The sequence below is a fragment of the Engystomops pustulosus genome, chromosome 4 (genome assembly GCF_040894005.1).
Source record: "Engystomops pustulosus chromosome 4, aEngPut4.maternal, whole genome shotgun sequence".
Classification (NCBI taxonomy): domain Eukaryota; kingdom Metazoa; phylum Chordata; class Amphibia; order Anura; family Leptodactylidae; genus Engystomops; species Engystomops pustulosus.
Window position 1 is genome coordinate 221,016,593 of NC_092414.1, and position 72,089 is coordinate 221,088,681.

A 72,089-nucleotide genomic window follows, 5' to 3' on the forward strand; every position below is an offset into this window, starting at 1 on the left:
TTCCTGTAATATGAAATTTTTTATCAAATACCCTCACAAAAAATGTTCTAAAAAGTGATCAAAACAAGTCACATGCCCTAGTATGATACTTCTGAAAAGAACAACTCTTTTCCCAAAAAATAAGCCATCAACCAGATCTGTCAACAGAAAAATACAGAAGTTCTGCCCCTCAAAAATTGTTGTTAGTAAGTAAATGCGACTTTCTCCAGTTTTGGTTATAGAAAAACAATATAACTGAGATATCACTGTAATCGTAGTGAGCAGTGAATAAAGATAAAATATTATTTTTACGTAACGGTGAGCACGGGGGGGGGGGTTAGGAGTGCTAAAAATCCAAAATAAAATTGATGATTTTGTTTGTGTCCCCCTTGAAATATTTAATAAAATCTCATGAATAAACTATTGACCCCCAAATGAACTATCTAGACATTGCATCTCATTCCACAAATAATAAGCCCTCAAATATTCACATTACCAAAAAAATAAGCATTTTATAGCCTGTTCAATGTGACAATATAAATCTGCTGTGAATGGCTCTGCTTTCATTCTATGCCCGGCTGTGGCCATACAGCAGTCACCATCGCATGTGTGGGGTATCGGTACTTGGAAGAAATTGGGCATCAAACGTTGCAGAGCATTTAATCATTTTATTCATTATGAAACTGTCAGTTTTGGCAATGAAATATAATGAATTTATTTTTCAAAAAACTTCAAAAGTTTCTAAATCGCGCTTCGATTTTGTTTTAACCCATGTGAAACACTTAAAGGGTTAATAGACTTAATAGAAGTTGTTTTGCATACATTGAGGGGTAAAGTTTCTATAGCAGGGTAATTTATTGGGGTTTTACTATTATTTAGGCCTTTCAAAGTCACTTGAAAGTTGAGTTGGCCCTCAAAATGGGAATTTTAACGTTTTTCAGGAAAATTTGAAAAATTCCACCTAAAGTTCTGCGCCTCATAACATCCTAGAAAAAGGAGAGGACACATAAAATATCATCTCAGCATAAAGCAGACATTCCGGAAATGTTAGTTTATCAGCATTTTTGGGTATTTTAGCCATCTGGAAAGCAGAATATTTCCAACTTTAAGTGAAGACTTTTTCTGAAGCCAAATTTTCATTTGTTTTTAAAATGAAACGCAATGGGGGTCATTTACTAAGGGCCCGGTTCGCGTTTTCCTGACTTGTTACCCGTATTGCCCCGGGATTTTGGCGCACGTGATCAGATTGTGGCGCATCGGCGCTGGCAAGCACGCGCTGGAAATCGGGGGGCGTGGCAGAACGAAAAAACACGACGGATTTGGAAAAACCGCCACATTAAAAAAAAAAAGTGCCACTGGACTCGCGCTTACCTTCACCCACGATGGCTCGTTGAACTCCAGTGCGTTCCAATGCTCTTCAGCACAGCTGTGACACCTGGTGGACGTCGGAGGAACTGCCTTAGTGAATCCCAGCCGGACCAGAATCCACCGCAGAGAACGCGCCACTGGATCGCGAATGGACCGGGTAAGTAAATCTGCCCCAATGTGTTTTAAGAAAACTGTCTTAAAATCACCTGGATATGTTAAAGCGTTCCGGATTTATTACCAATTATTGTGACACAGGGCAAATTCTAAAAATCGAGTCTAGATACTAAGCTGAAAACACGCGCCAGTGATAAGTGGTTAGTGGCTTATGCAATTTGATCAAAATGTAAATAAGAACCTCAAGTTGTCTTTGGTAATTTAGCCCAGAGGCCATACATCATTTACAGTGTGTGGCCCAGATTATTCTATGTACCAGTGTTGGAATCCATAAAACACTTGACATACAGGGGGCTATATCTGAGCCCATAGCAGTCCCCTGTAGCTGAGGAAAAACTATTCCTGGAACAGAACCAATCAGAGAAGGTCTATGTAGAGGGAGATATTCTGTGGATCTGTGTGTTTGTGAACCGGGAGTTCCTACACTGCTTCTCTCCCTTTATGGTGGTCAATGGAAGTATCTAAACTTATTACATCCCACGTAGTTAGAATAGATGAGGGGGAAAGTCGCTCTTGGGTGTATATAATGTCAAGTAAAAGTGACCTGGTGTTGCACATTAGTGGGGTTAAAATTTATTCTAAAAATATGGAAAGATGTGAAAGAATGAATCCGACTAGACAACAAATGGCCTCTCAGGAGGTTCAGTGAAGTGTTTGTGAGGTATATGGGTGAAATGGGTAAGATATAAGAGATGGGTATAACTGGATGGGTGTTAAGGAGAAATTTAGCAATACAGTCATGGCCATAAGTTTTGAGAATGACACAAATATTATATTGTCACATGATTTGTTGCCCTCTGGTTTGTCAGATGTTTTTATCACATACAGAAATACAAGTGCAATCATTTTGCCACAATTTGTTGGTTTTGTTTGTCCACCCGTCTCTTGATGATTGACCACAAGTTCTCAATGGGATAAGATTTGGGGAGTTTCCAGGCCATGGACCCAAAATCTCTATGTTTTGTTCCCTGAGCCATTTATGCCATTTATGGCAGGTGCTCCATCATGCTGGAGAAGGCATTGCTCATCACCAAACTGCTCTTGGAGGTTTGGGAAGAGTTACTCTTGGAGGACATTCTGGTTCATGGATGTGTTTTTAGGCAAGACTGTGAGAGAGCCGATTCCTTTGGCGGAGAAGCCGCCCCACACATGAATGGTTGCAGGAGGCTTTACAGTTGGCATGAGACAAGACTGGTGGTATCGCTCACCTTGTCTTCTCCGAACAAGCTGTTTTCCAGATGTTCCGAACAATCGGAAAGGGGATTCATCAGAGTAAATGACTTTCCCCCAGTCCTTAGCAGTCCACTCCCTGTATCTTTTTTTAGAATTGCAGTCTGTCCCTGATGTTTTTCTGGAGAGAAGTGGCTTCTTTGCTGCCCTCCTGGACACCAAGCCTTGCTCCAAGAGTCTCTGCAGTCTCCCAGTGCCTGCAGATGCACTCACACCTGCCTGCTGCCATTCCTGAGCAAGCTCTGCACTGCTGGTAGCCCAATCCCAAAGCTTAGACACTTGTAAGAGACGGTCCTGGCGCCTGGGCGCCCTGGAGCCTTTTTGGTAACAATGGAGCCTCTCTCCTGGAATTCCTGGATGATGCGATAGATTGGTGACTGAGGTGCAATCTTTCTAGCTGCGATACTCTTCCCTGTTCGGCCAGTTTTGTGCAGTGCATTGATGACTGCACGTGTTTCTTTAGAGATAACCATGGGTAACAGAAGAGAAACAACGATGCCAAGCACCAGCCTTTTTGTAAAGTGTTCAGTGGCGTGATTGTTACTTAATCATGACAGATTGTCCCCCAGCCCTGTCCCCATAAGCCTCCGCACCTGTGTTACTGGAGACATCACTGACACCATGTTAGCTGCTCCATTTAAGGTGCCTGCAATGAAGTTGAAATGTGTTTTGGGGGAAAAAGTTCATTTTCTAGGCAAATATTGACTTTGCAATGAATTGCTGTTAAGCTGATCACTTATAACATTCTGGAGTATATGCAAATTGTCATTATAAAACCTGATGCAGTAGACTTTGTAAAAATTAACATTTGTATCATTCTCAAAACTTATGGTCATGACTGTAGATTCAGTGCTGGTTTTGTTTTCTAGATTTTTAATTGATGGTAATTGGGATTTTGCCTGTGACAATTGGTAGGGGATCAGATGTGAGTTTTTTGTATACCATAAAGTTGTTTACAGCATTATTTAAGGTAATCATTCTTATCCACGATGACAAGATGACAAGGGGGGCCGCCGTTATTAGCCCGCTGAAGCCCAATGTCCCAATTCTTAGTAAAGGAAGAGAGTGGGTTTTGATTCGACCTAAACAGAGGTTATGTTGAAACTTACTAATTTCCCTGTCTACTAATTGGATGAAGGTTATAATGGCTGAAACATTCTGAGGGGTATAAAGGAGTTTTTATCTTTGAGTCCTCAATATTAATTGGGCCAAATTCTGAAATTATTCCTGTAGTCATATGTCCAGCCAAAATAACTCCATCACGTAACATCTGTACGTATTTTACCTCATGCTGCTGCTCGTTATCCGTCTTCGCTACCTACTTACGCCTATTTGTAATTAGTTAACCCAATGGGGCAGATTTATCAAGTGTCTGAAAGTCAGAATATTTCCAGTTGCCCATGGCAACCAATCATAGCTCCCCTTTAAAATATTCTTGAGCACTGGTGAAATGGAAGCTGAGCTGTGATTGGTTGCCATGGGCAACTGGAAATATTCTGACTTTCAGACTGCTTGATAAATCTGCCCCAATGTGTTCTATTTATTTTCAGGGCATACCATTATATTATATATATTATATGAGTTGCTACAGTTTTATCCATGACTGGGATCATTCTCACCATGTGACCACTAGATGAATTAATTATACAGGCCATTGGATACACTTCCATATGTATATATGTATATAATTCTTTCTACCAAACAAATAATTACTGTCTCTGTTACTTCTTAACAAACAATGATACAGTGCACATGTAACTAGGTTTATTCACTGTTTACAAACATTTACTTTATTTAAATTCAGTTTCATACAAATTGTTAATAGCCTTCAATCCTTTCTTAAAGGGGGTTTCCCACAAAAGAAAATTCTCACATTTCAATCCCCTAGTGATATTAACACAACAAAGATCATTTTAACCCCTTACTTTACAATTTAACTCAGTTTTATTACTGTTTTATTTCCTATCTCTCCCTAGGCTGCTCAATGCAAAATCCCAGTGTGTGGACGGGGCCTCTCTAAGGAGACACATTATGCCTCATCTAGTTTTGTGAGATTATCATGTTATATGACTTCTGACATTGTACCAACACACTGACACATAGAAAGAGAGATAAGACAGATAAGAGATGATGAGATGCATGATACCTATTAAACACAGGCTGACAGACTTTTACACTGTTACACTTTTAGCTCTGCTACATCTCACAGATATATACATGCCTCTCCCTCCCCTTGGATCACTTATCTCCTTCTATTTTGCAGTTTGTGGACTCTCTGCTCACGATGAGCTGCCAGGATGTGATTGGTGAGTGTCTCTGAGCTCTATGAAGGGGGTGTGGTACAGGCTCAGAGCAGAGAGAGACAGAAATCTCAGCTGCACAATCTCATCCACGATGGCGCCCAACCTTAAGTCAGAAGTTAAGCGGTCGTGTCTAGGGGCAACTGAAATTGTGTACCCCAGGACTGATAGAGACAGGTTGGAATTATATCTGTGAAATGCTGGATTTTTCTTAATAGCAGTGAATTAGAGAATGTGTTATTATTTTACCTGAGTACATATAAGAAACTTGTCTTCGTGGGAGGAAATACAACTTTTTATGTGTATTAGAAGACATGTTTAAATTTATTAAGAGCTTCTTTGAAGTCTCTGTTCCTAAGGGTGTATATGATGGGGTTAAGCAGTGGGGTCAGCACAGTATACATCAGAGACAAACCTTTATTCAGGAAAATTGATTCTCCTCCTGTAGGAAACATATAAACAATGATTAATGTCCCATAAAATATGGTGACAACAATGAGGTGGGAGCTACAGGTGGAGAAGGCTTTATGTCTTCCGGTATCGGATGGGATCTTCAAGATGGTGATGACAATGTACACGTAGGACGTTACTATTATTATAAAAGGCACCAAAACAACGAAAGATCCCAATACAAGAATCTGAGTGTGAATAATGGATGTATCGGAGCAGGAGAGCTGCATTATTGGTTCAAAGTCACAGTAGAAATGGTCAATGACGTGTGGTCCACAGAAATGTAAGTTACACATAGAAATTACATAGACCAACATTACCACAAATCCAAGCAGCCAAAGAACATTTGCCGAGGTCACACAAAACCTATGATTCATAATGGAGGGATAGCGGAGGGGATTACAGATGGCCAGATACCGGTCATAGGACATCACCGACAGGAAAAGACATTCAGAAGACTCAGAAGTAGCAAAAAAAGAAAACTGGATGATGCAGCCAATAAGAGTCATTGTACTTCCACCATACAGGACAGTGTGAAGAAGGACGGGGACAATATCTGTGGTCAGCAGGAGGTCACACAATGACAGCTGTGTAATGAAGAAGTACATGGGGGACTGAAGGGTTTTACTCACTAGATACAAGACCATGATAAGAAGGTTTCCTGATATTGTCCCACAGAAGATAAGAACCAGGAGGGAGAAGAAGGAAAATGTGAAGTTCTGAAGATTAGGAAATCCCAGAAGGAAGATGGAGGTGATATTATTTGTGAAGACCATCTGGACAATAGGTTGAGTGTCTGTGTCTGATTCAAGAGACACAGACACAGTATATGGGGTCTGACTTGTACAGTTTTCCATGGAAAATTAAGAGTATGCTAAAAAAGAGAGACCCATTAGTTTCTGAAATCTCTGTCAGGATATGTGTCCTCATCAGTGCAGAGCAACGTTACAGTATTTCTAAATATAAAGTAAAATCAGGGTTTCTGGGGCCCCTCTGATAAAAATTATTCTGGGGTCTACACTGTATGAACCTTAGGAAAAAAGACCTGAGAAGCCACGGATTGGCTTGTGTTTTGGTGGAGGCCTGTTCTTGAATGTTGTGCTGACTGGGCCAAACAGGACCAGACCTCATCTGTATGAGACGAGTAAGATACAGAATATAAGAAGGGATGTTATTATTATTATTATTATTACGATCCTAAGGCTATCTTGGCTAGTAAAGGGACTAGACATAGTCTAATGGAGAAGAAGGTAAAACTATCCGCTCTTATCAGTTCTTAGCAATATTTGACATAGGCTTAGTGTATTATTTCATTTTCTATAGCAGAAGACAGATCTAAGGAGAGGAGGCTAAAGCTTAACCCCTTGCACAACTGGAGAATATTTCAGTGGATAATAAATTGATTGTCAGATACCTGTTCAGCGCAGCCACAACCAGACCAGCGCCAGCTGTCAGATTGGGTAGGTGCAGGCTACAGACCTGCCTAAAGCAGATAAGCCGCCCTCATAAGGACTAATACATTTTCAGGAACCTGCTAACAGATGCTGAGAGACCCTGCAAGCTCATAGGGAAGACGTACTTTGTCTTGCAGCTGCTGGATGGTGTAGAGGATTGATAAACCACTAAACACACAAGACATAAAGGGAAAACAACAGATACAGAGAAACAAGTGAAGTTGGACAGAATCGGGTCAAAAACAAGATGGAGCGCAAAATCTAATAACTAGAGGAAGGTCGAGAAAACAAAGCAGAGGTCAGATTCACAAAATAGCAAAGTAATAAAACACAATAATCAGGAAAAGGTAGGATGAAACTAGTAGAACCAGTGTAATGGGGCTGGGCAGGTAAGTAAAGGATTTCCTGTACGCTGCCCCCAGCAGTCAATTGGACCAGCCATCCATTACTCTAATAACCCTTGCAGGCCAGGCCTTGGCTGTAGAGGAGCTGGGTGTGGTGCAATCCATGCCAGAGCAACAGAATCCCAGCCACAGTTCACACACACAAAATAGTGAGATGAATCAATGCCTTATAAGCCGCCTATTGCAGTCAAAAAACAACTCTGACATGGATGGTGCATTGATCTTACTGCAGATTTAATTTAAAGTTATTTTCCAGGCCTATAAGGAGATAAAACCTGACCAGCTTCACCTCGTCTATCGACTGTCTGTTTGTGTATAATGGAACACAAAGATATGGGGAAAATTAAAAGCGAGAAAACACAAGAAAATATATATTTAATGCTTAATGTTTAAAATAAAAAAAAAGAAACTCACCTTTGATTTCTGTGATACATTATCTGCTGTTAATAATATTCAGGCAGATAACATTATTTTTACTCTTCAAAACTAAAATCTCACATAAACAGAGTAACCTGTGAAAATGGTATAATAATGATATAATTCTGCACAACCTGACCAATTTTATACCTTCATGTATGGAGTCTTATACATCTGGGGATCCCAGAGAGGCTCCGACAGTCTCCCCAATGTACAGTCAGGAATGAGGTCTAATTAGTCATCCGAGAGAAAATCTGTAAGGGTTTATAGTAATAAAATTAAGCAAATTAAAAAGGTATAAAACTGTATCCATCATAAACAAACAAATGTGTATTTTTACATGGAAGGAACCTATATACGTATTTATTTACTGAACGTTGATATTGATATTTTTTCTACTATTTTGGTTCTTTATGAAGTATCATTCTTTATGTCATGTTGGAAATCTGCTGCCATTGTACCTTGTGTCCTGAATGAGTAGTGGATTATAATATAGGCAGTTGGGCCGATAGCCCGGGACCCACGCTTTCTTGGGGGCCCATTGCCACGCAAAACCCACCCACCAAATTTCATTCTCAAAAGGACTTTTGCCCATGGAATCCTTGTACATCTATTTATGCTCTCAATACACATGTACACAAGAACCATCTCAGGACCTTTATTCTCCAAAAGTCCTGAAACCGCAGACTGAAAGCAGGAAGAAGGGACACATCCTCCATTCCCCAAAAAGCTGATTCTAGTACCAGAAGTAAATTCCTTGTAGGGGCTATAATAATTATACAGCCCCGGGCCCACCGCAGTCTTAATCCGCACCTGCATATACAAGTATATATTTTTGTCATCTGGTGTCCAGCAGTTCTAAGTGTTTCAAAAAACTTTGTGTAAAACAATTGTACAAGTTGCTACAAAATACTTTGGAATATGCAATATCTTCTCTGAGAAAATGGCTTCCTCCTTTCTTACTTGGTTCTTCCGTTAAAATCCATCATTATAAACCAGGGGCACTTCCTCATGGATCCTGAATACCCCAGCCCCCATGTTTTCTGGCTTTACAGGCTGTTACACTGTCTCACCCTCAACACTGGGAATATGGCAAGAAGTTCTCACCACACAAGTGCACACAGGGGGGGGGGAGCCAATGTAACAGCCTGTAAAGCCAAATCACAGAGGGGCTAAGGTAGACCCTCAAGCTCATTAGCTTATTTGCAAAAAAATTGATTTTGAAAGGATGAATTGCAGCCTAAGACCATGATCACAAGATGCAATCAAATTGGATTTTAAAATTTTTATTTTTTTATTTAAAGCACATCGGGAGATTCTCCTCAGTGAACACAGATTTAATGAGAGATAAATGCTTCTGTTTGGTGAGTAGAAACATGGGGTTTTCCATGTTAAAATAAAAAAAAAAAACACTTGTTATGCTTTTAATACACATTTCAATCACATTGTATAAATATGGACATAGTGTTTAGGATTAGGTATAACCTCTTAGTAATATCAATATTTGTTTCCACCAGCTCTCCCTAAATTGAGACCCCTTGTAATTTCCCCTTTATATTGTGGCCTTTCATTGCCCCTTCTCATCTCCCAATCATATTGTGGCCTCTCATCTCTCCCTCAAACAGTTGTCCCTCGCATACCCCATTCATATTGTTGCCCACCTATTATATCGCCCTCATATTGTGGCTTTATAATCTCCCCCTCATATTGTGGTCTTTCATTGCCCCTTCTCATCTCCCCCTCAAACAGTTGCCCCTCGCATACCCCATCATATTGTGGCCCCTCTCATCTCATCAACATTATGTATCCCCCTCTTATCTCCCCATTACATTGTGGCCCCTCATCTCCCCGTCATATTCTGCCCCCTCCCTTATATTGTGCCCCTCACCTCCCCTCATATCGTGGCCCTTTATTTCCCCCTAAAATTGTTGCCAGACTTACACAAGGCTTAGATGGGCTACAGGGACATAGGCAGGCAGCTTGGTGAGAAGACAACTGTTCACTAAATTATTAGAAAATGGAAGACAAACTAGATGATTGGCAATCTCCCCGATCTGGATCTCCATGCAAGATCTCATCTCACGGGCTATGGATCATTCTGAGAAAGGACAGAGGACCTGGTCATTGATCTAAAGCCAGATGGGAACACAGTCTGAAAGATTACTATTAGTAACACACTATGCTGTCATGGATTAAATGATGCAAGGCTTGTAAGGGCCCCCTGCTAATCCCAGCACATGTCCAGGTCCATTTGAAGTTCCCCACTGACTATTATATATCCCGAGGAAACATTGGAGAAGGTCATGTGGTCAGCTGATACCAAAATAGAATTTTTTAGCATCAATATCACTTGCTGGGTTTGGAGGAAGAAGATGGATGAGTGCAACTGTAAGGACACCAACCCAAACGTGAAGCATGGGGGTGTAAACATCATACTTTGGGGGTGGTTTTCTGCAAAATTGACATAACTACTGCACCGTTTGGAAGGGAGTATGGATACCAAGACAATTTGTAATAATTGTAACAGCCATGGAAATAGCCTCATCCAGTTTCTAGGACTTAGGATCAATCAAACCTGAGGAAACACACCACCTCCTAATTTTGGTATCAGTTCAAGTCAATAATGATATTCAAATATAAAAATATTATAAACCTATCATATTTATGGCCTAATATTAGTTCACAATTGGAGTGAAAACAAGAGAATTGGTACAATGAATAAGAACTGGATATTTTGAGATGCGTTGGTGTTTCTGACCTTAATGTTTATACAACACTGTTATTGAATCTTAAAAAAGTAAATATGATATAAATGGATGTGAAGTAGCAACTACTATGTGTTTCCCCATGTGAAAAAATGAGCCCTGAGTAGCCCACTAGCTCTGTCCCTGCCTACTTGCCTAACCTTCTCTAAATCCCAAGTGGAAACTGTGTAGCAGTCCCCACACTTGTCATTGTTCAGCGAAATATAGAGACAAATAGACACAATGAAAAACAATAAAAGACTACTCATAACCAGGTCAAAACCAAGATATTCTCAGAAAAGCGTAACAAAAGGAAAATGTCAAAGATAACTTGAGTAAATAGCAGAATAAAACAAGAGCCAGAAGAAATTAATTCCAGGCAGCGAAGTGTAAATGGAGGGCCTACATGCCACCCTCAAGCTGGTTGGTGCTACAGTCCAGAACTCTGATTAACCCCTTTGACAGTTTAGTAGTCAAACCTCAAAAATAGCTATCGCAACTGGTTGTGATTAGAGATGAGCGAGCACTAAAATGCTCGGGTGCTCGTTATTCGAGACGAACTTTTCCAGATGCTCGAGTGCTCGTCTCGAATAACGAGCCCCATTGAAGTCAATGGGAGACCCGAGCATTTTTCAAAGGGACCATGGTTCAGGAATAAAATGTGTTATTTAATTGAAAAAGAATGTCTTCTGATAAGTTAGCAGATGTATGCAAACATCTGCAATCTATTCTTCACTGTTCCGCGCGTATATTATCTCCCGACAAGTTGTCGGGATGTGAAGAACAGTGAAGAATAGAATAAAAACAGTGAACACAGGATCATTTAAGTGAAAATTGCAGTGAAAAACACAGTGAAGAATAGATTACAGATGTTCGGCACATCTGCTTACTTGTCGGGGTGATACGCTGTCCCGGGATCCGCTCCTCTTATTCCACTGAAGTCTCCCCGTGCTGCCCGATGTCTCCCCGTGCTGCCCGATGTCTCCCCGCGCTGCCCGATGTCTCCCCGCGCTGCCCGATGTCTCCCCGCGCTGCCCGATGTCTCCCCCGTGCTGCCCGATGTCTCCCCCGTGCTGCCCGATGTCTCCCCCGTGCTGCCCGATGTCTCCCCCGTGCTGCCCGATGTCTCCCCCGTGCTGCCCGATGTCTCCCCCGTGCTGCCCGATGTCTCCCCCGTGCTGCCCGATGTCTCCCCCGTGCTGCCCGATGTCTCCCCCGTGCTGCCCGATGTCTCCCCCGTGCTGCCCGATGTCTCCCCCGTGCTGCCCGATGTCTCCCCGTGCTGCCTGATGTCTCCCCGCTGCCCGATGTCTCCCCCGTGCTGCCCGATGTCTCCCCGTGCTGCTTGACGTCTCCCTGCTGCTTTATGTCTCCCTGCTGCCGTTCCGCGCGTATCTTCCGACAAGTAAGCAGATGTGCCGAACATCTGTAATCTATTCTTCACTGTGTTCTTCACTGTCTTTTTCACTTAAATCATCCTGTGTTCACAGTGTTCACTGTTTTTATTCTATTCTACATTGTTCTTCACTGTGTTTTTTTAATTAAATGCTCGATCTCGAGCAGGGGAAATACTCGTCCGAGCAACGAGCCGTTTCGAGTACCTTAATACTCGAACGAGCATCAAGCTCGGACGAGTATACTCGCTCATCTCTAGTTGTGATCACTGCAAGAACTTTCTCCTCAAAGACTTTAGAAATAGTAGACAGGGAGGAGAAAGGCCAGAGAGATCTGACACAAGCTTTATGTATATGGGGCATTTAGATATTATGGGAGGTCTTAACAAAAATATTGGGGTGTCACACCACAAGTTCAGGGGTATTAACTACAGGTGTTGCTATTTGATAACAAACTGCATTATGATATGATACAAACAAGCCAGTGATCATCCGTACATGATATATATGATGGAATTATAATAAGTATAATAATTAGGGAATTACCAAGTAGATCAGTTCAAAATGGAAGCTACAGTTTCATTCTCTTCATACCTTTTTGTCGTTTACCATTTTATAGTTTGCCGTCCTGTACGCTTACGTTGTGTCTCCTGTACGGCTTTCATAATGTCCTTATTCCTCAGACTGTAGATAATGGGGTTGATGAAAGGAGTAAACACAGTATAGAGCAGGGAGAGGATCTTACTGATGGTTGATGATTGTCCTTTTGTTGGGACAACATAAACACTGAACATAGACCAGTAGAATATGGAGGTCACGATGAGGTGGGAGCTACAGGTGGAGAAGGCTTTCTGTCTCCCAGTAGTGGATTGGATACTTAAAACTGCTAAAATGATATAAATATAAGACACAACAATGATTGTAGTTGGAATAAGGACAATTGGGATCCCTATTAAATATGTCCCCAACTGAGAAATGAAGGTTTCCGAACAGGCAAGTTTCATTAAGGGGACAACATCACAGAAGAAATGATCGATGATATTTGGGCCACAATAGTGGAGATTTGACGTTGTTATGATGTCAATAATAATAATAAAAAATCCAAACCCCCAACACATAATAACCAATCTCACACACAATGTATTAGTCATGATAGAAATATAGCGGAGGGGGTTACAGATGGCCAAATATCTGTCATAGGACATCACCGACAGGAGGAAACATTGAAATGTTTCCGAGGCACAGAAGAAATAAAACTGAGTGAAACAATCAGCAATAAGTATGGTGCCCCCATTATTCAGGAGAACGTGGAGAAGATTGGGGACAATATTGGTTATCAATAGGATGTCGCTGATGGACAGTTGTGAGATGAAGAAGTACATGGGAGTGTGGAGGCTCCGGCTGGTGGACACCAGGACGATGATCAGGAGGTTCCCACATATTGTCCCACAGTAAATCATGAGGAAAAGACAGAACAGGAAAATTCTTATATTTTGGTGATTTTGGAATCCTAAGAGGAAGAATCCAGTGACTACAGTTACATTTCTCCCCTGTGGGTAGAGCAGATAGAAATGTATCATTTTTCTTATAAAAGTAGAGTTTCTGATCACTCCATTATATAACATATGACAGGATACACATCGAAGAGATGACTCAATCACTAGTGAAGCCTTGCAACTCATGGAACCTGCTTTCTCTGCATTTCCCTCAACGTTGATGTTTCTCAACTGAGAAGTATTAATTAATTTTCTATTTTTTATATATATATGACATTGACATGACATTGCAATTTTGAAATTGTTGACAGGGGAACTGAATAGTGATGGGAGAGGCTAAAAAGGATAAAAAGAATGTGATGCCTAAAAAACTAGATCATGATCAAGATCATCCATTAAACTCTGGACACGTGTTGCCAATCACTATGGGAAACCATAGTAGATTCCTTGTATGAAGAGTAGAGTCAATGGTAGAGTAGTCAATGGGAATTATGTCACTGTCCAATCGAACAAAGAACCTGCAATGGGCATGTTAGCAACTAGTGGGGGAGCGATAGGTGCCGGGCAGAGGGTCTACATTGCTTCTTTACCTAACACAGCCCTGCGGGTGGTGGTCAGCCTACTATATGTACAGGGGTAGTCGTATTTTGCATCTGTACAGCCAGATTAAAGGTTCAAACCAAATCTGACCTTTACCTTTACTGGGTGATCCCAGATCCTACAGGCTGCACAGGGAAAATAAGACTTCATGTAGTTATTGCAATTGCATTAACAAACATTTCGTTCTTACTTAATTGACTCCATAGGACTTTGCAAAATTCCTTATATGGACCCTCATCACTAATAGTGTTCGGATAGACTTGTGTACACTCAATTCCCATCCAACTAACTTCCTGCTTCCCGCTTGTCCTTTGACTTTGTTCATTTGTTTGGTAATTCTCATTTTCCCGTTGAGAGATGATCATCTCCTCCCCCATTCATGCCCTAACAAATTAGATGAAAACTTGGCCTCACAATTGGATTTCTAATAAATACTTTGGCTCCCAACCCTGAAAGGCTTAATCAGGTATATTGGACTGACTGGTTCCATGCGTGTTACCATTGCATTGCGGCATTCAGGTCATGAGATTCTTACTAATGCATATACCCCTGCAAGGTAGGTAACTGGGGGTATTATGCCTACCTGCTTTCTTTTTAAACCCCCTCAATTAAAACTAAAATTAAACTAAACTCCATCAATAAAAAATAAAATTAAACTAAATATACTGTAAATACAAAAAAAAAAAAAAAAAAATTGCCTAGAATTCCAAGAAGTGACTAAAAACTAATTTTCCGGGATATTATTCCGTTTTCATATAACAATTTCCCTATTTTTCTCACATCAGGTATTTCTTTGTTCTCGATATCCATTTCACATCAGAAATTGGAGCTCTCAGATCTCCGAGGAGGGATCCGATAACACACAGACAGCAGCGCAGTCCAACTCCATGGCCAAGTGCGGCCGCATGAAGCGACACCTGGGGATATTTATGTACAGAATGAAGACGAGACGACAGGTGGGATCAGTCCCGGCAGACGTCTCTGTTACGGTTTTATGAGTCTCCAGAGATCTAATCTTCTGAGTCAATTACTACATTGATTACATGTTCAACAATCTTTTGCAACACAAAACATGAATGTGCACATGAAATTTTTGATAAAAATAAAATAAATGTAAAAAATGATTAGTCGTTAAATACAACACATTATAATAAACTATGAGTCTTAAAGGAAAACTAATTCATTACATGGTGTAGGGCCTGAAGGGAGGAGCAGGGCTGATTTTCACTCCTCCCTACCGGTCCTGCACAAGGTATAATTCAATGAATCAGCTTTGACTGGAGTGTTCCTCTAATAGGGAATTGGCATTTTAAAAGCCACCTCTCTTGTGGGAAGGACGGATTGGAATTTACTTGTAAGAGCAAGTTAGGTCAAGTAATTGTGTTAGCTGCAAGGTCTGGGGTCTAGTTGACCAGTCATTAAATCATATACCAAATATACTCTAGTAAAACACAATTTTTTCAGCACATGGACCGGGAACCCCAAGATGTTCTGCGGGGAGAAGAGGATGCCGTGGGTCAGGCCGAAGTGTGAGAACTAATTTGCTGGAAATTTTATTATTGGGGGAAGTCTGCTGGACATTTCATTCAAGAGGGGAGACTATTGGAAATATTTTTGAAGACTAGCATAGCTGCATTTCCTACCCTAGGCTTATACTCAAGTCAATGGGGCACATTTACTTACCCATCCCATTGACACCGCCGATCTGGAATGTCTGACGAGGATTTGGAGCTGCTGCGAATTACTAAGATTGTGCGTCCAATTTCCTCCATGTGTCGTTTCCTCTGCTGAGGTCCGCCGGAGTTCACCTTCTTCTTCCCGGTGCATGTGAGTGCTGATCTTGTGACACAATTTGGTTTTTAAATTCCACGGTTTGTCCGAATCAGTCGGGTTGTTCGACGTCCACACCCCCCAATTTGTGTCTCACGCAAGCCGGCGCTGATGTGCCACAATCCGATCGCGTGCCCCAAAAACCCAGAGCAATTCAGGGCAAATGAGAAAAAATTGCGAAACCTGACGGAAATGCGTCCGACGGACCCTAAGTAAATGTGCCCCAGTATGTTTTCCAAATTTTTTGTGTTAAAATCAGGTACATTGTTTCATACTCAGGTCGGCTTATACTCATGTATATACGGTTTCTTATTTTCTGATGATGAACTGGGTGGGTGGTAAATAAATGTGATGTTAGCCCTATGCATTGTGACTTTAAATGGTACCAGGGTAAATAATAGAAAACAAACACAGCAAAGCCGCTTATGTCCTCCCCCTCCACCCCTTTTAGATACACATTTATTAACCCTTACATAAATTTGTAAAAAATGCACAAAAACATTCAGTTCGTAAAAAACTATACATAAAATAATTCTTACACTTAAAGTACCTCTACTAATGTCAATGTAGTTCTCAAAAATTGTGTTAAACTAAATAAATGCAGCTCTTATTTATTGACTAGTTACATCACCAAATCAGGGTTACTAGATTTCATCAGTTTCTTTTCAAAAGAAGAAAGATTAACTTTAGTAATGTTGGCTGTATATTTAGAATGGTGGTGGTGCATCATGGAGCTGGTGCCTTTTTTATTCTCTTTGATTGATGGGCGGGTCCTGAAACTACCACCCCCAAAAAATGATACTTTATCCAAAAATTAGATAAGAATCCCCTTCACCCCTTCTCCCCTCATCTTCCTTTATTGCAGCTTTGTATTATTACTCCCTAAAGCTACATGCACACCGTGCACGTAGTACAGTGGGCATACATCCGCGCCGGGTGAGAGGAGGAGAGTGCTGCTCACCCCCACCCCTCATCATAGGAATACACAGCGCATGGCGCCATATTCTGTGGAAAGATAGGACATGTCCTATCTTTCTATGGGCTACGGAACTGTACGGTGCCGCATGTGTGCTGCAACATACTGCTCCTGTACGGTGCCGCAAGGCCATTGAAGTGTATGGGGGACTCATATACGTCGTATATAGGGCGGCCACATGTACGTCCCCCATACATTCGTCTGAATATTGCCGAACTTTGTATAAATTTTATTGTTAATATTGACAACACTCAGCTGTGACTGAGGTCTTTATATGGTGTTTATAGACTTGTGTGCTTGTGTGCTGTTTCGAGCATATTAGAGAAAGTTTCATGAATACAGTATTTTTCTGGGCAATCAGAGTGCCTTAGATTTAAACCTGCATCAGAAGTGCTGACCAAATCCAGAGAAACTATATTAACTCACTAAATATCAAGGGCTTTCTAAAACAGGCTTTCTAAAACAGTTCTCTCCAAGATCGCCAACACAGGATACTACAATTCCCATTAGCTCTCAGTAACAGTTTCTTCTGCTCAGACTTTACTCTCAGTCATCTCTGAGCTGATTTGAAACACTGTCATCTTGTACTTGTGTCATCGGATATGGCCAGGCCTCAGTATGCTAGGAAATCACACATGATCACACTGCTAATAGGCTTCCATTAGGAGTTCTGCTTATCTCCCCACCCAAGGGTGCTAGGACAGAATGGGATCCAGGTGGGTATTCGTCTCCCATCCAGATTTTGGAAACGTACAGATGCAGCACTGGTTGCATATGACTGTCTTAACCCATGAACAAAGCGTGAAAGTCTGTAGTGTGTGTGAATACAGGGAACCACACATTTTTGGTGATCATAATTGTGACTGAAACATATTTTAACCAGTTAACCAGTTCTGCATCTCTAACACACATTTAGGACATGACAAAACTCCATAACAACCTCAGAATAATATGTCTAGGTGAGTTCCATTGAAGTAAAGGTTGTTCTCCTCCAAAAAACCTTGGTCTACAGCTTTTTTGCCTAAGTTGAGAAATTTCCTGTTCTGAGATTTTGAGCCGGATGTCCGGGCATATTACTTGACCTGTCACAATGTTCCATTTTAAAACTCTCCACAGTTATTAATATGACAGAGACTGACAAATTGAGCACCAAGTATAAAAAATAGGGGCTAATTTATTTCATTGGGGTCTTTAAAAGGTCTCCCTTATATACTCGAGTATATATCGTATTTATTAGAAATTCCCTTGAAACACCCCGGTGCAGCTCTAAAACTATTCAAAACTAAATTTAGGGAATTATAATTAAAAATAAAAAGCTTCTTTTCTTAAAGTGAAAGGTAAAAGCAGTTTATGGATAAAAGAGGAAACAGAATATTAAGAATAAGATATTGAATGTATTGATGTGCGGTCATGTGACCTCTTCCTAATAGGAACAAGAAGCAATGTGATTGATCAAATTTTGAGATAAAAATGCCGTTCATATGTCCTTGGTCTCATTATAATTATACACCATTAATTAATAATTAATCATACATTCATATTTACTATTATAAGTCTGTTTGTATTTCTAGTGGCAGTCAGCCATTGGATACCACAAAGTACATCCACCACCAGAGTTTCAACATTGTCTTCTCCCCAGCAGTGATCCCACATAAATTTGATACCCAGCACAGACCTCTCATAGGAGGATAGGAGGATATAGGAGAAATTCCAGGTCTGAAGAGATATGAGGGTGGTTATATTATAAATGGGAGAAGGGTTTCAGGAAACCTTAGGTGAAATTATGCAGGGATGAACAGGTGACACTAAACTCTCCTCCTCATATCCCTGCCTAATTGCCTTGCCAACCCTAAACAGTAAAGGAAAGCTAGTCAATGTTCTATTTCTGTGCCAAAAGTGCAACATATGGAGACAAAGACAAGATAGAGCAAAAAAGTCACCAGAACCAGGTCAAAACCAAGAGGACAAAATCACAAGGCAGGAGGAATGTCAGAATACAAGCAAAGGATCAAGGTTACCAGATTACCAAAACGACAGAATTCACCACTAGCTTACTGAGTGGTATGTCTAAGGCAGCCTAAGATAGGAAGACCTCTTATGTGACGGCCGAGTCCCTGCTCCAGGACCTTATTGGATCAAAACTCTTAAATCCAGACAAGACAGAGCAGCAAGGTGAGTGGAGAGATATTATCACTAACAGTGGTTTAACTATTGATAAGCCAGGGCAGAGCTGCTTTATATGTGTAGGTGATGGATCACTGAGTCGTATTGGAATGAATAATTTCCTTTATTGAACAATACGTGTTTTTGTTCAGGTCCCGAGCCTTTGTCAGGTGCATATTTTATGTGTTGTCAAGATGTTTGAATCAGATGGTCTCCAGAATTATTGACCTTGTTGACAGTGGTAAGTATCTAGCAAAGGTACTCCAAGAACCTCCGAGTCATGAGTATCTGGTGTTTATTAAAGAGATTTTCTTAAATTTAATTCTCTAATGTAGCTATGGTTTACATAGAACAGGAAAACATAAGTTTGCATGGAGATCAAATGAAATCACATGATTGTGAGACAAACTCATGTCAGCGGCAAAAGTTTTTAAGGGCAAATGATTCTGAAGTCTTAACAATATGGCAGCTCAGGGACACTGGCAGTTGCTAGATTTTGGTCCCCAGAGTTGGACCCTTCCCCCAGAGGCATATCCCGTATTATTTGCATTGGGTATTAATGTCTATAATGAAAGATAAAAAAACTTTCATTTTTGACAGGAAAGAAAGAAAATAAAGAAACAAGTCAGCAGTGCATTACAGGAAGAGGCGGAGCCAGTGGAGGCGGAGCCATGTCAAGAACAAAGTACTACAAAAAATAAATACTGAATGTAGTGTCAGGATGTTAAGTAAAATAATCATAAGAAAAAACATTTTTAGTATTAACTAAAATATATTTCAGAGCTTTGGGAGAGATATTTTATTATATTTCCCAAACCAACTTATGTTACTCGTATCAGGTATCTCTTGTTTTCTGTAATGTGTAATGTGCAGGGGGCAGGATAGTAGGTAATTTAGCAATATACATCTATTAATAGTTCTGCTCTGCTTTCCTGATCCCTGCCGTCCTTAGTGTTACAATCATGCATGGCAGAAGTCTCCGCGCTTACTTTCTGCTTGTGCTGTAACCACGTGGGGAGATATTCCGTGATGATACTTCGCTTCCTGATGCCACCGGACAACCACACCATTACCATTAATGTCATGTAGAAGTAAAATTTTTTATTGTATTTTCTAATTTCTATAATAACTTACTACATGGGATTCAGTTATAATTGATTGATTATTACATTCACCCTCTGATAAGATCTGTGGAGACTCAATAGACAATAGTGATTGCACCTGGTATCTTGTTTTCTTCTGTATATCCTCAGGTTATGCTTTGTGCAGCCTCCCTTGGCCATGGGGATGGCCTACGCTGCTGTCTATGGTTACCATCAACCCCCCCTGAGATCTGAAATATTAAAGGGGTTGGCCAATTTACCTCATGTTTTTGTAATGTCTGTGTAAGTGGTGGTGTGGGGGGGAGTCGGATATTAGGTAATTTACCAATATACATGTATTAATAGTTCAGCTCCACTTTCTTGATATATAAAGTGAAGCCTCCTGTCAGCCAGACATTCCTGACCATAAAATGGCAGCAGATGGAGGGTCATGTGACCTCTAACTGTTGATTGTTCATGGACAGTTAGAGATCACATGACCCTCTATCTGAAACCATTTTATGGTCAGTTATCTCTGGCTGATGAGGTAAAAGGCAGGAGGGTTATCTCTGGGATCCAGGGGGATAACTACAGCGGTAGCAGCCATAGAAGCTGCTTTGGGGCCCGCAGTGTCAGGGTATGTGCACCAAGTACAGCATAAAATGTATATAACAGAGCACATCCTCCACAGTACACAGATGAGCCCGCAGCTCAGATAAGAATAGATGGGGAAGACTAGGGGACAGCAGAATGAAAGGACAAGGGATCTTTCATCTCTAATCTCTGTCTTGCCCTTACCCTGTGTGGTCAGCAGCTACTGGGACAGATATGTGCGAGAAGTGTATAAATGTGTGAGTGTTCAAATATATTTTCTGGGACGTACATGAGAGGTTCGAATTAAGGTAGAGATTAATCTAATATTACTGGGGCAAATCAAAGAGCACTGGTTGGGTGATAGACTGATATGAGCGAAGAGAGGCGCAGCATTATGCAGAGCTTTGTGGATGAGGGTTATTATTCTAAAGGGTATTCGGAAGGACAAAGGGGAAACAAGTGCAGTGAGTTCACATCTAAAATAGTACAAAATAAATCACATTTTTTGCAGGTTCAAAAGAAAGACCTTTAGTAAGAACCTGAATTTTTCCTGTAAAGAAAATATAAGATAATAAATTTAGGACCTGAAAATCCCCATTCTTATTGTCATCACCTACCATGTTAGATAATAATAGAATAGAGGGAATAGAATGCCGTAGATAGAATAATTTGTTCTTTTTTTAATAGTATCTTCCATTGATATAGTTGAGAAATTTATTGGTTGTGTTTTGGAATGGTTTACAAGATCTTCAAAGTTTTTGTCTTTTGCTTTTTTTCTCTGGAGTTTTTTTAAGACTCTTTGTTTAGACACATGGTCATCATTAATTTATCATTAGGCCATCTTACATTGCTTTAGGATTTAGAGCAATGGTAGGAAGTGTCTGAATCCATGTATGTTTATGCTATGTGTGTAGAAATGTGTGTGATTGTACAAATATGTATATATTTGTGTAAGAGGAAGAGGGGCTCATGCAGAGATCTGCTATTGGCTCAGCCTCTCCTAGCTCCACCCCTGGTATTGTAGGTAACTTTTCAATATTAAAGGGATATTTCCACTTCAGCAAATTAATGCTATTGTGTGTAAGATGAAAAATAATACAGTTTTCTAATATACTTTCTGTTTTAATTCCTCACTATTTTCTAGATCTCTGCTTGCTGTCATTCCATAGGAAGCTTCATTGTTTATTTCCAGTGGACAAAAATCTAACCATGGTCACACAGGTGCACGGCTCTTTATATCACAGAGAGTAATCAGAGCCATGCACCTGTGTGATGTAACGAGCCGTGCACCTGTGTGATGTTACGAGCCGTGCACCTGTGTGATGTAACGAGCCGTGCACCTGTGTGATGTAACGAGCCGTGCACCTGTGTGATGTAACGAGCCGTGCACCTGTGTGATGTAACGAGCTGTGCACCTGTGTGATGTAACGAGCCGTGCACCTGTGTGACCAGGGTCAGATTTCTGTCCACTGGAAATAAACAACGAAGCTTCCTATGGAATGACAGCAAGCAGAGATCTAGAAAACTGTGAAGTATTGATATTGAAAATACATTGGGAAATTGCCGAACTTTTCATTATTCAAACAATATCCTTTACTTGTTGAGGTGGGAACACCCCTTTATATTAACATTTAATTTATACTAAAAGGTTAACACTGAAAATCAAAGAAGGAATTTCACTGTGTAATTCTTTTGTATCAATCTTGTATCTGTCTTGTATTAACTTCAATGGGACACATGTGTTTCATAAAATAAAATGGAAAATGTTATTGATTTATCTTTACAGTCCAAGCAACCCAAGTATCCGGCCTCCCCCTCACAGTGTTTGAAAAATGAAACAACTTTTTCTGTTACAAACAAACCAACGCTAAACCTAATTGCATCTCCTTTCATACTCTGAAAACATTTCCACTTTGATAGTTGGGAAGATACAAACTGTTTTAGAATAATTCTTGTGGTCTTCAATAGTAATGAGCAGAGCCCAACCGCAATGTTCAGGTTTGTACCAATCATTGGTTGTTTAGGTCCGGATCGCCACCCCCTCCCCTTTCTTCTGGTAATACCCGTTTTTTTAGGATTGGCCAAAGTTGAATGCACAAGCATCATCAGATCCACTCTTTGAATACTTGGGGTGTTGTATGAGAATGAGGCTTCCGGTAACTTTCGGTAACAAGTCAATGATGTGTTATATTTTCCACCATTTAGTAGATCACACGTTTATGAAGTATCTCTTCTACGGCTTTCTTAATATCTACATTTCTCAAACTGTAGATGATGGGATTGATGAGAGGAGTAAACACAGTATAGAGAAGGGACAGGATCTTACTCACAGTCACAGTTTGACCTTTCATTGGCACAACATAAACACTGAACATTGTCCAGTAGAATATGGAGACCACAATGAGGTGGGAGCTACAGGTGGAGAAGGCCTTCTGTCTTCCAGTAGTGGAGGGGATCCTAGAGACAGCTAAAACAATATAAGTATAAGACAATACAATGATTGTGGTTGGAATGAAGACTACTGGAATGCCTATGACAACAATCACCAAGTGGACCATGGAGGTGTCTGAACAGGCAAGTCTTAGTAAGGGAACTGTGTCACAGAAGAAATGGTCAATGATATTTGGGCCACAGAAATTTAGTCTTATTGTTATTATGATGTAAATTAAATGAATGGAGAATCCAAACAACCAACACAGAACAAACAATATCACACAGTATGTACTGGTCATGATAGAGGTGTACCGGAGGGGGTTACAGATGGCCACATATCTGTCATAGGACATCACAGCCAGAAGGAGGCATTCAAAAGTTTCTGAGACAACAAATAAATAAAGTTGGGTAATACACTCCGCAAATGTGATGGTCCCTCCATTATTCAGTAGGATGTGGAGCATATTGGGGACAATATCTGTGGATAGTAAGACGTCATTGGCAGAAAGCTGTGAGATGAAGAAGTACATGGGAGTGTGGAGGTTCCTGCTGGTGGACACCAGGGCGAGGATCAGTAGGTTCCCACATATTGTCCCACAGTAAATCAACAGAAAAAGACAGAATAGAAACCATCTTAAGTTTTGGTGAATCTGAAATCCTTGAAGGAAAAATCCATTGACTGCAGTCAGATTGTTCATCCTGTGGGTAGGACAAGTAGAGGAACTTCAAGTAAACGATAACCAGTCTTAATTAGAATAACAGCTACCCAAATTGTGGATCAGAGTATCGGCCATAAAACACATGACTGACATGCCAAGGGAGAAGCAAAGTGCAGTACCACTCTCTGTGCTATTGTAGTGTTATGGAAACGTACCCCCCCCCTGACCTCAGAACAAATAGAGTAAAACTAAATGCATAAAATGTGATTTCCATTTTAACCACGACCTGTTTCGTCAGAGGGGAAATAAATCAAATAGTAAATAGTCAAAGATTTATTCAAAAAGGCATTTTTATAATATTTATAAATAACATTATGATTATGTGATGGATCACAGAGTTCTCCTGGTGACAGGTCATGACATTGACACATTTGTGACTTATTACCAAATCGACCATTTTATCCCTTAATTATTTTTTTCTTTATGTATTCGGAAGTCAAATCAACCGGTTTCCAAACTAGAATGACAATGGTAAAGCGCACCATAGATTACGTTTACCTCAATGGCTCCGAGATTTGAATCCAATGGAATATCTATGGGTTGTGTGAAGAAACAGATCTGATTGGTGGAAGCCGCACTCTGCACATTACATGACGTACAGGAAAGGATCCGATATTGTCTAAAGTCCGATACACCAGGACATCCCCAGAGGGTTTGGTGTCCAGGACTCACCAGGGCAGGACTGGTTTGTTACAGTAACATGAGGTGGATATACAGAACCTCGGTTCTATCATCTTTTATTGTATATAACAGTATAAAATTAGTGATTCTGTTACAAATGCAATTCAAATATCAGCACAACTTGCACATTTATTATCAGTTTTCTTGTTTCTTTTCTTTGCGTGTATTAGAAGAAAGGGATTTGAACTTGAATATATCGTAGACCTCTTCATCCACTTTCAGATGTTTCATCAACTCACTTTACATCACTCACATCAGAAATTTTTCTCATTGCATTTCTTCTTGAGATCTCTTGGGGGGATGAATAATGACAGATAGCAGCGCTCTACCTACATGGCCAAGTGGAGCCACATGAAGCGTTACTGGAGATTATTTATGTCGGGAATGAAGACGAGACACCAGGTGGAGAACTCCTGGGAGATGTCTCTGTTACTGTTTGATGAGTCTCCAGTGATTTAGATAATAAGGCAAAATAAAAATAATAAAAATCATTTTCAGTCAATTATAATTTAAAAACAAACAAATAATTTATAGAACATACAATGTGCAATGTGTTGTCGCTATTTCATTTTTTAGGCAACTTTAAAGGAAATCTACCATTTGTTTTTATGCATTGTGAACCAAACATACCTTGTTAAATCTGTAGTTACAGTGATGCAGAAACATATCTTGTTGAATCCCTGAACCAAGTGCTCATAAAACAATTATAAAATGCAGGTCTTTGATAAAGCTGGGTGCAGACTTGCTGTAATACATAAACACATTACACGGAGCTTCCTGAACTGTCCAGACAGGACTAACCTACCTGAGCTGGATGACTCATACACAGCAACTGGGGGAAGGAGCAGCGATTCATTACTTCAGCCTGTCAGGGACAACACAGTGATGATGTGTTCTTGGCTTATGCTGGGCAGGACAAGTCTAATTACGGTAAGAGGAGAATACTGGGGGAAGCAACAGGTAGGCCAGAGCCCCATGATCATAATTTTATAATTGTTTTTGCAGCAAAACCACTCGGTTCATCAATTAAACAAGATATGTTTCTGCATCAGTGTAGCTACAGCATTCTCAAGGTGTCCATGGTTCACAATGCATAAAAGCAAATGGTAGATGTCCTTTAAACAGGTGGGTTCTCAGGTTTGGCGGTTTGGGAGGTTTTGACGGAGGGGGGGAGCAGTCTAACACATTTTTCTAGCTATTTCCAGGGTAGGTGGGATGTGCAGGAGAAGTCCTGGAGAAGGGTTGTGAGAATAGCAGATAGCTGTAGAGTGCAGTAGAAGGTCTTGTGAGGATTGGAGGATACATACATTCTTGACCAAGCAGAGGAATGTGGGACCAAACCACATTCTCCTCAGTAAATACTGTCCAATGCTTGGCCAACTTTTTGCACCAAGGACTTGAAGGGGTTTTTCTATAAAAGAAAAGTCTCTAATTTTAATCCCCTAGCGATGTTTACGCAATATGGATAATTTTTAACCCCTTACTTTACAATTGTATTCAGTTTTATTGCTGTTTTAGCTCCTATCCATCAGTGATGGTCGGTGAAAGATTCCAGAGTGTCTCTAAGCAGACACATTATAATCCCTGTAGTTCTGTGAGCTGACAATGTATGTGCTTAGATTATCAGAGTCCAGGGTTTATATACACTTTTATTTACCCTCTGAACATTCTACTAGTATTTGACACATAGAAACAGAGATAAGATAGATCAGAGATGATGAGATCCATGAGATGCCTATTACACACAATGACACACTGTCAGCTTTGCTACATATCTGCTCTCACATTTTGAGATTTTCTGTACCTTCCTCCCCGGATAAATAACTTAGCTGTCAAGGTTTTGAGAAATTGCTCCCTTTTTCCCAGATCCCAATGGATCAACTCTTCCATCCGGTAAATTTCTTCTCCTTTTTGTGTCCACATGTTTTTAGTAGGTGCAGTGGGGGATAACCAGAGCTGAGGAATTAATAGTTTTGCTGCCGTTAGTAAAAAGGTTTCAAGTTTATCCATTTGTGCTGTAAGTGTGTGGTTCAGGATCCATAGCAGTATCAGTTTTGGGTCTAGTTTCAAAGTGGGAAGACAGATTTGGTTAATTTCCAACACTATGGATTGCCAGTAGCCCTGTATCTCGGGCTGGAGGTCCACTACAAGTGGTACACATCTCCTATTGAACCCTAACACCTCCAGCACAGCTCTGAAATGTTTTCTTGGATACTTATACATTTAGAGAAACCATGTGCTCCTTTTAACATTCCTTTAATGTCTCTTTCTGTGAGCTCATTTTCCCATTTTGCTGTGTAAGAGGGTGGCCTTTTATCTATAGGGAGAGGACATATTCATACATCTGTTTAGTTTTTCTTTTCATGGGCGGCTCTGTGCTGCCATCTGTTTCTCTAACCAAGTGTGGCCTCTAGGTGTCTTAAATTTCTCGTATATCTTCTTACATGTGGAGGATAAAGTATATGTCTGAAGGAAGTTAAGTGCTCTACCCTTATCCAGTAGCCAGTTCACTTTGTCCTTTCATTTCATCTGTCAGAAGGAATGATAGCCAAAAGCAGGAGTGGATACAGAACACACAAGACATGCAAGTATCCCATTTACTGGTCATCTCAGATTTGGATTCACTCCTGTTTGTTTTTGGCTTTAGCAATACTGATAGATTATTGACCGATTGAAAGCGGACACTGACGGATGAAATGAAGGCCAAAATGATCAGTGACGTCAATGCATAATTACTGCCGACACCTTCTGCACTCTTTTGGGGGGTTTCTACATGTATCCGTGTTTAACAGAAAAGGTTCTGTAGTAATCTATGGAATCATCTGATGTCAGTGTAAAAAGAGTGCTATAGTGGGATCTTGGCCCTCAGCTCGGGTTCTTTCGAGCTGGCACAGATGTTACCTTGTCAGGCTGCGTTCCTGCTGCGCTTATTTGGGGAAGTTGGCCTCTGTAAGTGCACATGGAAGTGAAGAGTGAAGCGATTCTAAGAGCGGCGGCTGTCATGTGCGTGTCATACTAAAACACAGCATTGTTTGAAGACCAAACCACGCTCCATATGCATATTTAAGCATGGCACAACATTCTACAACACACTACAGGCTCTCTGCAGCCAGGAAATACCTGGTTTTTAATGTGATTCATCATGATTCGATTTGGGTCGAATCAAATTATTAAAAAAAAATTTGGCGAATCTGGACGAACCGATTTTTAACAAATTCCCCATTTCTAGTTATATTGTTTTAATTCCTGTCTAGATGCACTGATATCCTGCCACACAACTTTCTCTCAAAGAGAAGTTTGTTCAGTTGTCACTAGAGATGAGCGAGCACTAAAATGCTCGAGTGCTCGTTACTCGAGTCGAACTTTTTCCGATGCTCGAGTGCTCGTTTCGAATAACGAACCCCATTGAAGTCAATGGGAGACTCGAGCATTTTTCAATGGGACCAAGGCTCTGCAATAAAATCTGTCATTTTATTGAGAAATAAGGAAGTCAGTCCTGCTTCTTCATTTTTTTAATTCAATGGAATATTTGTGGAACTGCAAAAAGGAGAATGACTTGTGTTAAACATCTGCAATGTGTTCTTCACACATATTGTTCTTCACATACTATTGTGAAGAACAACTTTCTGCACTCATGTCTTCTGATAAGTTAGCAGATGTACGGAAACATCTGCAATGTGTTCTCCACTGTGTTCACTGTGTTGTTCACTTAAATCATCCTTAATGATCCTGTGTTCACTGTGTTCTTTGTGTTCTTCACTGTTCTTCAATGTGTTTCCTTAAGTGAAAGCTCGTTCTCGAGCAGGCAAAATACTCGTCCGAGCAACGAGCCTTTTCGAGCACGCTAATACTCAAACAAGCATCTAGTTCGGACAAGTATGCTTGCTCATCTCTAGTTGTCACCATAATAACAGCCTATTAATTAGCAAAATACAGCTATGGGGACAGTCTTATCTGTTTTAGCCAATAAGATATCCTCCACATGCAGGTCAATGGGAAATTCACTGTATAAAGTTATTTAGAAGGGAAAAAAGGGAAAAGGACAGGATGGTGGAGGGATATGCTATGTGGCATATTCTATGTGGCATATACTATGTGGGATATGCTATGTGGGATATGCTATGTGGGATATGCTATGTGGGATTGCTATGTGGGATATGCTATGTGGGATTGCTATGTGGGATATGCTATGTGGGATATGCTATGTGGGATTGCTATGTGGGATATGCTATGTGGGATTGCTATGTGGGATATGCTATGTGGGATATGCTATGTGGGATTGATATGTGGGATATGCTATGTGGGATTGCTATGTGGGATATGCTATGTGGGATTGCTATGTGGGATATGCTATGTGGGATATGCTATGTGGGATTGCTATGTGGGATATGCTATGTGGGATTGCTATGTGGGATATGCTATGTGGGATATGCTATGTGGGATATGCTATGTGGGATTGCTATGTGGGATATGCTATGTGGGATTGCTATGTGGGATATGCTATGTGGGATATGCTATGTGGGATTGATATGTGGGATATGCTATGTGGGATTGCTATGTGGGATATGCTATGTGGGATATGCTATGTGGGATTGATATGTGGGGCTGAATGGACAATATATATTAACACCATTGTCAATTGTCAATGTCTGTCTCTGGGCCTTAAATTCAATAAAGTAATCTTTTTCTGTCGAAGAAGAACCAAGGTTGTCTGACCTGGATTGGTACCTGGCTGAGTTTTATAAAGTGGACTGGTGATGATATATCACCATCATACATTCATATTATTAAAACGTCACCACTTAGCACTATGGAATAAAGATACCAACTTTTCACTTTACATCTACCTGCGGTGGAGGGCTGCTTTTTCCTTATACATAGATAGATAATATAAAAATACAGGGGTGTAACTATAGGGGTCGCAGCCATAGCAGCTGCTATGGGGCCCAGAAGTGTCAGGGTCGCATCCCAACCTGAGGCAAATCTAAGGAATGGAGGAGGACATTTGCAGCTGTACACAATTTACCACTTCGGTCAGTCATCAGCTCGGGGAGAGGGGACCAGGTTCCTGCCGTCGAATTCTTACATGTGGTTCTAGCTGCTGGGCCGCAGTCTTGTCTGTTGCCTTCTGACCCACTGATGACAGACGGCAAGTGAGAAGACTGCCGGTCAGATCTTCCAGGGAAAGTATAATGTATGCAGGGTTGTAAATGTGTATAATGTACTGCATGCGTGTATATGGGTGTATAATATTCTGTATGCGTGTATATGGGTGTATAATATTCTGTATGTGTGTATATGGGTGTATAATATTCTGTATGTGTGTATATGGGTGTATAATATTCTGTATGTGTGTATATGGGTGTATAAAATTCTGTATGTGTGTATATGGGTGTATAATATTCTGTATGTGTGTATATGGGTGTATAATATTCTGTATGTGTGTATATGGGTGTATAATATTCTGTATGCGTGTATATGGGTGTATAATATTCTGTATGTGTGTATATGGGTGTATAATATTCTGTATGTGTGTATATGGGTGCATAATATTCTGTATGTGTGTATATGGGTTAAACCAAAAGTGTAACCAAAAACTAGTATTAAGTATTAAAAGTACTGCACCCAATGGTGCAAAATATGGCTGTTCCATGTACAAAGTGACTTCTCAAATGCAAACACCAATACCAATAAAGCAATCCATACTTTATTGGTAACCTAGAATATACAAAAAACACACATATGAAGTGCTAGGTCCTAACAATCTCCAGCAAAGTGAGATACCAGTTACCTTAAATGAAGAGGAGAGGACCTCTCTGCCCAGCACCAGCCCCGACACGTGTTTCGGTCAAAAAAACATTTGTCAAGGGGTGATGCTGGGGGTTCTAACGACTAAAAAACGGGGCCACAGACCAATCAAAGCTCACATTATAATAATCCCACCTGTGGAAACCACATTGTGCTCGTTGGCACATCCACCGAGTGCATGCAGCTGGAACGGCTGTGGGGGGCAGCAGATACCATTACAGGGAGCAACATGTGATCCCCAGGAGATGACTGGTGCTCCGCCATGATGAGCAGGTATCCGGGCATCCACAATGCACAAATAATGTAGAGCATGACATATTTAACCCCTTCCCGCGCCTTGACGTAACTCGATGTTATAGGACAGTGATGGCGAACCTATGACACTGGTGCCAGAGGTGGCACTCAGAGCCCTTTCTGTGGGCACTCGGGCCATCATCCCAGGACAGAGTTCAACAAACAGGACCAAATCCATAAAATCTTCCTGCAGTCCTAGGCAACTTATGACTATTTTACAGCGACACTTCATTGACTGTTTGGAACTGCAGGAAAAGTGAGAAGGTGTGGAAAGAAGTGCAATATCTTTGTAGGTCCTCCTGCTGGACCCACCATTCTTCCTAAAAACAGAGAGACCCTGGAGAGAAGCTCCAATGATGGCTGAATTTGCCTTCCTTCTTTCAACTGTATTGGTAGCCTCAGGGGGCTGATACAATTAAAGAAGCGGAAGAACAGGTAACAATAAGTTACTGCTTAAAATGGCACATTGGCACATCAGGGTAAATAAGTGGGTTTTGGTTGTAGTTTGGGCACTCGGTCTCTAAAAGGTTCGCCATCACTGTTATAGGATGTGAGTGGTTCCCGCAATGTGATGTAAAGTTATGTCAAGGTTATTACCCGGGCTCAGAAGTTGAGCCAGAGTGATCAGTATGTGATGGATCAGTATGCCAGGATCCCGGAGTAACAGCCGGGATTGCAACTATGTGAAAAAGATAGAAGAAAAAGGCACGTAGGGGACGGCGCCTCGGGTGATAACAGTTCCGGATGGAATAATAGATAGGTGTTATGCTCACCTTGTTGCCACTTGGTTTTTGTGCACGTATGCCCAACCTGGGGTCCGGTACAGGTTCAGAAGATGATGCGGGCCCAAAGTTAGATGTTGGTCCAAAAATTATATGGCTATAGGACACTAGTCTCCCGGGTGTTTAGTAAGCAGCTCCCAAGGCTCAAAATAACCGGTCACCTTAGTGATGTCGGTAAAGTACAATGTGTATACAGGAAAAAAATAAGACAATCTCCTGCAGTTCAAACCGAGCATCAGTATGGGGAAGAAAGGTGATTTGAATGCCTTTGAACGTGGCATGGTTGTTGGTGCCAGAAGGGCTGGTCTGAGTATTTCAGAAACTGCTGATCTACTGGGATTTTCACGCACAACCATCTCTAGGGTTTACAGAGAATGGTCTGAAAAAGAAAAAACATCCAGTGAGCGGCAGTTCTGTGGGCGGAAATGCCTTGTTGATGCCTGAGGTCAGAGGAGAATGGGCAGACTGGTTCGAGCTGATAGAAAGGCAACAGTGACTCAAATCGCCACCCATTACAACCAAGGTAGGCAGAAGAGCATCTCTGAACGCACAGTACGTCTAACTTTGAGGCAGATGGGCTACAGCAGCAGAAGACCAAACTGGGTGCCACTCCTTTCAGCTAAGAACAGGAAACTGAGGCTACAATTTGCACAAGCTCATCGAAATTGGACAGTAGAAGATTGGAAAAACGTTGCCTGGTCTGATGAGTCTCGATTTCTGCTGCGACATTCGGATGGTAGGGTCAGAATTTGCCGTCAACAACATGAAAGCATGGATCCATCCTGCCTTGTATCAATGGTTCAGGCTGGTCGTGGTGGTGTTATGGTGTGGGGAATATTTTCTTGGCACTCTTTGGGCCCCTTGGTAACAATTGAGCATCGTTGCAACGCCACAGCCTACCTGAGTATTGTTGCTGACCATGTCCATCCCTTTAAGACCACAATGTACCCAACATCTGATGGCTACTTTCAGCAGGATAATGCCCCATGTCATAAAGCTGGAATCATCTCAGACTGGTTTCTTGAACATGACAATGAGTTCACTGTACTCAAATGGCCTCCACAGTCACCAGATCTCAATCCATTAGAACTTTGGGATGTGGTGGAACGGGAGATTCGCATCATGGATGTGCAGCCGACAAATCTGCGGCAACTGTGTGATGCCATCATGATAATATGGGCCAAAATCTCTGAGGAATGCTTCCAGCACCTTGTTGAATCTGTGCCATGAAGAATTGAGGCAGTTATGAAGGCAAAAGGGGGTCCAATCCGTTACTAGCATGGTGTACCTAATAAAGTGGCCGGTGAGTGTATATAGATATATATATATATAATGATGTTGGCTGAATACCCTGTCCCATATACATATTAACTCGTCCTTTTCACCACCGATACGAATACTGATCACCAACCAACTATTTTCATGAAATAGACCTTTAAACATGCAGACCCTTTGTTGACATCTCTAGTCTACTTACTCCCTATCTCGCGCAGCCTGCTGCGATCACCATAGCAATGGATACTCTTCTGAACATCCACTGCGCATGCGCGGTCACTCGTCATGCATCACGAGACACCACAATACTTACCCAGCTGGCGCATGCGTCGTAGGTTTGTTGTCATGCCGATGCCCGGTGCGCATGCGCACACCGGAAATACCGGCACTGACAGTCTCATCTGCGCCAATTGTCATTTCCAGTACAATCCCAGTGACCACTCCTATTACATATGGTGCTCAGGTATGTCATCCCATGAAATGTATTTAAAGCACTTTTGTTTCTACCAATTAATTCATTCTTGTCCTGATTTTGAGAAAGGGTTTTTGGAACCCGAAACGCGTTAATAGGACTTTTATCTACTACTATGTATGTATATCTATACTATTTTATTGATCTTATTTATTGATCTTATTTAATTGTATTAATAAATCGCTATTTGGACACAATCGTTTCGCCTCTTTGGGTTGTTACCATAGCGCCCCTCCGAGCTTATTTTTTCTCCTGTATACACATTGGGATTGCAACTATTGCTGTTTAACTCTATAGACGCCGCAACCATAGTGACTGCAGCGTCTATAGAGCATTAGAAAGACAATCACTGCCATTGCAGCCCTGAGTTCCGATAAAGGACCCGAGAGTCCCAGCTCGTCCTCCCCAGCCCGGGGCCAGGCTGTGGCCAACGCTGGCTCGACTGATAAGCAGCAAGGACAGGGATGCTCTTTTACAAGCTACCAGATGCAAGGGTTCCTTCCAATCTGCTGTCTCCATCTTTCCGGATTTTTCGGCGGCCCTCCAGAAGACTAGGGCGTCGTTTATGGGAATCAAGAAGCGCCTGAGGGACTTGAACATTCAGTACAGCATGAATTTCCCTGCATGCCTGCAAGTAATTCATGAGGAGCGCACCCAAATCTTCACCTCTGCTGAGGAGCCAGATGCATGGGTAAACACCTTACGTAGATCCCCAAGATGGTGTAGTACCACAGGCTGTGGGACTCTTCTCTAGGAAGCGAGAATTGACATACCTGCCCCGGAGATCAGGACTGCGGTAACCTGGTAATATTATGATTGCCTATAAGCTATTTACCCCACTTTGCCTCCTGGGTTCTTAAACGCAGTGATTCACTATCACTCCCGGGCTGCAGTTTACTTCGTTGCATTGTGTAAATGGGAAAACCCAGTATGCTGGAGCAATAGTCTGATACAGCTGCGTCTAGTACAGACTACCCCTTTTGTTTTATTGCCACGTTTGGTAGGTGCATTCAAGGAATCGAGAAATGTCAATTGAAATAATGTCGTGGAATGTGAGGGGGACGGGAGACACTAAAAGGCGCAACATGATGTTTGCATATATTAGGAGACACGCTCCCAAACTCATTGGGGGTCATTTACTAAAGACCCGATTTGCGTTTTCTCGACGTGTTACCGGAATATTTCCGATTTGCGCCGATTTCCCCTGAATTGCCCCGGGATTTTGGCACATGCAATCGGATTGTGGCGCATTGGCGCTGGCATGCACGCGACAAAAATCGGGGGGCGTGACCGAACAAATACCCGACAAATTCGGAAAAACCGCCGCATTTAAAAAAAAAAAAATGACGCAAGACTTGCACTTACCTTCACTAGGAATAGGCCGGTGAACTTGAGTGCATTTCGGGGAGCTTCAGCGCAGCAGCGCCACCTGGTGGCCGTCGGAGGAACTATCTTAGTGAATCCTGGCCGGATCCGAATCCTCCGCAGAGAACGCGCCGCTGAATCGCGAATGGACCGGGTAAGTAAATCTGCCCCATTGTCTCCAGGAGACCCACCTCACTCCCCAAACCACTCATTGGTTAAGTAAACCCTGGTTACAATGGTGTGCCCACTCAACACACATGTCACACTCCAGGGGAGTGTCAATACTGGTCTGCAGGTCAGTCCGCTGGGAATTGGGGACAATTAAGACAGACATGGAGGGCAGATACCTTTTCATTCATGCATGGATCAACTGTGTACCAGTGGTAATTATAGGTTTATATAATCCGCCTAATGCCTCTTTAGAGATTCTATATGAAGCGGGTCATTTTGCAGCATCATATCCCAATGCTACTGTCTTATGCATGGGAGATTTTAATGTCATGTTGGATCCATCCCTTGAGAAAATGTGGCTTCCGGGAACACATCCCCAATTCACAAATACAACTCCCCTGCAGCGATTTCTGTCAGAGATGGGCTGGTGGGACATATGGCGTATTCGCCATCCCCAGGTCAGAGAATACATATGTCATACTCCCGGTAGAAACTCTTTCTCCGTATAGATTATATGTGTTGAAATACCTTAGCCTATTCATGGGTGACATCTATAACGCACTTACCCCGGGGAATCTCGGATCACTCTCCGATTCTGGTTGCGCTCCAATGTTCACCTCGAAGTCCGAGGAATGGTATAAGAAAGATTCACCCCTTTTGGTTGTCCCTAATTACAGAGGGGGATCAAACCCCGGAGAGACTTGCAGTGTTCATGTACTCTAATGCGATCTCCCCTGGCCCTGCACCATATTGGGAGTCCCTTAACCCCGTACTAGTCCGGCGCGCGCCGGGTCCCGGTGCATGGAGAGGGCTCGCGGGCCGAGCCCTCTGCATAGCCGGTAAGTCTTTGCTGCATATTGCAGTAAAGGCTTACCGGTAACACCCGCGATCGGTCCTAGCGATCGGTCCTTTCACCTCGATCACCGCCGGCAATGCTGCCGGCCGCTTCAAAAAGATGCCGGCGGATGGGCACCGCGATCTTTCCGCGGATCGTCGCTCCCCGATGACGTCACGGGGAGCGGCGATTCGTCGCCATGGTAGCCTCGGTTGTTCCGAATACCCGAGGCTACTTCGTTTTAACCCATGCATTACAATGTGCTAATTGCACATTGTAATGAATGGGGAGTAAAATCCACAGTAGTATGGCAGTATATGATAGGATGAATCAGACTACCTAGGGTTAGAGTACCCTAGGGAGTCTAAAAAATAGTAAAAGTAAAAATAAAAAAAAGTTTAAAAAAAAATTATAATAAAAAAAACTAAAAATTCAAATCACCCCCTTTCTCTAGAACAGATATAAATATAAATAAAAAGTTAAAATCATAAACACATTAGGTATTGCCGCATCCAAAAATGTCCGATCTATCAAAATATAATAACGTCTTTCACTGCGTTTAACCCCGTAACGGAAAATAGCGTCCAAAGTCAAAAATGGCATTTTTTTGCCATTTTGAAAAATATAAAAAAATTTATAAAAAGTGATCAAAAGGTTGCACAGTCCCAAAATTTATAGCAATGAAAATGCCATCAAAATTCACAAAAAATGACACTACCCACAGCTCCGTACACCAAAGTATGAAAAAGTTATTGGTGCCAGAAAAAAAAAATATTTTGTACAGGAGGTTTTCATTTTTTAAAATGTATGAAAACATTATAAAACCTATACAAATTTGGTATCCATGTGATCGTACTGACCCAAAGAATAAAGTAGATATGTCATTTGGGGCGCTCAGTGAAAGCTGTAAAATCCAAGCCCACAAGAAAACGTTGCAAATGTGGTTTTTCACCATTTTCACTGCATTTGGAATTTTTTTCCTGCTTCCCAGTACACGCCATGGAATATTAAATACCGTCACTATGAAGTGCAATTTATTACGCAGAAAATAAGCCATCACACAGCTCTTTATGTGGAAAAATAAAAAAGTTATAGATTTTTGAAGTTGGTGAGTGAAAAATGGAAGTGAAAAAACTAAAAAGAACACATTGAAATAACACTATTCTTCACTTTGCAGGTGTTGGCGCGTGTCTCCCGCTAGGTTCGGAGATGTTCGGAACATCTGGAATGTGAAGAATAGTGTTCTTTCAATGTGTTCTGCACTTAAATGGTCCTGTATTCACTGTTTTTAATGTTTTAATTCTATTCTTCACTTTGCAGGTGTGCGCACGTATCTCCGAACCTAGCGGGAGACACGCGCGCACACCTGCAATGTGAAGAATAGAATTAAAACATTAAAAACAGTGAATACAGGACCATTTAAGTGCAGAACACATTGAAAGAACAATATTCTTCACATTCCAGATGTTCGTGCACATCTCCTAACTTAGCGGGAGACACACGCGAACACCTGCAAAGTGAAGAATAGTGTTATTTCAATGTGTTCTTACAAGTAAAACATCTGCAAACATCTGGAATTTTTTTTTTTTTGCACTGTTCTTTTACTGTTCAGTTTTATTAAAAAAATGCTCGGGTCTCCCATTGACTTCAATGGGGCTCGTTATTCGAGACGAGCACTCGAGCATCTGGAAAAGTTTGTCTCGAATAACGAGTACCCAAGCATTTTAGTGCTCGCTCATCTCTAGAACTGACCTTTCCCAGACTGACCCCTGAACAACAACAGACACTGGATGCGCCAATCACCTTGACAGAACTTCAGTAGGCCTTATCAGATATAGCTAGCGGGAAGGCTGCCGGCCCAGATTGCATGCCGTTGGAGGTATTGGTGCAGTACCAAGAACAGCTACTACCGGCTCTCTTAGAGGTGCTAAAACTCTCCCTAGAGAATGGCAGGCTACCCCCGTCCTTCTATGAGGCAAACATAGTCCTTATTCTGAAACCCGGTAAAGATCCACAGGAGTGTGAGTCTTACAGACCCATATCTCTCTTAAACTCGGACTATAAACTGCTCACGAGAGTGCTAGCCAGCAGAATTAACATGGTGATTACTAACCTGGTGCATCCTGACCAGGCCGGTTTCATGCCGGGGCGTAGTACGTCTAATAACCTCAGGCGGGCGCAGATTTTGACACAGATAGGAGTAGCTAGGGGAGAGGATTGGGCCTTGTCATCAATGGACGCTGCCAAGACTTTCGATTCCTTAGAATGGCCGCACTTGCTAGCTACCCTTGAAAATTTTGGTTTTGGACCAGTGTTTATTAAATGGGTGTCACTGCTATACGCGTGTCCTAGTGCATCTATAGTACTCAATGGTCAGACGTCTTCTAGATTCACATTGGGTAGGGGAACAAGCCAAGTGTGCCCCTTGTCGCTCCTACTTTTTGCTCCGGCCATCGAGCCGCTTGCCCTACGCCTCCGAATTGATACAATATACAGGGGCATGGTAGTCACAGACCGGGAAGATCGCCTGGCATTATATGCTGATGACCTTCTACTGTTCCTCTCTAACCCGGATACATCATTGCCAAGGGCTATTCAACTAATAGACACTTTTGGCTCCTTTTCGGGGCTCCTCATAAACTGGGCGAAGTCACATTTAATGTATTTGTCGCCTGATAGGGATGACGGCCCCCAATGTGTCTCGAACCTGCAAGTCTCTGTAAATTTCAAATATCTGGGCATTGTTTTGACCAAAAAGCCAGCTAGAACACTGGCTATGAATGTAGACCCTCTCATATCTCACTTTAGGAACAAATTTAAGGTATGATCGGGACTCCCTTTGTCTGTCCCGGGCAGGATCAACTTGGTAAAGATGGTGGTCCTCCCAAAGTGCCTATACGTGCTGCAACATGTCTATGTCCCTATCCAGCACTCCTTCGTTAAGTCTTTAGACTCCCTACTGAGATCATTTCTATGGGGTCACTCCAGATCCAAATCGCAGTTGGCAAAACTGCAACGTCCTAAGGTACTAGCTGGAATGGCGTTACCAAACATATATATTTTTACTACCTAGCAGGTCAACTGAAATTCTTGGGCCCTTGGTTAGGCACCCCAAACAATGACCCCTCCGAACAACATCTAGCCTCCTACTTGAATCTTCAGTCCCTATGGGAGGTGCTCGAAAGTGCCAATTCATATGAAGGGAGGCTTTTACCCGCACATCAAGTGGCACGCAGGGTGTGGCATGCAGCTAAAAAGACTTCTCCGGCCGAAGGTGCCATAGCCCAGACCCCACTGTGGGGGAATGGCACACTACCACACCTAACTGAGCTGAATGACAGCCAATTCTGGTCAGAAGTAGGGATAAAGACCCTGGGAGACAGGTATGTAGATGACGTGCTAGTTTCCTTTGACTATCTGCGAGAGAGGTATGACATCCCACACAGGCAGTTCTATAGGTATCTCCATGCCCTATCTGCACAGGCTTGCATGGCACCAAATACCCACTAATTGGAGTAATACATTCACAGGGACCCGCTGGACTCATCTCACTAATATATTCCCACCTGATTAATGCTAAAGCATCCCCCCCCCCCTGGCAGCTCTAGACAAATGGAGGTCTTTGATGCCCACCCTAGATGAAGAACAAGTGGCAGAGCTGTACCAATCACATCTTTTTGTCTCACCTGAGGTTAACAATAGGATGATACAACTTCATGTCATACATCAAAGCTATCTCACGCCCCTTAGACTCTTTAAGATGAAACGGGTCGCCACCCCCGAATGTCATAGGTGTAGGCAGTCACCGGCGGACTTCCACCACATGATATGGGACTGCTCGGTTCTGCAGGGATTCAGGCAGGAGGTCCTAAACTTGTTGACATCAATACTAGAAAAGCCCATTCCATGTACCCTAGAAATGTAAGTTTGGCATTTTTGATGAAGAGGTCTGGACGCATTATGAAAGGGTATTTCTGCGAGAGACACTGTTTTTGGTGAATACAATAATACCATACGAAAAAGTGGTATATAAACATAGGAAATGTCCCGCGAAATTCAACAAAATATGGGATATAAAATATGGGGTGTAACTCATCGTCCACATCCCCTGGGCCTGGTGACATTGCAGCAGCCATGGGTAATCGGGCCTAATTATGGTGTAACACATAAGTCAGATTACAAACGGCTGATATAATCAGCATAGTTTACCCATATGGTAACCGCGCTTTACATTAAAGCAAGTGACCAGAACCTATTAGTCAGTTGACCTCCGATCCCGATACGGTATGAACATAATAAAATACAAAGCAGCAAGTTTGTTATGATGTTTTTTTCTTTTTAATGTACTGTTAATCTTGTAAAGGTGTGGAACTCGATTACTTGTACAATCACCTGGAATCGCACGTTATGATGCAAGCATTTCTGTATACAATTAATCTATGTAACAAATGTACAGCACTTTTCTTGTAAATGATATTTGCAAACTTTAATAAAACCGAGTTTAAAAAAAAAAAAAGTATAAATGTCCCCTAAAGTCCCATCCCATATAAAAATCAAATACAACATAAAAAGCCAAAATAACCAAAAAACACAACATATTAGGGCACATTTACTTACCCGGCTGACGGAGTTCCCACAATACGGAATGTCCAACGACAATGCACTCTGCTGCGATTCACTAAGATCGTGCACCCGATTTCCTGCTCAGGTCCGACAGAGTTCACCTTTTTCTTCCTGGTGCATGCAAGTGCTTGGGCTTGCGACAAAATTTTAAAGTTAAATCCTGCGCTCATTCTGTCAGGACAAGGAGTCTGTGGACCCTCTGAGCTCGCCGCAAAGCGGGATGGACTTGCTGCGGCGGGATACCACCAGGTCGTTCCACAGGTGCGACTAGCCCACGGTGGCTGCCAAGGTAGTAATACAGGAGACACCAGGACTCACATCAGGAAGCGCAGGAGCTGGCACACAGGAACGCAGGACCACAGGGACGGACTGGCACACAGGAACGCAGGACCACAGGAACGGACTGGCACGCAGGAAGGCAGGACCACAGGAACGGACTGGCACACAGGAATCACAGGGACGCAGGAATAACAGGAATGCAGGAATAACAGGAACCCAGGAATAACAGGAGAGCTTTCTCTTCATGGGAAAGACTTGAAGATCTGGCAAGGGTCACAGGAAGAGGCAGAAACTTATAACAGGCCAGCGCCCTTTAAATCCGAGCGAGCTGGCGCGCGCGCGCTCTAGGAGATGGGGACGAGCCGAGCTGCGGGAGCAGGAGAGGACATCGTTGGAGCCAGGGGAAGTGAGCAGATCGGAGATCCGGAGGGACGCTGAGGGGCACGGGTGTGCCCGCAATCGGAGACAAAGATCGCGGGAGCACCAGTGACACATTCCAAATCCGTTGGATCGTCCGACGGCCCGTCTCCCGATATCTGTCGCATAAAAGCCAACGCAGCTGCGCAAAAATCACGTGACACCATATCTTTCTTTCCCATAATTAAAGTAGTAAAAATTAAATGCCCAATAGATAATAATTGTAGATATCTACATTACACGTGTATAAAAATAAATCTTGTACTGAATTCAAGGTGTTTTTTGTTGCAGTAAGAAAACCCCTAATTATCAACAAAAAAAAATGGACTTATACTTGATGCATATATATATATATTTCATAATCATTCCAAAGTTAAAATTAGTCGTAAAACTTAAGATACATCATTTGGTAAGACCTTCTTATCATTAATTAACCAAATCGAGTTTATGAATTGTCTCCTGTACGGCTTTCTTGATGTCCTTATTCCTCAGACTGTATATAATGGGGTTCATCAGAGGCGTGAACACAGTATAGAGCAGGGAGAGGATCTTACTGATGGTTGATGATTGTCCTTTTGTTGGGACGATATAAACACTGAACATAGACCAGTAGAATATGGAGACCACAATGAGGTGGGAGCTACAGGTGGAGAAGGCTTTCTGTCTCCCGGTAGTGGTTGGGATCCTTAGTACTGCCAATACAATATTAGTATAAGATGAGACAATTATTGTGGTTGGAATTATTACTACTGGAATTCCAATAACATAAATCTCCAAGTGGATGACAAATGTGTCAGAGCAGGCAAGTTCCAGTAAGGGGACAATGTCACAGAATAAGTGGTCAATGATATTGGCGCCACAAAATATAACATTTGCAGTTTTTATAATGTAAATCAAAATGATAGAAAATGCAAGAAGCCAACAAAGAATGGACAATATCATACAATGTCTACTGGTCATGATGGTAGAGTAATGGAGGGGGTTACAGATGGCCACGTATCTGTCATAGGACATCACTGCGAGGAGGAAACATTCAAAACCTTCAGATGCACAAAAGAAATACAACTGAGATATACAAGCTATAGAAATAACGACCCCTCCATTATTCAGTAGGATGTGGAGGAGGTTGGGGACAACATCTGTGACCACTAAAAGGTCACTGACGGACAGTTGTGAGATGAAGAAGTACATGGGAGTGTGGAGGTTCCTGCTGGTGGACACCAGGACGATGATCAGGAGGTTCCCACATATTGTCCCACAATAAACCACCAGGAGAAGACAGAACAAGAAGATTCTTAAAGTTTTGTGGATTTGAAATCCTTTAAGGAAAAACTCTGTGACTACAGTCAGATTATTCTCCTGTAATGAGGACAAATATAATATTAATACACAGAAGGAACAACATTTAGTGACAAAAATTAGAATAAAATAATTACAAAATAAAACAATCACCTCCTTAAAGACTTAGAGTTTCCAAAATTACAAAATATTATTTAACTCATTTTACAGACATTGGATAAATGATAAAGCATCTATGAACCTAATTCAATAACATGAGTTGAATTTTTTATGAGAACAATCCATTTTTAAATATTTTCAGGCTTGTAAAGGTTAATCGTAAGTAGAGCAGAAAATTTCCTACCGACACTCACATTAGATGTTTTTTGGCTCTGAAAATTCATGTTGTGTGGTGGTCAGCCACAGGAACATGAACCAGAATGGGATGAGGAGAAGATATTTATACACTTCATATAAGGCAATGTGCCAGGTGTAACAAGTCCGGGGAGATTTTCTGTCAGTGTCTCATGAGTCTTTGTAGAATAAGGATAACATAATATTTACCAATCCATTTCTTATTTTTTAATTTTTTTTTCATTTTATTGAGTCAAGAAAAGTAAAGTACATACAATAAACACATTCCACAGATCAAGTTTAACTGTGTAGCCTGTTAGCATTTAAATATTGCAAACAAGAATGGGAGTGTGGTTATGAGCTGGTGGAGCTTGAAGGACACACTGTACCACATACACTAACTGGCCAATAAGCCACTAAAACTGCCTTACAGAACTTCCAGAGTCACCTCTTCTTTATGAAGACCCCGATCTGCATTTTTTGGCACTTACCGGGCTCCAGCCTTCTGCGACCTACCACATGAGGAAACCAGGACCTCAAGTAGTACACTCCCCACTGCAGATGCCTCATTTCTGGGTCGGACGCCAGAACCATATTAGATGGAAGAAGGTTCCTGAGGTCTCAGAGCATTTAGGGCAGAGGTCCAGAAACCCAAGGCGGAATGTACTCACTCTACTAGTCGTTAGGTATGCTTGAGGGAGTATATATACCTGGAACATTCTGTCTCTCAGGTTGGGGGAGGCGAAGAGAGGGTAAAATCCCTCTAGTCGTCCATCTATGGACCAAGGTCCCTCTCCCACCGTACCCTTGCCAGTGGATATGAGTGGATAGTAATGCTCTGTACAGCCGGGTTATGAGGGCACTTCTCAGGGCCTGGTTGGAGTATAAGGGGAACAGGAAAGAAGTTCTCTACAAACTGGTCACCTGGAAACTGTGTTTATAGCATGGCAGAGTTGAAGATATAGCAGGTGGAAGAAATTTGGCAAGTCATAGGAATATTTTAACTGCTGGAATGAGTGGAGGACTTCATCTGAACAGATATACACATATAGAACACCCCCCTAGCCCTCCATCTATCCCCATTAAGCAGAAGGGAAAGTTCGGAAAGAGCTGGGTAATTCCACAGGGGAGTGTACTTGTTAAACCCAGTGGCGTAGGGTTTTGTCTCGCCCACAAAAAAGATGTGGTACATCATGGGGGATGCCCCTCTGGTACTTCTCTCCCCCTCAAATAGGAGATGCTCAGGTGAAGTATGAAGACTAGAATAGGGGTCTTCAAGAAGAAGTGCCATGGTGCATGGTTTTTCAAGGTGAAACCTCCAAGGGAAGTGGGACAACTGGGCCGCCCAATAATATAGCTTGAAATTGAGAAGATCCACCCCCTCCCCACCTCTGAGGAGTGAAACAGCAAGCTGGTGGGTATTTGCAACCACCCCCATCCTCCCCAAACAAACAGGGCTATGCAACTATGAAGCTTCTAAAAGAACTGGCATAGTATATATACAGGGAACTGAAGCAGGACATGCAGGATTTAAGTTAGGAGAACCATTTCAACTAAGTTAACACTGGCAAGAAGATAAAGTGGGGACAGGAGACAAGAAAAAGGGCGCTGGATGTGTAGGTTAACTCAGGATAGCTGGATATCAATAATTTGTATAGGCGTACACTCACCTTGTTGAGTTGCACAAAATGGCACAACACATATAGCAGGTATTGGTAAAATTGGAGCAGTCTGCAGCCTCTTGGGGTTCCGGTGGGTTTACCCATCCGGTGTGGGAACAGTGAGTTTCACACGGGGTCCATGCACAATTGAATTACTTCACTGTAGGAATGTACATTGCATAGCAGGTAGCATTATCCAGGTATTTTATGAATTGTAAACATCCTATACCAGAAATATATTCTGTGCCAGAAATGTATAGTCTGCTATGCACTCGCACTCTACCTCGATTTAAACAACACAACGGATAATGGAGAATAAGAATATCATTGGATCAACATTGTGATAGGTCCAAAAATGTTTGGCTAATTGTTTATCCTCATTTTGCCTGATATTACCCACATGATCAAGTACCCGTGTGCGGAATTCTCTTAAGGTCTTACCTACATAGTTTTTAGGGCAGAGACAGGTAGCCAGATACACTACCCCTGCAGTGCAACAGTTAATGAATTTCCTGTTCGTGTATATCCTTGTATATCCTTGTTATGCATCTTGGTTTATGTTTGTATTTTGCAAGCCATACAAGTGCCACAGTTATGTGTGCCGGTGAGTCCAATCATGAAGTTCTCATAAATGTAGCCATGTTGTCCCTTAGAAACGAGATAGCTTCCTTGGATGCGACCACGTCACACTCTGGCAGTGGTGGCCAGACATGTGCTTTTGATTCCTGCCCGACCTCCTGGATCCAGCGATCATTACCACAGGACGGCTGTGGAACCTGCAGTAACTCCTGGACATTTCATATACAAAAACCTTTTGTTTCTTTGTGCAATCCCTCCAGCAGAGGTGGTTGTATCCAAGGACACAGTCTTGTTTCTAAGGGCCCATATGACTATATTTATGAGAAATCTTCACACAGGTATTTTTTTTTTAATAACATCTAGTTGAAGATGTTTTATTGTTTATATACGGCAGGTTAATGAAACAGAATGTGCATCCCCAGACGAGAATTTCCCTTTAAGCCATGTTGACGATGGATTGAACTGTACAGGGCCTCAACATCGAGGCTGACCAGAAGTGTGACAGGTGTCATGGTGAGATCTTTCAACCAGTGGAGCACATTCATTGTGTTCTGAACAAAGGGTCTCAGAATATTGTATAGCCTGTATGTAACTTGGGTAGGCTATAGAAAGCAGCTATTTATGGGCAAGATGGTTTGAGGTATTTTAATTGCTCCTCTCCCAATAAGTTTTTCTCCCAAGCTGCCTGTAGGATCTTCACTAATTCATTACTGAAAAGACCCGTTGGGTCAATATCCATTATCCGTTAGCTCTCCCTATTGCTCAGGATATACCGGAGGTCACCAGAAATGACTGCCAACACACCTTGAGCTTGCACTTTGGCATATCATTTAGTTTGACAATTTAGGAGATATTTTGGGTAAAAATTGGCTAGTGTATTAGGGGACTCCCTTTGTGTAGGTATAGTGACCATCGTAGCCTGAAGCCCTGGGAATGGGAAGTGAATGGGAAGCACATTGAGCAAAAAATGCAGCGAATGATGTTCCTGGGAGCCAGGTATAATTTAATTTAAATTCGTAATAAAAGGAACAATATTCCAGATAATGTAATTATATTTTTAACACGGATACGGATTGGATACTGCGCTATTGGATGGGAGAAGTAAAGAAATTTGAAAGTTTTTCAGGACTGGAGATTAATTGGATGAAATCTATTCAGCTTCCTCTGGTTCTGAATATACCGATATGAAACAATATAGAGGAAAGTTAAAATATTTACAGATGTTATATCAGATAGAGTAAGAAAATATAAAGTATTAAATATTATTCCTGCATTGGAGAAGATGGAAAGTTAAGTTGTAGTTTGTAACTAAATGATGCCCGAGAGAGAGAGGAGAATCTGTGTTAAAGATTGGGATTCTAGCACAACTATTACAAGTCATCACCAGTAGCTCAATTTGGATAGGATATATGTATAACACTCTATACACTATTAAAGACTAGAATGCCTGTCCTCAGCAGTATACAGAAGGTCCCACCTTCTTCCTGAGATCAGATTGTTTGGTCAGTCATTGATTGGTCACAGACAGCAGCCATCTACCTTGCAGCCTACACCAAAACTTGTGCAGGTACTACATTTTGTGCTCTGTACTGATCCAATAAGTCTGCACAGACCAGACTGTCATACCCGCCATCATGCCACCTCCATTATTGCTGACAAGGGAGGGGTGGTGCTTTAATTGCAGCAAGTGTGAAAGGGTGAGGGCCAGGACCCCCCCATCCACCCCCGGACCACGAGGGAAGATGGTCTGCTGCACAAAAGCCATCTCCTCAGTACACTACCAGCATCAGGCTCTGCACTGATAAGACATGCCAGAATGATCAGAGAGGGGGCATTATGCTATTTCCTAAATGGGGCACCTGTGGATCCGTGGTTTATAGTACAGCACTGATTCCTATCCCCTTTTCTCTTTCTATATGGCCATAATGGCCGAAAGCAGCTGAGTTGCTACAATTGGACGGTCTGAATTTCCTGGCCCAATTGCAGCGATCATGGACACAGAGGGGGCGGAGTAACCCCCTACCTTGGTCCACAAGTGGAGATGGCCTGCTGTCAGCTTCTGATCACCATGCCTGTAAACTCTGTGATCGGTACATGCAGGACGTAATAGTACTACACGATGTGGGAAGTCACTTCCCATTGTGCATCGCTATTGCGGCCTCCGTCAGGAAGGGTTTAAAAGCCAATAGAAGGCAAATAGCCAATTATTCTGCCAAATTTCTTCTTTGTGTCAAAGAGGTCTCCATCACCATCATCAAAGAAACCATTCTTCTGGTGCCAGCCAACAGACTTGGGCATATAATTTGGTGTCACAGTTTAGGAGATTTACTGTGCAAAAATTGGCTGCTGGTTTAGGAAACTTCCTGGATTTAGGTACAGTGACCATCATAGCCCGAAGTATCTCATTCGGAAGGGAGCTAGCTACTTTCTTAAAGAGATAGATATGGCATTAGAGTATCCCCAAGGCCTGGGAAGCACTCGTTGACAAGGCCCTCCAGGGGCCTTTCGTCTCTTTGCTGAATTGATTTTAACAACTTCCTCATATGCAAAGGGAGAGTTAAAGGGGTTTTCCACTTTCAGCAAATAATTGATATTGTTTGTGTAAGGAAAAGTTATACGATTTTCTAATATACTTTCTGTATCAATTTCTAAAGGTTTTTTAGATCTCTTCTTTATGTCAGTCTATGGGAAGCTTCACAATTTTCTTCCAAAGGACAGGAATCTGTACACGGTCATGTGATCTGACACAGGTGCACAGATCATTAGTATCACAGAGAGTAATCAGAGCCATGTGATGCTAACGAGCCGTGCACCCGTGTCACATGACTATGGACAGATTCCTGTCCTGGGGAGGAAAATTGCCATAGACTGACAGTAAGTGGAGATCTAAAAAACCTTAAGAAATTAATAGAGAAAGTATATTGGAAAATTGTATAACTTTTCCTTACACAAACCGAATCAATTTTTTTCTGAAGGTGGACAAGCCCTTTTTCTGGTTTTCTGCAGAAAGATGTCTATTAACTCTTGAGAGGGGTAAGAGATAGCTCTGTTATCCTGTAAATTATAAAGTTTAGAATAAAAAGAACCAAAGCCAGACGCTATATCTTTGGGGTGGGTTATATACGTTTTTGGGTCCCCAGGATCAGAGATGTAGGGCATTTGAGATTTGCACTCCTGAAACACGTAAGTCAGTCTGTTTACTGAATTTTGGCCTATGTTTTTAATGAAGGTTGTCAAATAAAACTGAAAACCTTTTAACCCTGCAATTGGTGTAGAAAACACATTTTTTCATCTGCTTCCCTAGGATTGTTGCAACTTGTGAGGTCCTCGAGGAGCGATGATCCTAAAGCAAATAGTGTTTCCTGCATTCCACCTGCCAGCAACATTTAAAGGGTCAACAACCGCAATCGGTGCCAACATTATTCGTGGCACTATTTACTATACTTAGTGTAGTACACTTAATGTAGAGGTTTCGGATATGTTGTTCACTTTCAAACACTTTTCATTAAGTGCCCACTCGACTCTTATTTGAAACTGTCTAACAGTTTGAGAAGTGTTACATTTCTTTACCCTATACCCTGTTAATGCAGCCAATCGCCGATTAGCATGGCTGTGATTGGCTGTGCTGGACATGTAACTCTGCAGATAAGAGCAGAGTCACATGTCCAGATGCTATTAAGCAACGCACATAGAGCTTGAGAGAGTTTGAGCTCATCATTGGGGCAGGCAGATCAGCAGGGTCTAGTGAGAAAAACATAGGTATAGGTATATAAAGGAAAATGTTGTTGTTAGGGAAAGGTGGAAATCTGAAATGATTGCCCTTTTTAGGGTACTCTGAATATCTGCATTATACTACTCATTGAATGCTATAGTGCATGGATTTTCTTACTGATTTTAGAGAATTATACAGCAATACTTGCAAAGATCAGACAGGAATATTAGCATTTACTGGAACATTCAGAAAGGTCTTGAAGGTTCTGTATCTGTATAGTTCTCAGCTCCAGAAAAATTATAAATCACCATCAATCATATCTTGATTGTAAAGTCACTCCTTTTATTGAAAATTGTCCAGTAATACCTCTATTGTAAAGGTGCTGTTGTACGTGAATAGCATACACTGGTACATAGATTATAAATGTGCTGTTGTCAGTCTAATAATACCTCGAATACAAAGGTGTTGTCACTGTATAGTTTGGCAATGAGGTGTGCTACTATGCCCAGAATCTTGTAGTAGTTTGGGGGCAAACCAAGTTGATACATGTTTCATGTTTTGTGCATGTGCTCGACTTAGTGGTTCAATGAATCAGAGCTGCTATTTACAGTGTTTGCCCTGTGTTCACATTTTTGGCATTCACAACCTGATGCTGCTTGCCTATCTGCACTGCAGAAGAATTTTGGTCTTCCTAACCACCGCCTCATATGTGGAATTCCACTTTACATGTACTGGGAGGGGTGTGCCGGCAACAGAAGACAATTGTGGAAATCTAGCTTCAGAATGACCTGGTGAATTGCACTAGTGACCAGCAGCACTTTACCACCAATGACTGGGCCTTCATGAGGGAAATTTTTTCAGTGCTGCACTGCTTCCAACATGTCACAAGTATGGTCAGCACTGATGATGCCATCATCAGCTCTAACAACCCAGTCTTTTTCTGCTTGTAAAAGCTCTTCAGGCCAAGATGCAGGGTGTAATGGTGGAAGACAAGGAAGAAGAGAAACAACAGGTGCCATGAAAGTCCACTCTAGGTTTGCAGGGTGGGTTTCCAGACTTCGATATGCTACTTCACTGTCCAGCCAGGGAACAGTTTAACAGCAGGAGGAGGATGAGTAAATGGAGTTGGGTGGCACTCAGAGGAGCTCACAGGCATCACTAGAGCTTGGCTTGGGAGATTCAGAGAACGTAGAGGACACACTTCCCACTGAGGGCAGCTTGTCCTTTCCTCTGGGAAGCCTGGCCTTCATGAGCCATTATATGCTCCAGTGTCTGCACACTGACACCTGGCAGCCAATTGTCAGGATACATAACAGAACCGAATACTGGTTGGCCACCCTGCTGGATCCATGCTACACAAGAATAATAGAGGATGCTACACTATCTGAGAATAAAATAGTCAAAAGAAATGCCCAATAGATAATAATTGTAGGTGTCTACAATTTACATGTATAATGAAAGTGAATCCAGGACTGATTTCAAGGTGTTTTTTTAAGTGCAGTTTAAAAAAAACTCTAATTATCAGGTAAGCATGAGCTTTTGGTTAATAGTTATATACATTTCATAGACATTCCAAAGCTAAAATTAGTTTAACTAAAGATTTATTATTTGTGTAGACCTTCTTATCATTAATAAATCAAATCAAGTTTACAAAGTGTCTCCTGTAGGGCTTTCTTGATGTCCTTATTCCTCAGACTGTATATAATGGGATTGATCAAAGGTGTAAACACAGTATAGAGCAAGGAGAGGATCTTACTGATGGTTGATGATTGGCCTTTTGTTGGGACAATATAAACACTGAATATGGTCCAGTAGAAGATGGAGACCACAATGAGGTGGGAGCTACAGGTGGAGAAGGCTTTCTGTCTCCCGGTACTGGTTGGGATCCTTAGTACTGCCAATACAATATTAGTATAAGATGTGACAATTATTGTGGTTGGAATTATTACTAATGGTATTCCCATGAAATAAATCCCCAAGTGGATGACAAATGTGTCAGAGCAGGCAAGTTCCAGTAAGGGGACAATGTCACAGAATAAGTGGTCAATGATATTGGGTCCACAGAATATAACATTTGCCATCATTACAATAAAAATAAAGATGATAGAAAAACCAAGCAGCCAACAAAGAATGGACAATATCACACAATGTCTACTGGTCATGATAGTGAAGTAATGGAGGGGGTTACAGATGGCCACATATCTGTCATAGGACATCACCGTGAGGAGGAAACACTCAAAAGCTTCAGAGGCGCCAAAGAAATACAACTGAGATATACATGCTATAGAAATAACGACCCCTCCATTATTCAGTAGGATGTGGAGGAGGTTGGGGACAACATCTGTGATCACTAATATGTCACTGACGGACAGTTGTGAGATGAAGAAGTACATGGGAGTGTGGAGGTTCTTGCTGGTGGACACCAGGATGATGATCAGGACGTTCCCACATATTGTCCCACAGTAAACCACCAGGAGAAGACAGAACAAGAAAATTCTTAAAGTTTTGCAGATTTGAAATCCTTTAAGAAAAAACTTTGTGACTACAGTCAGATTATTCTCCTGTAATTAGAAAAAATACATAATATAGTACACAGAAGAAACAACATTTAGTGAGGACTTTACAATTATATAATAGTGTCAACAGAGAAGAAAAATCAAAGCGATGATTCGTTTAAAGCAATTTCATGATTTAACTCATTTTTAAAGACAATCGTTTAAAAGATAATTTTAAATCAAAATTTGAACTTTTTTTATTAGAAGGGTCACATTTTTGTTTTATAATGTTTATATAATTTTAAGGGAATCTTAAGCAGAGCAGAACATTTCCTAGTAACACTTACATTGGTTATTTGGTTCTGTAAATTCATTTTTAAGTTGCCAACTTCTTTGAGAAGAAATGTGTCGGGACAGTGATCGTCCTCACAGTCATGTCGTGTGGTGGTCAGCAACAGGAACATGAACCGGAATGGGATGAGGATGCAGATATTTATACACTTCATATAAGGCAATGTGCCAGGTATAACAAGTCTGGGGAGAATTTCTACCAGTATCTCATGAGTTTTCGGAGAATAAGGATAAAATTCTAATTACCAAACTATTTCATTTTTTCTTTCTTTAAACTTTTATTAAGTCAAAAAGTTAAGAACAGACCATAATCATATTTTAGAGGCTCAGTTTCACTATGTAGCCTGTTAGCATCAAAATATTGCAAAAAATATATGTAAAAGCAAGACTGGATACAAAACCCTTCAGGTACAGTGTATTGTAATATAGGATATTCTATTAGAGTATCCCTAAAGGCCTGGACATGTGGGCCAAGGACCTTTTGTCGCTTTTCTTAATGGAGAATGTTAGCAATTTCTTCATGTGTGAAGGCAGAGTGAAGGTATTGGAGCTGATCACTGGATAAGGCAGGGAGGCTTACCGTATATACTCGAGTATAAGCCGACCCAAGTATAAGCCGAGCCCCCTAATTTTACCACAAAATACTGGGAAAACCTATTGACTTGAGTATAAGCCGAGGGTGGGAAATGCATTGGTCACAGCCTCCCCAGTATATAGCCAGCCAGCCCCTGCCCCAGTGTATATAGCCTGCCAGACCCTGCCCCAGTGTATATAGCCTGCCAGACCCTGCCCCAGTGTATATAGCCTACCAGACCCTGCCCCAGTGTATATAGCCTGCCAGACCCTGCTCCAGTGTGTATAGCCTGCCAGACCCTGCCCCAGTGTATATAGCCTGCCAGCCCCTTCCCCAGTGTATATAGCCTGCCAGCCCCTGCCCCAGTGTATATAGCCTGCCAGACCCTGCCCCAGTGTATATAGCCTGCCAGACCCTGCCCCAGTGTATATAGCCTGCCAGACCCTGCCCAAGTGTATATAGCCTGCCGCCGCTGCCGGACAGATCGCACAGAAGATATACAGGAGTCGCCGGAAAGGTGAGTTTAGATATATTTATTTTTTTGACTCGAGTATAAGCCGAGTTTGGGTTTTTCAGCACATTTTTTGTGCTGAAAAACTAGGCTTATACTCGAGTATATAAGGTAGTTTCTCCAGAAAGTTGTTTATTAACTTCAGGGTTACATGAAAGATCTCTCTGCTTTCTTACAAATTATAAAGTTTAGAGTAAAAAGAACATAAAGCAGATGCTATATCTTTGGGATGGCTACAACAAGTGTGTTGCTCTCTAATATAGAGATACATAATCTTGACATCTGCCTATGCTTGTTATGGTATAAGTAGTAAGAAACCTAAGAGACACATGTGTTTTTGTTCTTTGGCGAATGAAGAATAGATCGTTATGGGTGGTAGAGGTGATTTCGATTTGTGATTTGGGGAATTTAGCTTGATCATGACCTCTTGTATCACTGCCAGGGGCGTAACTACAGCGGTAGTAGCCATAGCTGCTGCTATGGGGCCCACAGTGTCAGGGGGCCCCGGGATCTGGGATACTAGGTGTAAATATGCTATATGTTTGCATATGTGATCTGTAGATGTTCTAAAGGTGTGTGCATATGTGATGTGTATATGCTGTATGTCTGTGTATACGATGCATGGGTGTATATGGTACTGTATGACTGTTTGGTGTGTATATGCTGTATGCAAATAGTAAGTGGGGCCCTATTCAAAAGTCTGCTATGGGGCCCTGTTTCTCCTAGTTACGCCCCTGATCACTGCCCTATGAACTGTCAACAACGTGAAAGGGTTAATGCCTGATGCAGATTCCTTCAAAGTTTTGGTGATTATATTTTTGTAAGATGGGAGGCCATCATATTGTTTTATATGTTTTCTGTTTGGTTAAGGTTTCAGAACCTTCCATTGATTGATTAATCCACAGGGTCTTTTAGGAATGGACAAAGTGTTAATAAAGGGGAGAGTCCAGGAATATTTAAACAGTTTCTTTGTTTCCAAGTCTTGATGCAGGAGGGGGGGGATGACCACATGTCCTTTGGAGTCTTCATGTTGGAGGTTATCAGGCTGTAAAAACTCCAGGGTGTCATGAAGTTGCCTGGACATTTCAAAAGATGACAATTGGAATCAATTAGTTCAACAATTCTACACAACTAATATTACTTTTTCCATGATATCTCCCGCTTTTAAGAAATTTGAAATGGCTCACGTCAAAATATACAATTCCATAAACACCTGTCCCATAAGATGTCATAATCTGTACATCAACTATCTGGTCTTTAGTCCATTGCGTTAGTAACATCACATCTGGTCAATTGTACACCGCTGTGCTGGGACCCCCTGCTGACTTTATGGCTTTGTGATGCAGAAATACTAAGTTTTGTGTCCGTGGTACCAAGTATCAAATGCTTAATCCTCTTATGTCTTCATCTCCCCGGTCTGAGTTGAGGCATCTTTGTGGCTCATACTCTGAGCCTTACTATTCTTGACACCCCTGGTCTGCCCTCCTTGAGTAATGGCATCCATCAAATCCACACTCAGGACCGTAGAGCTTTGAGGTGCAGATTCAGAGACTCCATGCTGGCAACCTCTAACACCCTTCACAATATCCGCTAACTGCAGGGTTATCTCTGGGGGCTCATTCTCCACCCCCTGTTAGCTTCCTCATACCGGGACATCTCTGGTTCTGATGCAGGTATAGCCTTGCTCTTGTTTTCGTGTCCTCTCTCCCATATCTGTCTCCTTGGGCTTCTGCCCATTCTCTCATATGATTGTGATACATCAGGCAAATGCCCAAATCCACAGGCAATTCCTTAGACACTCCCACTTCCCCGATACCTCTATCGGTGCCCCAGTCCATAAAAACCTTAGCAAAGAGCACTCCTGGATGGCACCCAGTTATCCCCTATACAGTAAAAGTCTTTTGTGGAAAGATTTAATTAGAGTTTATAATCTCAGGGTGAACTAGAGAAAAACCTGCCCCTGAGTCTCTTAATCCCTGGGTGACTCTATCACCAACCATCACAGTCTGCATGTGGTGGCGTAACTTTTATCACCAGAAAGCAGCATGACTACTGGTGCGGTAGAGTAGACAGTCGCCTCTCTCTCTTGGCACTCAGACCTCAGATGACCCACTTTTTGCAATTAAAACATTTGTGCATATCCCCCCGATTTATAGACTCTCTCAGTGTAATTTTCTCTCCAGATCTTCTTGCTGTACACCTCTGGAGTTAGGTTGTACATTTTAATCAGAGCAGCTTTTATAGCATCAGCTTTTATAGTCCTCATCAAGTTCTAGAGGAAGGTCAGCAAATACTCCCAGGGCTTTTACTCTTAACCCTGGGCTAAAATACTGTGCCCGCTGCTCTTGGAGTCCCCATCCTTGTCCAATACTGGGAAGCATTCTTGACAAAGTCTTTTGGTTTTTACATCCTGGGATTTGGGTTGCACAGAATTGATACCTCTTTCAATACGCAATATTTCCAACTTGAATTCTCAGCTTGGCACTTGGCAGCCTCTCTCTCCTTCTCTGACTCTACGGCTTCTCTCTCCTCTCGCTCTGTGGTCTCTCTCTTCTTCTCACACTATGCAGCCTCTCTCTCCTGCTCTCGCTCGCCACCCTCTCCTCTTGCTCTACTACGGCTTCTCTCTCCTTTTTTCACTCTACGGCCTCTCTCTCCTTCTCTCTCTCATTGGCCTCTCTCTCCTTCTCTCGCTCTTGTGCTGTGGCCTCTCTCTCCTTTTCTCACTCTACGGCCTCTCTCTCCTTCTTTCTCTCATTGGCCTCTCTCTCCTTCTTTCGCTCGGCAGCCTCTCTCTCCTTTTCTCACTCTACGGCCTCTCTCTCCTTCTTTCGCTCGGCAGCCTCTCTCTCCTTTTCTCACTCTACGGCCTCTCTCTCCTTCTTTCTCTCATTGGCCTCTCTCTCCTTCTTTCGCTCGGCAGCCTCTCTCTCCTTCTCTAGCTTTTGTGCTGCAGCCTCTCTCTCCTTCTCTAGCTTTTGTGCTGCAGCCTCTCTCTCCTTCTCTAGCTTTCGTGCTGCAGCCTCTCTTTCCTTCTCTCGCTCTCGTGCTGCGGCCTCTCTCTCCTTTTCTCACTCTACGGCCTCTCTCTCCTTCTCTCTCTCATTGGCCTCTCTCTCCTTCTTTTGCTCGGCAGCCTCTCTCTCCTTCTCTAGCTTTTGTGCTGCAGCCTCTCTCTCCTTCTCTAGCTTTTGTGCTGCAGCCTCTCTCTCCTTCTCTAGCTTTCGTGCTGCAGCCTCTCTCTCCTTCTCTAGCTTTTGTGCTGCAGCCTCTCTCTCCTTCTCTAGCTTTTGTGCTGCAGCCTCTCTCTCCTTCTCTAGCTTTTGTGCTGCAGCCTCTCTCTCCTTCTCTAGCTTTCGTGCTGCAGCCTCTCTTTCCTTCTCTCGCTCTCGTGCTGCGGCCTCTCTCTCCTTCTCTCACTCTCATGCTGCGGCCTCTCTCTCTTTCTATTAATTATAATTGTTAGATAATCCTGAGACCACCTATCGGTCAGACCTATAGTATCTATGAATATATTTACAAATGTTGCTGTAAAGCAGCAAAAAAGATCCTTTTTACCTATAAAACTTAGCTTTTATTTCATTACTAACTTAAAAGAAATAAAGAGGATCCATAATGATATGTGTGAGCCCTAACATAAAGAGACTCCTTTAAAAAGCCTGTGGTGGGTGTGGGAGTACATATAGATTTGTCCAGTAAATAGTAATAGGCGAGCTAGTAGAAAGATGACTCAGTAATTGTGAAGAGTTCAGTGAGGTTCTAGCATTCAAAGGGGGGAGGGGTTTGTACTATGTCCCCGTAAATAGTCACAGATTGAAATTGAGGTACTGCACGGCGGTAGATTATCTCTCAGACTGTAGCTAATAGTCTATGAAAGAGTCCACATTTAGCGGCTTTAGGTGCGTCTGTGTCCCTGAATTGAGACCACCAGGGGTCTATCCACCGCCGTGCATTCAGCGATTCCCTCCGTGGTACATTTATCTATTCACCTCTGTGATTTTGGTTGTAATTATCACGCCACAGTCAGCAGCATACTTTTAAACTAAATCACACCATTCATACATAACAGTCTCGCACTAACTCTATTAATCTGCGGGCATATAGATCCAGCAGCCGCTGCAGTTCGACCCTAGATCATAAATTATCCCTACACCTTAACACCACTCATTAAAAATTGAAAAGCTCAAACCCCCTAATCTATGATCTAGGGTCGAACTGCAACGACTATTGGATCTATATGCCCACAGATTAATAGAGTGTATGAATCCTGAGAAGAAAAATCAAAGTGATGATTCGTTTAAAGCAATTTCATGATTTAACTCATTTTTAAAGACAATCGTTTAAAAGATAATTTTAAATCAAAATTTGAACTTTTTTTATTAGAAGGGTCACATTTTTGTTTTATAATGTTTATATAATTTTAAGGGAATCTTAAGCAGAGCAGAACATTTCCTAGTAACACTTACATTGGTTATTTGGTTCTGTAAATTCATTTTTAAGTTGCCAACTTCTTTGAGAAGAAATGTGTCGGGGCAGTGATCGTCCTCACAGTCATGTCGTGTGGTGGTCAGCAACAGGAACATGAACCGGAATGGGATGAGGATGCAGATATTTATACACTTCATATAAGGCAATGTGCCAGGTATAACAAGTCTGGGGAGAATTTCTACCAGTATCTCATGAGTTTTCGGAGAATAAGGATAAAATTCTAATTACCAAACTATTTCATTTTTTCTTTCTTTAAACTTTTATTAAGTCAAAAAGTTAAGAACAGACCATAATCATATTTTAGAGGCTCAGTTTCACTATGTAGCCTGTTAGCATCAAAATATTGCAAAAAATATATGTAAAAGCAAGACTGGATACAAAACCCTTCAGGTACAGTGTATTGTAATATAGGATATTCTATTAGAGTATCCCTAAAGGCCTGGACATGTGGGCCAAGGACCTTTTGTCGCTTTTCTTAATGGAGAATGTTAGCAATTTCTTCATGTGTGAAGGCAGAGTGAAGGTATTGGAGCTGATCACTGGATAAGGCAGGGAGGCTTACCGTATATACTCGAGTATAAGCCGACCCAAGTATAAGCCGAGCCCCCTAATTTTACCACAAAATACTGGGAAAACCTATTGACTTGAGTATAAGCCGAGGGTGGGAAATGCATTGGTCACAGCCTCCCCAGTATATAGCCAGCCAGCCCCTGCCCCAGTGTATATAGCCTGCCAGACCCTGCCCCAGTGTATATAGCCTGCCAGACCCTGCCCCAGTGTATATAGCCTACCAGACCCTGCCCCAGTGTATATAGCCTGCCAGACCCTGCTCCAGTGTGTATAGCCTGCCAGACCCTGCCCCAGTGTATATAGCCTGCCAGCCCCTTCCCCAGTGTATATAGCCTGCCAGCCCCTGCCCCAGTGTATATAGCCTGCCAGACCCTGCCCCAGTGTATATAGCCTGCCAGACCCTGCCCCAGTGTATATAGCCTGCCAGACCCTGCCCCAGTGTATATAGCCTGCCGCCGCTGCCGGACAGATCGCACAGAAGATATACAGGAGTCGCCGGAAAGGTGAGTTTAGATATATTTATTTTTTTGACTCGAGTATAAGCCGAGTTTGGGTTTTTCAGCACATTTTTTGTGCTGAAAAACTAGGCTTATACTCGAGTATATAAGGTAGTTTCTCCAGAAAGTTGTTTATTAACTTCAGGGTTACATGAAAGATCTCTCTGCTTTCTTACAAATTATAAAGTTTAGAGTAAAAAGAACATAAAGCAGATGCTATATCTTTGGGATGGCTACAACAAGTGTGTTGCTCTCTAATATAGAGATACATAATCTTGACATCTGCCTATGCTTGTTATGGTATAAGTAGTAAGAAACCTAAGAGACACATGTGTTTTTGTTCTTTGGCGAATGAAGAATAGATCGTTATGGGTGGTAGAGGTGATTTCGATTTGTGATTTGGGGAATTTAGCTTGATCATGACCTCTTGTATCACTGCCAGGGGCGTAACTACAGCGGTAGTAGCCATAGCTGCTGCTATGGGGCCCACAGTGTCAGGGGGCCCCGGGATCTGGGATACTAGGTGTAAATATGCTATATGTTTGCATATGTGATCTGTAGATGTTCTAAAGGTGTGTGCATATGTGATGTGTATATGCTGTATGTCTGTGTATACGATGCATGGGTGTATATGGTACTGTATGACTGTTTGGTGTGTATATGCTGTATGCAAATAGTAAGTGGGGCCCTATTCAAAAGTCTGCTATGGGGCCCTGTTTCTCCTAGTTACGCCCCTGATCACTGCCCTATGAACTGTCAACAACGTGAAAGGGTTAATGCCTGATGCAGATTCCTTCAAAGTTTTGGTGATTATATTTTTGTAAGATGGGAGGCCATCATATTGTTTTATATGTTTTCTGTTTGGTTAAGGTTTCAGAACCTTCCATTGATTGATTAATCCACAGGGTCTTTTAGGAATGGACAAAGTGTTAATAAAGGGGAGAGTCCAGGAATATTTAAACAGTTTCTTTGTTTCCAAGTCTTGATGCAGGAGGGGGGGGATGACCACATGTCCTTTGGAGTCTTCATGTTGGAGGTTATCAGGCTGTAAAAACTCCAGGGTGTCATGAAGTTGCCTGGACATTTCAAAAGATGACAATTGGAATCAATTAGTTCAACAATTCTACACACTTAATATTACTTTTTCCATGATATCTCCCGCTTTTAAGAAATTTGAAATGGCTCACGTCAAAATATACAATTCCATAAACACCTGTCCCATAAGATGTCATAATCTGTACATCAACTATCTGGTCTTTAGTCCATTGCGTTAGTAACATCACATCTGGTCAATTGTACACCGCTGTGCTGGGACCCCCTGCTGACTTTATGGCTTTGTGATGCAGAAATACTAAGTTTTGTGTCCGTGGTACCAAGTATCAAATGCTTAATCCTCTTATGTCTTCATCTCCCCGGTCTGAGTTGAGGCATCTTTGTGGCTCATACTCTGAGCCTTACTATTCTTGACACCCCTGGTCTGCCCTCCTTGAGTAATGGCATCCATCAAATCCACACTCAGGACCGTAGAGCTTTGAGGTGCAGATTCAGAGACTCCATGCTGGCAACCTCTAACACCCTTCACAATATCCGCTAACTGCAGGGTTATCTCTGGGGGCTCATTCTCCACCCCCTGTTAGCTTCCTCATACCGGGACATCTCTGGTTCTGATGCAGGTATAGCCTTGCTCTTGTTTTCGTGTCCTCTCTCCCATATCTGTCTCCTTGGGCTTCTGCCCATTCTCTCATATGATTGTGATACATCAGGCAAATGCCCAAATCCACAGGCAATTCCTTAGACACTCCCACTTCCCCGATACCTCTATCGGTGCCCCAGTCCATAAAAACCTTAGCAAAGAGCACTCCTGGATGGCACCCAGTTATCCCCTATACAGTAAAAGTCTTTTGTGGAAAGATTTAATTAGAGTTTATAATCTCAGGGTGAACTAGAGAAAAACCTGCCCCTGAGTCTCTTAATCCCTGGGTGACTCTATCACCAACCATCACAGTCTGCATGTGGTGGCGTAACTTTTATCACCAGAAAGCAGCATGACTACTGGTGCGGTAGAGTAGACAGTCGCCTCTCTCTCTTGGCACTCAGACCTCAGATGACCCACTTTTTGCAATTAAAACATTTGTGCATATCCCCCCGATTTATAGACTCTCTCAGTGTAATTTTCTCTCCAGATCTTCTTGCTGTACACCTCTGGAGTTAGGTTGTACATTTTAATCAGAGCAGCTTTTATAGCATCAGCTTTTATAGTCCTCATCAAGTTCTAGAGGAAGGTCAGCAAATACTCCCAGGGCTTTTACTCTTAACCCTGGGCTAAAATACTGTGCCCGCTGCTCTTGGAGTCCCCATCCTTGTCCAATACTGGGAAGCATTCTTGACAAAGTCTTTTGGTTTTTACATCCTGGGATTTGGGTTGCACAGAATTGATACCTCTTTCAATACGCAATATTTCCAACTTGAATTCTCAGCTTGGCACTTGGCAGCCTCTCTCTCCTTCTCTGACTCTACGGCTTCTCTCTCCTCTCGCTCTGTGGTCTCTCTCTTCTTCTCACACTATGCAGCCTCTCTCTCCTGCTCTCGCTCGCCACCCTCTCCTCTTGCTCTACTACGGCTTCTCTCTCCTTTTTTCACTCTACGGCCTCTCTCTCCTTCTCTCTCTCATTGGCCTCTCTCTCCTTCTCTCGCTCTTGTGCTGTGGCCTCTCTCTCCTTTTCTCACTCTACGGCCTCTCTCTCCTTCTTTCTCTCATTGGCCTCTCTCTCCTTCTTTCGCTCGGCAGCCTCTCTCTCCTTTTCTCACTCTACGGCCTCTCTCTCCTTCTTTCGCTCGGCAGCCTCTCTCTCCTTTTCTCACTCTACGGCCTCTCTCTCCTTCTTTCTCTCATTGGCCTCTCTCTCCTTCTTTCGCTCGGCAGCCTCTCTCTCCTTCTCTAGCTTTTGTGCTGCAGCCTCTCTCTCCTTCTCTAGCTTTTGTGCTGCAGCCTCTCTCTCCTTCTCTAGCTTTCGTGCTGCAGCCTCTCTTTCCTTCTCTCGCTCTCGTGCTGCGGCCTCTCTCTCCTTTTCTCACTCTACGGCCTCTCTCTCCTTCTCTCTCTCATTGGCCTCTCTCTCCTTCTTTTGCTCGGCAGCCTCTCTCTCCTTCTCTAGCTTTTGTGCTGCAGCCTCTCTCTCCTTCTCTAGCTTTTGTGCTGCAGCCTCTCTCTCCTTCTCTAGCTTTCGTGCTGCAGCCTCTCTCTCCTTCTCTAGCTTTTGTGCTGCAGCCTCTCTCTCCTTCTCTAGCTTTTGTGCTGCAGCCTCTCTCTCCTTCTCTAGCTTTTGTGCTGCAGCCTCTCTCTCCTTCTCTAGCTTTCGTGCTGCAGCCTCTCTTTCCTTCTCTCGCTCTCGTGCTGCGGCCTCTCTCTCCTTCTCTCACTCTCATGCTGCGGCCTCTCTCTCTTTCTATTAATTATAATTGTTAGATAATCCTGAGACCACCTATCGGTCAGACCTATAGTATCTATGAATATATTTACAAATGTTGCTGTAAAGCAGCAAAAAAGATCCTTTTTACCTATAAAACTTAGCTTTTATTTCATTACTAACTTAAAAGAAATAAAGAGGATCCATAATGATATGTGTGAGCCCTAACATAAAGAGACTCCTTTAAAAAGCCTGTGGTGGGTGTGGGAGTACATATAGATTTGTCCAGTAAATAGTAATAGGCGAGCTAGTAGAAAGATGACTCAGTAATTGTGAAGAGTTCAGTGAGGTTCTAGCATTCAAAGGGGGGAGGGGTTTGTACTATGTCCCCGTAAATAGTCACAGATTGAAATTGAGGTACTGCACGGCGGTAGATTATCTCTCAGACTGTAGCTAATAGTCTATGAAAGAGTCCACATTTAGCGGCTTTAGGTGCGTCTGTGTCCCTGAATTGAGACCACCAGGGGTCTATCCACCGCCGTGCATTCAGCGATTCCCTCCGTGGTACATTTATCTATTCACCTCTGTGATTTTGGTTGTAATTATCACGCCACAGTCAGCAGCATACTTTTAAACTAAATCACACCATTCATACATAACAGTCTCGCACTAACTCTATTAATCTGCGGGCATATAGATCCAGCAGCCGCTGCAGTTCGACCCTAGATCATAAATTATCCCTACACCTTAACACCACTCATTAAAAATTGAAAAGCTCAAACCCCCTAATCTATGATCTAGGGTCGAACTGCAACGACTATTGGATCTATATGCCCACAGATTAATAGAGTGTATGAATCCTGAGAAGAAAAATCAAAGTGATGATTCGTTTAAAGCAATTTCATGATTTAACTCATTTTTAAAGACAATCGTTTAAAAGATAATTTTAAATCAAAATTTGAACTTTTTTTATTAGAAGGGTCACATTTTTGTTTTATAATGTTTATATAATTTTAAGGGAATCTTAAGCAGAGCAGAACATTTCCTAGTAACACTTACATTGGTTATTTGGTTCTGTAAATTCATTTTTAAGTTGCCAACTTCTTTGAGAAGAAATGTGTCGGGGCAGTGATCGTCCTCACAGTCATGTCGTGTGGTGGTCAGCAACAGGAACATGAACCGGAATGGGATGAGGATGCAGATATTTATACACTTCATATAAGGCAATGTGCCAGGTATAACAAGTCTGGGGAGAATTTCTACCAGTATCTCATGAGTTTTCGGAGAATAAGGATAAAATTCTAATTACCAAACTATTTCATTTTTTCTTTCTTTAAACTTTTATTAAGTCAAAAAGTTAAGAACAGACCATAATCATATTTTAGAGGCTCAGTTTCACTATGTAGCCTGTTAGCATCAAAATATTGCAAAAAATATATGTAAAAGCAAGACTGGATACAAAACCCTTCAGGTACAGTGTATTGTAATATAGGATATTCTATTAGAGTATCCCTAAAGGCCTGGACATGTGGGCCAAGGACCTTTTGTCGCTTTTCTTAATGGAGAATGTTAGCAATTTCTTCATGTGTGAAGGCAGAGTGAAGGTATTGGAGCTGATCACTGGATAAGGCAGGGAGGCTTACCGTATATACTCGAGTATAAGCCGACCCAAGTATAAGCCGAGCCCCCTAATTTTACCACAAAATACTGGGAAAACCTATTGACTTGAGTATAAGCCGAGGGTGGGAAATGCATTGGTCACAGCCTCCCCAGTATATAGCCAGCCAGCCCCTGCCCCAGTGTATATAGCCTGCCAGACCCTGCCCCAGTGTATATAGCCTGCCAGACCCTGCCCCAGTGTATATAGCCTACCAGACCCTGCCCCAGTGTATATAGCCTGCCAGACCCTGCTCCAGTGTGTATAGCCTGCCAGACCCTGCCCCAGTGTATATAGCCTGCCAGCCCCTTCCCCAGTGTATATAGCCTGCCAGCCCCTGCCCCAGTGTATATAGCCTGCCAGACCCTGCCCCAGTGTATATAGCCTGCCAGACCCTGCCCCAGTGTATATAGCCTGCCAGACCCTGCCCCAGTGTATATAGCCTGCCGCCGCTGCCGGACAGATCGCACAGAAGATATACAGGAGTCGCCGGAAAGGTGAGTTTAGATATATTTATTTTTTTGACTCGAGTATAAGCCGAGTTTGGGTTTTTCAGCACATTTTTTGTGCTGAAAAACTAGGCTTATACTCGAGTATATAAGGTAGTTTCTCCAGAAAGTTGTTTATTAACTTCAGGGTTACATGAAAGATCTCTCTGCTTTCTTACAAATTATAAAGTTTAGAGTAAAAAGAACATAAAGCAGATGCTATATCTTTGGGATGGCTACAACAAGTGTGTTGCTCTCTAATATAGAGATACATAATCTTGACATCTGCCTATGCTTGTTATGGTATAAGTAGTAAGAAACCTAAGAGACACATGTGTTTTTGTTCTTTGGCGAATGAAGAATAGATCGTTATGGGTGGTAGAGGTGATTTCGATTTGTGATTTGGGGAATTTAGCTTGATCATGACCTCTTGTATCACTGCCAGGGGCGTAACTACAGCGGTAGTAGCCATAGCTGCTGCTATGGGGCCCACAGTGTCAGGGGGCCCCGGGATCTGGGATACTAGGTGTAAATATGCTATATGTTTGCATATGTGATCTGTAGATGTTCTAAAGGTGTGTGCATATGTGATGTGTATATGCTGTATGTCTGTGTATACGATGCATGGGTGTATATGGTACTGTATGACTGTTTGGTGTGTATATGCTGTATGCAAATAGTAAGTGGGGCCCTATTCAAAAGTCTGCTATGGGGCCCTGTTTCTCCTAGTTACGCCCCTGATCACTGCCCTATGAACTGTCAACAACGTGAAAGGGTTAATGCCTGATGCAGATTCCTTCAAAGTTTTGGTGATTATATTTTTGTAAGATGGGAGGCCATCATATTGTTTTATATGTTTTCTGTTTGGTTAAGGTTTCAGAACCTTCCATTGATTGATTAATCCACAGGGTCTTTTAGGAATGGACAAAGTGTTAATAAAGGGGAGAGTCCAGGAATATTTAAACAGTTTCTTTGTTTCCAAGTCTTGATGCAGGAGGGGGGGGATGACCACATGTCCTTTGGAGTCTTCATGTTGGAGGTTATCAGGCTGTAAAAACTCCAGGGTGTCATGAAGTTGCCTGGACATTTCAAAAGATGACAATTGGAATCAATTAGTTCAACAATTCTACACACTTAATATTACTTTTTCCATGATATCTCCCGCTTTTAAGAAATTTGAAATGGCTCACGTCAAAATATACAATTCCATAAACACCTGTCCCATAAGATGTCATAATCTGTACATCAACTATCTGGTCTTTAGTCCATTGCGTTAGTAACATCACATCTGGTCAATTGTACACCGCTGTGCTGGGACCCCCTGCTGACTTTATGGCTTTGTGATGCAGAAATACTAAGTTTTGTGTCCGTGGTACCAAGTATCAAATGCTTAATCCTCTTATGTCTTCATCTCCCCGGTCTGAGTTGAGGCATCTTTGTGGCTCATACTCTGAGCCTTACTATTCTTGACACCCCTGGTCTGCCCTCCTTGAGTAATGGCATCCATCAAATCCACACTCAGGACCGTAGAGCTTTGAGGTGCAGATTCAGAGACTCCATGCTGGCAACCTCTAACACCCTTCACAATATCCGCTAACTGCAGGGTTATCTCTGGGGGCTCATTCTCCACCCCCTGTTAGCTTCCTCATACCGGGACATCTCTGGTTCTGATGCAGGTATAGCCTTGCTCTTGTTTTCGTGTCCTCTCTCCCATATCTGTCTCCTTGGGCTTCTGCCCATTCTCTCATATGATTGTGATACATCAGGCAAATGCCCAAATCCACAGGCAATTCCTTAGACACTCCCACTTCCCCGATACCTCTATCGGTGCCCCAGTCCATAAAAACCTTAGCAAAGAGCACTCCTGGATGGCACCCAGTTATCCCCTATACAGTAAAAGTCTTTTGTGGAAAGATTTAATTAGAGTTTATAATCTCAGGGTGAACTAGAGAAAAACCTGCCCCTGAGTCTCTTAATCCCTGGGTGACTCTATCACCAACCATCACAGTCTGCATGTGGTGGCGTAACTTTTATCACCAGAAAGCAGCATGACTACTGGTGCGGTAGAGTAGACAGTCGCCTCTCTCTCTTGGCACTCAGACCTCAGATGACCCACTTTTTGCAATTAAAACATTTGTGCATATCCCCCCGATTTATAGACTCTCTCAGTGTAATTTTCTCTCCAGATCTTCTTGCTGTACACCTCTGGAGTTAGGTTGTACATTTTAATCAGAGCAGCTTTTATAGCATCAGCTTTTATAGTCCTCATCAAGTTCTAGAGGAAGGTCAGCAAATACTCCCAGGGCTTTTACTCTTAACCCTGGGCTAAAATACTGTGCCCGCTGCTCTTGGAGTCCCCATCCTTGTCCAATACTGGGAAGCATTCTTGACAAAGTCTTTTGGTTTTTACATCCTGGGATTTGGGTTGCACAGAATTGATACCTCTTTCAATACGCAATATTTCCAACTTGAATTCTCAGCTTGGCACTTGGCAGCCTCTCTCTCCTTCTCTGACTCTACGGCTTCTCTCTCCTCTCGCTCTGTGGTCTCTCTCTTCTTCTCACACTATGCAGCCTCTCTCTCCTGCTCTCGCTCGCCACCCTCTCCTCTTGCTCTACTACGGCTTCTCTCTCCTTTTTTCACTCTACGGCCTCTCTCTCCTTCTCTCTCTCATTGGCCTCTCTCTCCTTCTCTCGCTCTTGTGCTGTGGCCTCTCTCTCCTTTTCTCACTCTACGGCCTCTCTCTCCTTCTTTCTCTCATTGGCCTCTCTCTCCTTCTTTCGCTCGGCAGCCTCTCTCTCCTTTTCTCACTCTACGGCCTCTCTCTCCTTCTTTCGCTCGGCAGCCTCTCTCTCCTTTTCTCACTCTACGGCCTCTCTCTCCTTCTTTCTCTCATTGGCCTCTCTCTCCTTCTTTCGCTCGGCAGCCTCTCTCTCCTTCTCTAGCTTTTGTGCTGCAGCCTCTCTCTCCTTCTCTAGCTTTTGTGCTGCAGCCTCTCTCTCCTTCTCTAGCTTTCGTGCTGCAGCCTCTCTTTCCTTCTCTCGCTCTCGTGCTGCGGCCTCTCTCTCCTTTTCTCACTCTACGGCCTCTCTCTCCTTCTCTCTCTCATTGGCCTCTCTCTCCTTCTTTTGCTCGGCAGCCTCTCTCTCCTTCTCTAGCTTTTGTGCTGCAGCCTCTCTCTCCTTCTCTAGCTTTTGTGCTGCAGCCTCTCTCTCCTTCTCTAGCTTTCGTGCTGCAGCCTCTCTCTCCTTCTCTAGCTTTTGTGCTGCAGCCTCTCTCTCCTTCTCTAGCTTTTGTGCTGCAGCCTCTCTCTCCTTCTCTAGCTTTTGTGCTGCAGCCTCTCTCTCCTTCTCTAGCTTTCGTGCTGCAGCCTCTCTTTCCTTCTCTCGCTCTCGTGCTGCGGCCTCTCTCTCCTTCTCTCACTCTCATGCTGCGGCCTCTCTCTCTTTCTATTAATTATAATTGTTAGATAATCCTGAGACCACCTATCGGTCAGACCTATAGTATCTATGAATATATTTACAAATGTTGCTGTAAAGCAGCAAAAAAGATCCTTTTTACCTATAAAACTTAGCTTTTATTTCATTACTAACTTAAAAGAAATAAAGAGGATCCATAATGATATGTGTGAGCCCTAACATAAAGAGACTCCTTTAAAAAGCCTGTGGTGGGTGTGGGAGTACATATAGATTTGTCCAGTAAATAGTAATAGGCGAGCTAGTAGAAAGATGACTCAGTAATTGTGAAGAGTTCAGTGAGGTTCTAGCATTCAAAGGGGGGAGGGGTTTGTACTATGTCCCCGTAAATAGTCACAGATTGAAATTGAGGTACTGCACGGCGGTAGATTATCTCTCAGACTGCAGCTAATAGTCTATGAAAGAGTACACATTTAGCGGCTTTAGGTGCGTCTGTGTCCCTGAATTGAGACCACCAGGGGTCTATCCACCGCCGTGCATTCAGCGATTCCCTCCGTGGTACATTTATCTATTCACCTCTGTGATTTTGGTTGTAATTATCACGCCACAGTCAGCAGCATACTTTTAAACTAAATCACACCATTCATACATAACAGTCTCGCACTAACTCTATTAATCTGCGGGCATATAGATCCAGCAGCCGCTGCAGTTCGACCCTAGATCATAAATTATCCCTACACCTTAACACCACTCATTAAAAATTGAAAAGCTCAAACCCCCTAATCTATGATCTAGGGTCGAACTGCAACGACTATTGGATCTATATGCCCACAGATTAATAGAGTGTATGAATCCTGAGAAGAAAAATCAAAGTGATGATTCGTTTAAAGCAATTTCATGATTTAACTCATTTTTAAAGACAATCGTTTAAAAGATAATTTTAAATCAAAATTTGAACTTTTTTTATTAGAAGGGTCACATTTTTGTTTTATAATGTTTATATAATTTTAAGGGAATCTTAAGCAGAGCAGAACATTTCCTAGTAACACTTACATTGGTTATTTGGTTCTGTAAATTCATTTTTAAGTTGCCAACTTCTTTGAGAAGAAATGTGTCGGGGCAGTGATCGTCCTCACAGTCATGTCGTGTGGTGGTCAGCAACAGGAACATGAACCGGAATGGGATGAGGATGCAGATATTTATACACTTCATATAAGGCAATGTGCCAGGTATAACAAGTCTGGGGAGAATTTCTACCAGTATCTCATGAGTTTTCGGAGAATAAGGATAAAATTCTAATTACCAAACTATTTCATTTTTTCTTTCTTTAAACTTTTATTAAGTCAAAAAGTTAAGAACAGACCATAATCATATTTTAGAGGCTCAGTTTCACTATGTAGCCTGTTAGCATCAAAATATTGCAAAAAATATATGTAAAAGCAAGACTGGATACAAAACCCTTCAGGTACAGTGTATTGTAATATAGGATATTCTATTAGAGTATCCCTAAAGGCCTGGACATGTGGGCCAAGGACCTTTTGTCGCTTTTCTTAATGGAGAATGTTAGCAATTTCTTCATGTGTGAAGGCAGAGTGAAGGTATTGGAGCTGATCACTGGATAAGGCAGGGAGGCTTACCGTATATACTCGAGTATAAGCCGACCCAAGTATAAGCCGAGCCCCCTAATTTTACCACAAAATACTGGGAAAACCTATTGACTTGAGTATAAGCCGAGGGTGGGAAATGCATTGGTCACAGCCTCCCCAGTATATAGCCAGCCAGCCCCTGCCCCAGTGTATATAGCCTGCCAGACCCTGCCCCAGTGTATATAGCCTACCAGACCCTGCCCCAGTGTATATAGCCTGCCAGACCCTGCTCCAGTGTGTATAGCCTGCCAGACCCTGCCCCAGTGTATATAGCCTGCCAGCCCCTTCCCCAGTGTATATAGCCTGCCAGCCCCTGCCCCAGTGTATATAGCCTGCCAGACCCTGCCCCAGTGTATATAGCCTGCCAGACCCTGCCCCAGTGTATATAGCCTGCCAGACCCTGCCCCAGTGTATATAGCCTGCCGCCGCTGCCGGACAGATCGCACAGAAGATATACAGGAGTCGCCGGAAAGGTGAGTTTAGATATATTTATTTTTTTGACTCGAGTATAAGCCGAGTTTGGGTTTTTCAGCACATTTTTTGTGCTGAAAAACTAGGCTTATACTCGAGTATATAAGGTAGTTTCTCCAGAAAGTTGTTTATTAACTTCAGGGTTACATGAAAGATCTCTCTGCTTTCTTACAAATTATAAAGTTTAGAGTAAAAAGAACATAAAGCAGATGCTATATCTTTGGAATGGCTACAACAAGTGTGTTGCTCTCTAATATAGAGATACATAATCTTGACATCTGCCTATGCTTGTTATGGTATAAGTAGTAAGAAACCTAAGAGACACATGTGTTTTTGTTCTTTGGCGAATGAAGAATAGATCGTTATGGGTGGTAGAGGTGATTTCGATTTGTGATTTGGGGAATTTAGCTTGATCATGACCTCTTGTATCACTGCCAGGGGCGTAACTACAGCGGTAGTAGCCATAGCTGCTGCTATGGGGCCCACAGTGTCAGGGGGCCCCGGGATCTGGGATACTAGGTGTAAATATGCTATATGTTTGCATATGTGATCTGTAGATGTTCTAAAGGTGTGTGCATATGTGATGTATATATGCTGTATGTCTGTGTATACGATGCGTGGGTGTATATGGTACTGTATGACTGTTTGGTGTGTATATGCTGTATGCAAATAGTAAGTGGGGCCCTATTCAAAAGTCTGCTATGGGGCCCTGTTTCTCCTAGTTACGCCCCTGATCACTGCCCTATGAACTGTCAACAACGTGAAAGGGTTAATGCCTGATGCAGATTCCTTCAAAGTTTTGGTGATTATATTTTTGTAAGATGGGAGGCCATCATATTGTTTTATATGTTTTCTGTTTGGTTAAGGTTTCAGAACCTTCCATTGATTGATTAATCCACAGGGTCTTTTAGGAATGGACAAAGTGTTAATAAAGGGGAGAGTCCAGGAATATTTAAACAGTTTCTTTGTTTCCAAGTCTTGATGCAGGAGGGGGGGGATGACCACATGTCCTTTGGAGTCTTCATGTTGGAGGTTATCAGGCTGTAAAAACTCCAGGGTGTCATGAAGTTGCCTGGACATTTCAAAAGATGACAATTGGAATCAATTAGTTCAACAATTCTACACACTTAATATTACTTTTTCCATGATATCTCCCGCTTTTAAGAAATTTGAAATGGCTCACGTCAAAATATACAATTCCATAAACACCTGTCCCATAAGATGTCATAATCTGTACATCAACTATCTGGTCTTTAGTCCATTGCGTTAGTAACATCACATCTGGTCAATTGTACACCGCTGTGCTGGGACCCCCTGCTGACTTTATGGCTTTGTGATGCAGAAATACTAAGTTTTGTGTCCGTGGTACCAAGTATCAAATGCTTAATCCTCTTATGTCTTCATCTCCCCGGTCTGAGTTGAGGCATCTTTGTGGCTCTGAGCCTTACTATTCTTGACACCCCTGGTCTGCCCTCCTTGAGTAATGGCATCCATCAAATCCACACTCCAAATCCAGCTTTGAGGTGCAGATTCAGAGACTCCATGCTGGCAACCTCTAACACCCTTCACAATATCCGCTAACTGCAGGGTTATCTCTGGGGGCTCATTCTCCACCCCCTGTTAGCTTCCTCATACCGGGACATCTCTGGTTCTGATGCAGGTATAGCCTTGCTCTTGTTTTCGTGTCCTCTCTCCCATATCTGTCTCCTTGGGCTTCTGCCCATTCTCTCATATGATTGTGATACATCAGGCAAATGCCCAAATCCACAGGCAATTCCTTAGACACTCCCACTTCCCCGATACCTCTATCGGTGCCCCAGTCCATAAAAACCTTAGCAAAGAGCACTCCTGGATGGCACCCAGTTATCCCCTATACAGTAAAAGTCTTTTGTGGAAAGATTTAATTAGAGTTTATAATCTCAGGGTGAACTAGAGAAAAATCTGCCCCTGAGTCTCTTAATCCCTGGGTGACTCTATCACCAACCATCACAGTCTGCATGTGGTGGCGTAACTTTTATCACCAGAAAGCAGCATGACTACTGGTGCGGTAGAGTAGACAGTCGCCTCTCTCTCTTGGCACTCAGACCTCAGATGACCCACTTTTTGCAATTAAAACATTTGTGCAAATCCCCCCGATTTATAGACTCTCTCAGTGTAATTTTCTCTCCAGATCTTCTTGCTGTACACCTCTGGAGTTAGGTTGTACATTTTAATCAGAGCAGCTTTTATAGCATCAGCTATTATAGTCCTCATCAAGTTCTAGAGGAAGGTCAGCAAATACTCCCAGGGCTTTTACTCTTAACCCTGGGCTAAAATACTGTGCCCGCTGCTCTTGGAGTCCCCATCCTTGTCCAATACTGGGAAGCATTCTTGACAAAGTCTTTTGGTTTTTACATCCTGGGATTTGGGTTGCACAGAATTGATACCTCTTTCAATACGCAATATTTCCAACTTGAATTCTCAGCTTGGCACTTGGCAGCCTCTCTCTCCTTCTCTGACTCTACGGCTTCTCTCTCCTCTCGCTCTGTGGTCTCTCTCTTCTTCTCACACTATGCAGCCTCTCTCTCCTGCTCTCGCTCGCCACCCTCTCCTCTTGCTCTACTACGGCTTCTCTCTCCTTTTCGGACTCTACGGCCTCTCTCTCCTTCTTTCTCTCATTGGCCTCTCTCTCCTTCTTTCGCTCGGCAGCCTCTCTCTCCTTTTCTCACTCTACGGCCTCTCTCTCCTTCTTTCTCTCATTGGCCTCTCTCTCCTTCTTTCGCTCGGCAGCCTCTCTCTCCTTCTCTAGCTTTTGTGCTGCAGCCTCTCTCTCCTTCTCTAGCTTTCGTGCTGCAGCCTCTCTTTCCTTCTCTCGCTCTCGTGCTGCGGCCTCTCTCTCCTTTTCTCACTCTACGGCCTCTCTCTCCTTCTCTCTCTCATTGGCCTCTCTCTCCTTCTTTTGCTCGGCAGCCTCTCTCTCCTTCTCTAGCTTTTGTGCTGCAGCCTCTCTCTCCTTCTCTAGCTTTTGTGCTGCAGCCTCTCTCTCCTTCTCTAGCTTTCGTGCTGCAGCCTCTCTCTCCTTCTCTAGCTTTTGTGCTGCAGCCTCTCTCTCCTTCTCTAGCTTTTGTGCTGCAGCCTCTCTCTCC

General features: G+C 42.4%; 5 protein-coding genes across 5 annotated transcripts; all 5 read right to left on the bottom strand.

The window, feature by feature from the left end:
- Positions 1-5,356: 5,356 nt before the first annotated feature.
- Positions 5,357-6,277, bottom strand: LOC140128684 (olfactory receptor 11A1-like). Its single transcript, XM_072150383.1, has one exon. It carries the CDS (start codon positions 6,275-6,277, stop codon positions 5,357-5,359), a length of 921 nt encoding a protein of 306 aa, XP_072006484.1.
- A 6,242-nt stretch (positions 6,278-12,519) lies between these two features.
- Positions 12,520-14,387, bottom strand: LOC140128685 (olfactory receptor 5A2-like). Its single transcript, XM_072150384.1, has 2 exons — positions 14,301-14,387; positions 12,520-13,464 (listed from the first exon to the last, which is right to left on the bottom strand). The coding sequence occupies exons 1-2, from the start codon at positions 14,385-14,387 to the stop codon at positions 12,520-12,522; spliced, it is 1,032 nt and encodes a 343-aa protein (XP_072006485.1).
- An 8,469-nt stretch (positions 14,388-22,856) lies between these two features.
- Positions 22,857-23,786, bottom strand: LOC140128686 (olfactory receptor 11L1-like). Its single transcript, XM_072150385.1, has one exon. It carries the CDS (start codon positions 23,784-23,786, stop codon positions 22,857-22,859), a length of 930 nt encoding a protein of 309 aa, XP_072006486.1.
- Positions 23,787-41,235: 17,449 nt separating this feature from the next.
- Positions 41,236-43,035, bottom strand: LOC140128687 (olfactory receptor-like protein DTMT). Its single transcript, XM_072150386.1, has 2 exons — positions 42,958-43,035; positions 41,236-42,168 (listed from the first exon to the last, which is right to left on the bottom strand). Exons 1-2 carry the CDS (start codon positions 43,033-43,035, stop codon positions 41,236-41,238), a joined length of 1,011 nt encoding a protein of 336 aa, XP_072006487.1.
- Positions 43,036-50,021: 6,986 nt separating this feature from the next.
- Positions 50,022-51,352, bottom strand: LOC140128688 (olfactory receptor 1468-like). Its single transcript, XM_072150387.1, has 2 exons — positions 51,236-51,352; positions 50,022-50,954 (listed from the first exon to the last, which is right to left on the bottom strand). The coding sequence occupies exons 1-2, from the start codon at positions 51,350-51,352 to the stop codon at positions 50,022-50,024; spliced, it is 1,050 nt and encodes a 349-aa protein (XP_072006488.1).
- Positions 51,353-72,089: the final 20,737 nt, after the last annotated feature.

Coding starts and splice junctions, on each gene's coding strand:
- LOC140128688 (XM_072150387.1), bottom strand. CDS start 51,352: ATGTTCCTGTTGCTGACCACCACACGACATGACTGTGAGGACGATCAC. Junction 50,955..51,235: donor TACAGAACCAAATAACCAAT/GTAAGTGTTACT, acceptor TTCTAATTACAG/GAGAATAATCTGACTGTAGT.
- LOC140128687 (XM_072150386.1), bottom strand. CDS start 43,035: ATGGTTCTGGCGTCCGACCCAGAAATGAGGCATCTGCAGTGGGGAGTG. Junction 42,169..42,957: donor GGTCCTGGTTTCCTCATGTG/GTAGGTCGCAGA, acceptor TCCTCATTACAG/GAGAATAATCTGACTGTAGT.
- LOC140128686 (XM_072150385.1), bottom strand. CDS start 23,786: ATGAACAATCTGACTGCAGTCAATGGATTTTTCCTTCAAGGATTTCAG.
- LOC140128685 (XM_072150384.1), bottom strand. CDS start 14,387: ATGGGGGAGGAGATGATCATCTCTCAACGGGAAAATGAGAATTACCAA. Junction 13,465..14,300: donor GGACAAGCGGGAAGCAGGAA/GTTAGTTGGATG, acceptor CTCTACCCACAG/GGGAGAAATGTAACTGTAGT.
- LOC140128684 (XM_072150383.1), bottom strand. CDS start 6,277: ATGGTCTTCACAAATAATATCACCTCCATCTTCCTTCTGGGATTTCCT.